This window comes from Symsagittifera roscoffensis, chromosome 8 (genome assembly GCF_963678635.1).
Source record: "Symsagittifera roscoffensis chromosome 8, txSymRosc1.1, whole genome shotgun sequence".
Classification (NCBI taxonomy): domain Eukaryota; kingdom Metazoa; phylum Xenacoelomorpha; order Acoela; family Convolutidae; genus Symsagittifera; species Symsagittifera roscoffensis.
Window position 1 is genome coordinate 52,094,158 of NC_087069.1, and position 72,089 is coordinate 52,166,246.

Consider the following 72,089-nt stretch of genomic DNA (forward strand, 5'->3'; position numbering starts at 1 on the left):
CAAAACACATTCAACCATGAATAGACAACTGCAACAAGGCTTGTCATTACCCCCTTTTCTATGCAAAATCAGGTATAAAAAATGCAGATTAAAATAACTGATAACACAGAAAGTGTGAGGAATATCTTCTCACTTATTTTACTTCAAAATCAGACATTTTCAGGGTTTTTGTATCTCGCTTTAGAGCCAAAATCAGAGATAAGCTATGGCAAAACCGAATCATCAGAGAAACATTAGGAAATTTTTCCCAAAGTTCGAAATCAACCTAGAAATAAGAACATGTATAAAGCGTATCGGCCCATCAGTTTGCCACTTAAGCTACTGTACGACTGATTTTCAAAAAATAACAGTTAAAATTATCCATGAAAACTTAGTTGCTTTTGAAATAATTTTTTTTTCAGTTTGTGTACCCACGCTGAAAACTCTTTGTTATTTTCAGGCATAAAATTTGGTAAGAAATTGAGACATCTTACTTGTGTGATTATAATAGACTGACTCATAAAGTTTGTGCAAAATTTTATGATAATAAAAAAACAAAAACAGCTAATACTTCGTAGCAATTTTTTGGCGACAAATGACACGGAAGTACCACAACAAAACACTCGTGAACGGTTTATATTTTGTTCCTATCAAAGACAAAAATAGGACATGATTTGTACGTTTTTGAACAAGAAAATAATTGTAGAATATTTATTCTTTTAGATAGTCAACATTTTCATGCTACCTTTTTTGAATGTCCACTCACAATTTTTTCACATACGTCAAAAGTTTGAACTTTAACTCGAACCTGAACTTGAACATGAACTCGTAAATTTGAAAAAATGTTGATAATTAATTTCCCCAGATATTTGAATTACTTCATATTAGACTACTTCCGTACAAATTTCCATTAAAAATTGACATTTCATATTAGTCTCAAACTCAACAAAATTTTAATTTTGTTATCAGCGCATCATAAGAAGATGGTATTCAGTTTTATTTCAAAATCATTCTTGACAACATTGCTTTAGTTTGAGGCAAATATAGCAATTTCGGCAACCAAAAGAAAAATTTTCTTCGTTAGACATCCTGATTGAATTTATCATGCCAATTGAGTGCAGCATTGGGCCTAAAACAGACGCACGAGGTACTTTACGATAAATCGAAAGTTCGATTGGCTTTTTCCTTGTTTTATCAAAACTGTTTCAATTAGACTAACTCAAGTTTAGAAACGCGTTTAATTTCACCGAAAAAAAACTGTTTTTTTAAATGTTAAATAAAGTTTGTGATAAAAGTAGATGTTTAAGGTTTTTTACCATCCCCCCCCTAAAAAAACCGGAGGCTTTTTTTTATCTTCAACTGATTTGGAAGTTTTCTGATTCAAATTTTTATGGTTAGAATTGAATTTCGGAAAGGTTTGAATTGGTTTTCGTTCAAAACTCTAGGATTGTTTGTCAACTTTTTGAAGAGACTGTTCGAAGATGATACAAAATCTATTGAGCAAATTTTTTTTGAGTGTGTATAGGAGTTTTATAACTTTAAAGAGATCTGGAAAGAAGCCAACAGACAAACAGCTATTGAGAAAACTAATTGAAAGTTAGTTGAAGCAAGCTTCCAAGCTTAGTGTTTTACTCATAATTACTTAATTTCCGTTCATGAACACACCATAACTATCATTTGAGCTCTTAAAACTTTTAATCCCTTTCCAAGGACACAGTTTTTATATTGAAAACAGCTGCCGAAAATTAAATGATTCGAGGATCAAAGTTGACTCTAGGTGTTATCCATACGGATATCATAGCAAAACATCCCTTTATAAACAATGTACAATTAGGTGCTAAAACTACCAGTTGGTAATGTTTACATATTATAAACCTAACTGATTACATAATACATATAGAAGTCTGAGGATTAAATGAGTATCTATCTATACCTAACAACATATGTACTAGTTATTATGAAACGCTGTATCTCAAATGATTCGATGTCAGCGTCAACCAGACTTAAACATAGACAGATGAATTTAAGTTGTGATCTTAATGTTTCTATTTCTTATTTCTCAGTCAGCGCTCAGCATAGACTTTGATCAACTAACTTATACCTCACCTAACGGCTGAGGTTATAACATGGCGCAGCCAGCACTCACAAAGAATCCATTGGGGATTACATCATTTTGGCAGAAAGCGTCCGCGGAACAACCGGTAGAGTGGGACAAATGGAACCAGCAGCTGTTTCTTGGCATCATCGCCAAAGATGGTATGAATTTGAACAAACTTCTACGTAACCCCCCAGCTATTCGGAAACCCCAAGAACCAGGCTATGAGCTCAATATAGAAGGGGAAACAGACAAACAAATACGCGATCGAAACCTACGCAACCAAGAAAAACGTGTAGCATGGGAGAACCAATGTCAACATCTGGATAATCTTGGTCCCACCGTCGACGGCATACCGTGGGAGGAAGCTGATATCAAATGCAGAAGTTACATATACTTGTGTTTGGGGACGGAGGGCCAAAGACGACTAACACAGTATTATCCAAACCTCAAAATTCAAGATACCTCCACCAGAGAGTTTTGGACACTCCTAACACGACTGTTTGTTAAAGAACGCAACGTAACATTCGATCGGTACGAAGCGTTTACACGCAAACAGGGGAAAACGGAATCCCTGGAAGAATTCCACTGCGGACTTACGGAACTTGTTGTAAAAGGAAATTTTAAATTCACGGCATGCAACGATGGAGGCCTCGAGTCCAAAATAGTCAGAGATCTATTTATGGCAAACATGTCAAACGACGAAGTTCAAAAAGACTTTCTCGCCGAAACAAAAACGCCCGCACAAGCATTGGACTACCCAATAAAACGCGAAAAAGGCCTCGAGAACCAGGTCTATATTAGAAAACAGGGAACTTCAAATAGTCATACCGGATTGTCAAATATAAAATCAGAACCGGTAAACTTCGTCCAAAAGCGGGGTGGATTTAGATCTCAACAGCGAGGTGGACGCGGTAGAGGAGGACAAGCGTCAAGAAACTATCCAGAAAAAGCCGGACAAAAGAAAGATTGTTTCAAATGCGGCAATGCATATTCAGCAAATCATTTAGCACAATGTCCGGCGCGTGACAAAATTTGTAACAAGTGCACCAAGAGGGGTCATTTCGCAAGACTTTGCAAATCTAGCGATGTAAACGCAATCCAAGAGGATAATCAACAACAACAAGACCTTCAAGACACCGATATGACAGCCTACTTCAATTATCTACAAGCGGGTGACGTTATCCCGGGGTGGGAATTAATCCATCCGGATGATACATCCACAAACTGGATAAATTTTGAACCAAGACGGGCAGAAGAACTACTTGACACAGATCTCAAAGGACATCTTATACGGGTGCGCTCGGAGAAAAACAACATAGTTTTTATTGCCGACACAGGATCACCAACATCGTTCGTAAACGAAAAAACAGCCAACCTCCTGGCTACAACAGTCAAATCAGCAGTAAGAACAAGAATGAGAGATGACGACGAAGCTAACAAAATGGTCTGCTACAATGGTTACAAAATCCCATCCCTTGGCAGAATAACCGCCCCAATCGAATCAGGAGGTTGGACAATCCACACAGCGTCTTTCATTGTGGTGGACGACAGGCGAGCGAACATCTTGGGGCGAAATCTTCTCCCGCAAATTGGCATCCAGCTACACCAAGAAAGAAAACCAGCTGGTAAGTCAGTACTACAGGTTAACAGTGTCGAAAATTCAGACACACCAATTGCAACGTGGGTCAGAACCACGTACCCGGGACTGTGTACACGAATCGGACGTTCAAAAAACCATATGGTCCATACACAATTTTTATCTGAATTCAAGGCCTTACAACGACGGGGGCGCCGAATTCCCATTCATATACAAGAGAAGGTGGAACATGAAATTAGATCATTAATCGACCAAGGCCAAATCATTCGACTTGAAAAATGCAATGACAACCAATTCATAAGCCCTATTGTGATCACTGTTAAGAAAGATGGATCCATTAAATTAGCCATGGACTCAAAACAAATAAATAAGTCGATCCATAAAAATAAGTACCAGATGCTAAATATTGACGTTCTGTTAGACAATATAGCACAACCGGCACAGGAGGGTACAAATAGGCCAGGTACGACTTATTTCTCAACAATAGATCTACGCTACGCGTACAGTCAACTGCCGTTAGACGAAACAACCCGTACGCAGTGTAACTTCAGCATAATTGGGGGAAAGGCAACGGGAACATATCAGTTACAAACTGGCTTCTACGGGCTAATGGATATGCCCGCAGAATTTCAGAAAGCCATCGACCTAACCCTCAACAATGAGAAAGACACTTTCGCATTTCTAGATGATATTTTAATAATATCACATGGCACAAAAGAGCAACATATTGAAAAATTGACCAAAATTTTGAACAAATTAAATACGGAAAACATGGCTATTTCAATCGATAAGTGTAAATTCGGTTGTAGGGAAGTAGAATGGTTGGGATTTATCATAAACGAACACGGCACCACACCTATGCATAAGAAGACGGACGCGATAATAAATCTACCTTATCCAAAAACATTCAAACAATTGAAAAGTTTCATGGGCTCTGTTCATCATCTAAACAAGTTCATTCCAAATTTAGCTCAATTATGCAATCCCCTAAGACCACTATTGTCTACAGCAAACAAATTTAATTTCCATTGGAGTGAAGAAAACGGGAAAGCATTCAAAAATATCCTGAATGCCGTAAAGAATATTACGGAAAGCAGACACTTCGTAAGTGACAGAGACACTCGTATTGTTTGTGACGCCAGCCGCGAATGAATAGGCGCGGCCCTTGAACAAAACACACCGGATGGTTGGGCCACCATTGCATATGCATCAAGGTTTCTGAATTCATGCGAACAGAAATACTCGGTAAACGAACTCGAACTTTTGGCCGCAGTGTGGGCCATTGAGCACTTCAAGTATTATCTATACGGTAGACGTTTTACCTTAATAACAGACCATCAAGCACTAGTTGGTGCCTTAAAGAGTAATAGGGGCAATAAAACCTATCAAAGTAGGTTAACTAGATGGATTGATCGACTCATTCCATTCGATTTCGATATACACCACCTGGCTGGTAGTAAAATGGGTCTTATTGACTACATCTTGCGACACCCGGTCGGAAAACCACAACCTCCGGCGTACTGGGACGAAAACTTCGTAGTAGCATTAATCGACGATTTCGTGAAATGCGTAGAATTCCAAGATAGCAGTAGTATTAACTCCGTTTTGAATAAGGTCAAAACGATTAATTATCTCGACCGGCACCAAAAAGCTCGACCGGAACGAAAATTTCACACGTTCAAATTCGGTTGAAACACAAACTGCATTCACTATTCGTAGTCAATTGCTTAAATCAAGTCGCTCTCCATTTAAATCAATTTTGGTTCATCCAAATTTCAAAACACATTCAACCATGAATAGACAACTGCAACATGGCTTGTCATTACCCCCTTTTTATCGAATAACGAGAAAATCCCACAACTCAGCTCAAACTCAACTTACTTTTTCTCCCATCAGTTACGCATCTTTTAATGCACTTCTATCAAAACCACCACCGCCAGAACTAACATTCAGTGATGTAACACACCAGGCAGGTCATACCCTCGAAAGAAAGCTTTACCTTCAACAGAATTGAAAATGAAAAAGTCGATGCAATTTGCCAGACACTGGAATTAAAACAATCGCAGGATACAGAATGCCAAACTCAAACCGGAAACACCCAATCAACAAAACAGGACACGGAATGCCAAACAATCGCCACCATAGAAGAAGAAGACACCCCATTGTTCCGGAAAAACTTACGGAAAGTAATGGACGTAAACTTCCTAGCAGCCGCTACCAAACGAGATAGAAATTTATCACCGCTCCTAACTATGGTTAAGCAGCAGAAATGGGACTCGGTCAAGAGCTGCTACGGCCCTTACTTCTATATTGTAAGACATCGCCTGTCAGTCAGGGATAATATTCTTCTCTACGACGACCGCGTCGTCATACCAAAGCAGCTAAGACCCACACTGATGGATGCATTACACCTCACACACCCAGGACAAGGGGGAATGCTAGAAGCGGCAAAACATGTGTGGTACCCGTACTTACATCGAGACATTGTGGCAACTGCCCAAAACTGCAAAAACTGCCGGGAAAAGGGTAAGAACTTTAAAGTTATCTCGGGTAAACAACACTACACAACATTGGACGCGGTGGTAGAACCGAATGAAGAAATCCAATTGGATTTTGCAGGACCCTTACCGGATGAAAACGATAAGGAAGTTTACATATTGGTGGGTGTCGATCGTTTCTCACGTTTCCCGTACGCAAAAATTGTTACCAATAGCAAAGCGGATACAATCATCCGTTTTATGCAAAACCACATAGTCAACCAAGGCGTACCCCCTGCAATCAGATGTGATCAAGCACAAGGCTTCAGAGCCAAAAAGTTCTTCATTTATTGTAAAACTCATAATATAAAACTGATTTTCGCACCGGTGGACGACCATAGAGCTATAGGTATGGTCGAAAGGCTCATACGAACATTAAAATTGCGATTAGCAATTATGAAAATTGATAAATCAAATCGTCCGTATAAATTAGCATCAGACGTGGCTGAATTAACAAAAAAATTCCGTATTACACCTAACACATCTACAAAAGTTACACCTTTTGAATTTCACTATGGTAGAAAAGCTAATACACCCCTAAGTAATCTAAGCACGTCGCCTAAATTGTCATATCTTTCGTGGGAAAATACGAAACTGCCATGTTTAGACGAAAAAGTACTATCAAAACAAGCGCTGTCGGCGGAAACAATGTGGGACAGAGAAGTAAACAGTGAAGATGAACTGGACCTAAAATTCAAGCAGAAGCCCACACCAGATAATCAATACGTGCCCGAACCAACTTTCAACCCAGCTCCACCAGCACAAATCAACACGGAACAAAACGAGACCGAGGCTAATCAACGCACAAACACCAACTCAGGAAAACGTCGAGCACACAACCAACCGGATGCAGTCACACACACGGATGCAGTAACACTAGACAGTAGCGATGAGGAGTTCGACAGGAGACTACTCCAAAAATTCCCAATAGGTGCGCATCTACCTTTATCAAATAAACCTTATGAAACCAGATCACTCCAGGAATCTTTTCTAAAAGAAAAATCTAACGACTTTGAAAATTTAAGGACACGTAACCCCATAAGACTCTTAACACGACAAGAAAAAGAAAATTTACGAAGAGCACCGTTAGTATTCCTGAAGGATCGTTTTAAAGGTCCAGCACATACAATAAATCCTAAAACAGGACTACGCCTTGAACAAGTCGCTAGGAAAACGGGGACAATTGCCAGGAAAACTAAAAATCCGGGAACATTTGGGGCACAATTTAAAATTATTGAAAATGGCGCAATAATGAATTACTCTCCACATACTGCGTGGATAGGGGAAGACGGAAAGCAACCTAGGGTAATTAGGCACGACGGTCTCGCATTCATACCAGATCCAAGGGTCTATGGAAAATGTAGACCAGCGGCACTAAAGGACTTTGTCGCTTATAAACACCTACCAAGAGCTAAACCGCGTAATTTAGGAAAAAAGACACCTAGCATGGGGGCGCAAGGAGGAACAGCAGAAAAATCGGCAACAAGTCCAAAAAAGCCACCACCAAAATCAACACAAGAAATAATACAACAGACGTTGAATCGACAAGCTCTAGGTCCACAAAAACTGTTATCAACATTTGCATCGAAAAACCAGAAGAATGCCCGGGACAGAAGCAAACCAAACACGCAACGCCTCCCGGCAAAATCAGTACCACAGAGAACAATCATCCCCAAGAAAAAAGCAAAAGCCGACCCCGCAACGATCCAATTCGACTGTGACACATCGGTTTCACTCTCATCGGATACCGAGCTCGACAATAAAACCCCATCACCGAGTAAACAACCTGCAGCCAAAAGAATTGATCTAAAGGCCACACCGGAAACAAACTCACCGGAAATTCGGCGATCAACAAGATCAAGAAAGAGCATTCTAGCAGGAAAATTCGGAAACGCCATCCCAATTGGACACATCTCGATCAACACAGAAACATCAGTCACGGTAGCAACCATCGAGTACCCAAACACAGAGGATATTACAACAAAGGAATCGAGCACCTCCAATCTGATTGACAAATGCGACAACAAACAAACCACGAGAAACGAAGAGGTCACGGCATACCTATCACCATCGTTGGCAATATCCGAAGAAATAGTATGTACAGAAGTCCACATGAGTAGTGATACGCCTGAAAACGCCCGAGAAACGACCAAAACCGATACACCACCAAGAACCACAAGCTCGCGTCACATCCTGGACAAGCCAAAGATCACAGAGGACTCCTTCAGTAAAGACTTTGAGGACGCTATGAATTTCCTGCAATCGATCAGTCCAATTAGAGGAAATTCGATGACTTTTCAGAGAGAAAAAGAAGGAGAAAATCAGAAGTCCACAAAAACAAAGTCACCAGACGTATCTAAAATAGATAACCAACAATCAGCTGAGGCGCGAGGAAGAGCTAACGACAATTTGCAGGCGGAGGATCTAGAACAATCTCAAATTGAAAAACTCAATTTCTCAAAAGGAGGGAAATGTTATCCATACGGATATCATAGCAAAACATCCCTTTATAAAAAATGTACAATTAGGCGCTAAAACTACCAGTTGGTAATGTTTATATATTATAAACCTAACTGATTACATAATACATATAGAAGTCTGAGGATTAAATAAGTACCTATCTATACCTAACAACATATGTACAAGTTATTATGAAACGCTGTATCTCAAATGATTCGAGGTCAGCGTCAACCAGACTTAAACATAGACAGATGAATTTAAGTTGTGATCTGAATCTTTCTATTTCTTATTTCTCAGTCAGCGCTCAGCATAGACTTTGATCAACTAACTTATACCTCACCTAACGGCTGAGGGTATAACACTAGGGATGCCCTACTCTTCTGAAAAAAAGTGTTTGAATCACCAACAAGAAAATTTTTTCCTTGAAAAAATCAGAAAATTATCTTCAAACATATCCTGAAAAACGCTTCAATTTTCTGAAGTCTGTCAGGACGCAATAAATTTTAAGATAACGTTGATTCAAAAGGGCCTTTTCTTCAGGTGATCACAATTTGATTGAGCACACTATTGATTATGTGAACTTCTGTTCAACCCTGAATAATTAACCTCCTCGCTCTGTGGCTGGCTGACTCAAAAATCATAAAGTATTGATTCTTGATTAGTTTTGAACTTGTTTGCCCAAGAATCAAGGATATTATATTAAAAAATGCTGGACCTAGTTATGAATTTAGCTACATAGAAAAATATCCTAGAAAGTATGCACTATGTACAAAGGGGGATCTTTTTTAATCTTTTATTTTTGATTGTTATCTGGCGTGCCTGCATTACATCAATTGCCAGTTTCGAGCAAAATGTTTTCATGTTGGTTACTGATTAAAGTGGGTTACAAGATAGAGTTTATTGAGTTATTTATAAAAAAAACCGACTGTTTCATGACTGTAATAGGACTGTTTTAAGAACACTCATCAGTTTTCCTAGACGAACTCCTAAACTTTTACCCGACCGTAACAATATGTTTATGTCAATAAATAAAAAACAATATATTTACGCTTTTTCGCAAAATTCTAAAAGGTTTTTATTTTATTTCGAGATCTGAATACATGATTAGTAATGTACCTTCTTGTCTTGATTCAATTTTGGTCCAGAAAAAATCTCTTTTCAGTTGATCGCATTTTATAAGGATAACATTATCTCAGCTTCTAGCTGCAAAAAAAAACAGAAACAGATGTATTGTCTTTTTACTCAACAATAATACACCACAATGGCAAATGATATAATTCAAAATTGAAGAGATGAAAACAAAAAAACGGAAGATACGAATTTAAAAGAGCCTATATTGTCGCCTTTCTGGCTAACTAAGGACCATAAAAGCAAATCAAGCGACATAAAAACAATAAAAGATATTTTGAAAAATGCGGTATACAAAATTTCTTTGGGATTTTATGGCCCGTGATTCGAATTAAAAAACATTTTTGTCGCCTCGTCTTGAACAGGTAAATTGTACCAAAAAATTGATTTTTTTAAAATTTAATTCTTATTTTTTTTCAGCGGAAAATGATTGCCAGAGCTTAAAATATTTATTGAATTCATTGTTAACTTTTCTTTTGTGAGTTTTTTTCAACTGTTTGTTTGCCTTAAGTTTCCAAATACTTTTTTTTACTCCACTCATTTTTTTCTGATTCTATTAAATTGTTTTCACGTGCACGAACAACAAAACTAGGTTTATTTATTATTAATGCACTATGTTTTTTTTAAAAAAAAGAGTTGCCAGCTCCGTTCAAGTGACATACTTTTGTTTGTTCAAATCTTTTTGCGGCTACTTTTGTTCAAAACAAGATAGACAAAAAAACAAACAGAAAAACAGGTGCGCATTATTGATTTAATTGGCATGTTTTTTTAAATGGCACTGAAAAAATTACTATGTTTCTGACAAAAGAAAAAGCTTTCAGGTAAATAAAAAACATTTCCACTTTTTTCTCTTTTTTGTTGGCAATTTCGATTATTGAAAAATACAAGATGACCGTTTTTCAATTTTGCCGTAATTGTGTTCCGAAATTGTTTTCAATTCAGCTGGAACTTGCTTTTATTGTGATTTAATTTCCCTGGTCTTGAACTAAGTATTCAACATTTTCCACCGGATTTTCAATTACGAAAAAAAAACAATTGGAAAAATGGATTTTTATTAATTTCGCGAAACTTGAAACTGAAAAAAATATATGTATATTTTGTGTTCATTTGACCAATTTTAAACTTAAAAAGTGTGATTTTGCTTAGCACACCTTCTAGTAGTATCTGGGGTATAGACTAGAAAATCTATCAATATTATATAATAATGGTATATTTCAACATAAATTTCGATTCACCTCTAGATGACAACCAGCCAATTCGACCAACAGTTTATGACTCGCTTAATCCACTTGTAAGCAATCAACATCAACAACACCAACAACGACAACAATTTCCAAACAGTTTGACGAACTCACAAACCGGGAATCTTAACCCAAAGAGCAGAGGGTTTCTGGAAAGTGGAAATAGCATTGAACAAGACCATAATTCAACAGGGTTTTATTGTAACATTAGTGATCCAGTTAATGATAGTAACAACCCAAACTCCCAGCTTCAAACCATGTCGAATCAACTTACAATGTACAATAATAGCATGAATGGAAATATACACGGAAATCATGCACAAAACGCTATTCAATCCCAAATTGAAACGCCTGAAATTGGCTTAGCATTGGATGATTTAAACTCGCAAAACCCTCCAGCCAATAAGCGACCAAGAGTTCAACAAACTCTCGAAGAAAATGAAAGACATTTAATGTACAGCAAGGTTTTAACGACGAGTGTTAATAATATCAAACAGAGTCATTTTTCATACGGGGGTTCGGAATTGCAATATAACGAGAACAATCACGGGCGAAATAACTTCAGTGGTCAAAGAGACGCTGGTTCGCGTGACGGATTGTTCGATGGAGCAATTTTCCGAAATGAAGTGATTCAGAAGAAGAATAAAGGAAGTGTTTTGGATTGTGTGGAGAAGGTCCCCCCTTTGAAAAGCAGAGTGGAGGTGAAAACTGGAGCTGCAGCTGTCAAAAACAGAGAGGTATGATGTTCAACTACTAAAATTTGTATTAGCAGGGATAGCTTGTTACTGTGAAAATAGGACGGAGTTTTCCAATTTTCCGACTAAAGTCTTAGAAAATCAAAAAATAATATTTCTTCATATTAGTGACGTTTTTTCTGTGTGTTGTGATAAAAAGATCTGAAAAAAAACATAAACTAGGCAAATTCTAGTTTAAGTCAATTGTGCTGATTTGAAAACAGTTTTAGAAAAAGAGAAAACAAAAATTTTAACAAAAAAGTAATATTAAAAAAATCATAGGTTCTTCTTATTTTTTTGCAGAAATGTTTTAAATTTTTTTAAATTTTGTTTATCAAAATGGTGCTAAAAACTCCGAGTTTTAACTTTACTTCAGAAAAATTTAAAGTTTCTTTGCTTAAAACCAAAATAAATAAGCTATTGTAAGCCTGCACGCTCACCTCATTAGCTCGAATTTAGATCAAAATCAAAAGTTTCAAACTGGTTTTTCTCGACATTTGTCATAATTCTGGGTATGATTAACTATTTCTCGATTCCGAATGGATTGATGAACACCGAATCTCAGAAGTAGTGGTTCAAAAAAAAATAGATGGTCATCACATTTATTTTCGTCTGAACCATAGTTCAACCACGATCCGTGTCATCTTCTATCAAGGTCAATCGACCAGCTTTTGATCAAGGTTAATATAAATGACGTAATTATTAGTAACATAATTAGTATATAAACATATATGAAGTTTTATCAATCCATGCCGGATGACATTCCCCGTCAGCGGGAAAACTACACAAAGTGATTTTAAATTTGAGTTTATAGTCCACATGGGACTGTTTGTCGTGTTGTCTCTTTTTTTGCTTCTACTCTTGTTCCGTCCTTTTTGGTGTCATTGTTGTCGTCAATGTTAGTTCCGTGTTCCTCAACATCTTGCAGTTGCTCATCATCCTCTTCCTGTGTTTCTTTTGTATCATCGTTTTTCTGCTTCACGAATACGATTTCCATGCTGTTTGTTGATTGTCTAGTTTTCTGTTTGGTGATGTTATATCGAATACGTTGGTGCTCGTTGTTTTGCTGATAGCTTCGACAAATTTCACACATGTTTTGTATTCGCGTGTTTTTTTCTGTAAAAGCCATTTCTTCAATAAGTGACTTTAAGCTCGGGTAGTTCTCTGACGCTGACTTTTCTGGCGGCGAGACAATTTCAAATTGTCTCGTCTTAGGGGTGTTTGTTGCTCTTATCGTGTTGACTGAAACAGGGTTTCCGAGTGCCGATGCTAATGCTGAATGGCTGTTCCTCAAGGATTTTCGTATATCGGTGTTTTTAGGTGGCGTCCGCTTCTGATTTTGCCTTTTGAGCGATGGCGCAATGTCCTCGGACGCTGAAGAGGAGTTGTCGTCCTTATCTGAGTCACATGGTGCTATCTCTTCACGCGTGGCCTCCTTGGTTGCATTGTCTATGGCCTCCTCTGTTCGCAGACTCATTCCTCGTGGCGTCTGTATTTTCCTTGCTGGTCTGCTCCCTGTTCTTTTCCCCGTTGCCTTGGCTTTTCGCTTCGTCGGGCTGCTTTGGTTGTTTTGTCTCTACGCCTTGCCTGTTTTGTCAGCTTGATGGGTAGTCCAGTTTGTTCGTCTTCTCTGAACATCGGATCCCGATGTCTAAAAAACGTAGACATGGTCCTGTTCCCCGTGCGGATTTTTTAGCGACGTAGTCGTTGAGCCAAGAGAGTCTACATGGTCCGTATATTAAAAGATTAGGAGCAAATGCCGTTCCGCTTTTTCTTAGTAGCCTCGGTTGTTTTCCAAAAATTTGTACCAATACGGTTTGTGGTGTTTATATAAGAATTTTCCCGTCTATGGTTTTATAATATTGTTCAATTGTTTTGAGTTCCTTAACCTTTGTTGCTAGTCTAAATGTTTTTCGTGCCACCTGGTCTATTTATTTTTTCGTGTTTTTGTCAATTTTCCTTTTTTCCCTTGTATCTTACCTTTAGCTTGTTCTTAGCTAGTTCTATGGATTTAGAGTTTGCACCTGTTTTTTGTTGGTTTGAGGAATGCGCGTTTTATAGACTCCTCGGTATTTGTCAAGTGGTTTTCTGTTCTTGCTTCTTAATTGATATTTCGTCCTCCAACCAGCATTGAAGATCGTGCTTGATTTCCGCTGGTAATGGCCGCTCGTTAAAGTTCTTTCGATCTAACAATGCATGTTTTGCGCTTTCCCAGTTTACTTTATTTGGTGAGCTACTTGTTGCTAAATTGGAAAGTGGGGTATTTGGTTTTCTGCGCATATGTGCATCAAACGGTGAGATTTTTGTGAAGCCATGTTGCGTGAGTCTCAATGTTTTTTTATGATTTCCGCCACATCTGAAGCTAGTTCATATGGGGTGTTCATTTGGTCTATTTTCATTCACGTACGTTTTAGTGTTTGAATCATTCTTTCAATAACACCTATTGCTCTGTGATCATCTACCGGTGCAAAATATAGTTTTATGTTGTTGTTTGTGCGGCAAAAAAAAGTTCTTTTGCTCTAAATGTTTGTGCCTGATCACACCATAATCTTCTGGGTACCCGTTTTTAGAAAAGTATCTCTGCATAATTTTAAGTGCAAGTTCTGCTGTTATATTTGACACAACCTTTGCAGTCGGGAACTTTGACCATTTATGTAAAGCAACTAGAGTATACGCATCTCTATTTAGATCATCCGTGAGGGGCCCCGCAAAATCTAATTGAGCCTCTTCGTTGGGCTCTACTACTGGTTCCATTTGGAATGACTGCTTTTTCGCCAATATTGGTTTAAAGTTTTTACCTTGCTCGGTACAATGACGGTAACTTTGCGCCATTTGCACGAAGAACCAATGAATGTGAGGGAACCAGACATGGCACAGGTCCAACATGGATGCAGATCCTGGATGGATCAAGTGGAGGCTGTCCAGTACTGTCTGCCTAGGTTGCGTAGGGAGGGCAAATCTTTTGTCTATCAGCACGCAATCCTCTCTGACATGTAGTCTATTCCAGGTGTTGTGCCAGTAATGTCCGTAGGAGGTTTTGATGGCCTCCCAGTCTCTCTTCCTGACAAAGTTTATCAGGGGACGCAGATTTTTGTCCTTCTGTTGAGGCAGCGGCTATGAATCTGACCCCCAACACTTGTTGAAATCTCCCGCGGAATAGTAACTCTGCCTCTGTTGTTGCTGTGTCCTTCTCCACCGTTGCAACTAGTCCTACCGTTATCATGTGGTGACTAGCTAATGATTGGCCAGATTATTTAGGATGACGTTGTCAATTAATTCTAGGTTGTATATGACTTCAATAATTGACGCTACTGCAGTATTCTCATCGTACTCACTAGGGGGTTTTGCCAATCCAACGGGATTTCGTGACATTTAATCTACTAATTCCATTTTATTTCCGGCAAGATGTTTGATGTCAAAGTGAAATGGTATCAATCGGTCGATCCAATGTAACATTTGTTTCTAGCTTGTTTTTGATTGTTCGCTTGTGTATAGAGCGCTGATTGAAGCTCGGTGGTCAGTAATGACGGTGAAATAAATTTTCATATAAAAAGTATTTAAATTGTTCGATTGCCCTTACAACTCCTAGTAATTCTAGTTCGTTTACGGAATATTTTTTCTCGGGGGAGTTTAAAAAACGTGACACATATACTACAGCCATCCAGCCTTCTGGTGAATGTTACTCTAATGACGCCCCTATCCCTGTACTAGACGCATCGCATGCAATACGAGTATCGAGATGTTGCGACCAAATGATTGGCTGATTTATTTCAATGTTCTTTAACAATAGGCCTGAATCAGATGCTGTTTTAGCTAGTTTTGTTATATACCGTGTGAGATGGTGTTCTGAGTCCATGAAACTTTTCAGTTGCTTAAAGGTTTCGGGCGACAATAATTTTCAATTGGATCTGTTTTCTTTATAAGAGGTTTCGTTCTCTCGCTGTACTCTAACCACTCAACCTGTTTGACTGCAAACTTATATTTATCTATTGAAATCGACAGTTTTTTTTTCGTCTACTTTTGTCAGAGCTGCCTGGAGTTTTTGACGATGTGATTCCGCCAATCTTTTTGTCACAATCAGTATATCGTCTAGGCACGCGTATGTATTGATACATTTTGTGAGTATTAAATCGATTGCTCTCAGATATTCTGCTGGTATATACATAAGGCCGCAAAATCCCGTTTGCATTTGGTATAATCCGGTGGCGTTGCCACCAGTAAGACTGAAGTTACGCTGTTCTCTGGTTGTTTTATCCAAAAAGATTTGCGAGTTTGCGTACCGCAGATCGAGTGTAGAGAATAACGTTTGGTTTGATTTGTCCGATTCCACCACTTGTGCGATGTCCAGGAGTAGGTCTAAATTAGGCATTTGAGATTTGTTTCCGAACATTTGTCTAATTTAATAATGTGTTTTTGGTCTATCAACTTGTTTAGTTCCGCTTGAACCCGTTATTGCAGAAGTATTTGTGAAATCTGCCCTTTGTTGAAATGGGTCGAACTCTTTGTTAAATTGAGTTTTAATTACATGTTGTTCTGACTTTCAAATGCTCACACATAGTTGCTGGAAATGGTCTTTAACTATTGTTTAATGGCTTAGACTATGTTATTTCTCGCACGTTTAGTACGTTGTAAGTTTGCTTTTCTTGAATTAGCTTAATACCTATACGCGGTAGTAGGCTCCATCCTATGCTTTTTGCTTTTGTTGTCGTCCACTATGATGAAAGGAGCTGTCTGGATTTTCCAACCTCCCGACTCAATTGTTATTAACAGCCTTCCTATCGGATTAATTGTTTCGCCGTTGTAGCATGCTAGATTCCTAGCAGTATCCTCGGTGGGATGTTTTTGAAAAATGCTGTCTTGTCGTCTGTTGTATTCGCCGTGCTGTTTTCTCGTTGAGGAAGGACATTGGGCTGCCCGAATCGGCGACGGCGAATAAATCAGTCGTATTTGTTTTCAATTTAACAATGTGTTCCTTAAAATCATCCTTCAATATTGTGTTTGTAATTTCATTTCCAAAAGAATCGGCTATTGCCATAACCCAAAATTTGTCAAATTGGTAATCGTCCCATCGGCTTTTTGAAGTGAATTTAGCAAATGACATGGGATCGTTGTCTTTCTCCGTACTTCTCTTTGTTGCGATCTCTTCCTGTTGTTCATCATGTTTGTCTTCCAATTAATTAACAATTGTGGAACGGCAAACTTTTGCGAAATGCCCTCGCTGGGTGCATTTTGAGCAAATTTTGTCTTTTGCCGGGCAAAATTGTAAGTGATTGGGGCTCTACTTATTTCCGCATTTGTAGCTTTGTTTCTGATTTTTCAAGTCTGTGTTTCATTTTTGTTGTCCCCTTGGGTTTTGTGTTCCACGCGGATACGGTCGACCGCGGAAGCCGCTCCGGCCTCTCTGTGGATTCTGGTTGTTTTGGTAGTTGTATCTGCCACGTGTATTTATGTAATGCGCCAGTTCTTGTTTTGTTTTTGTGGTTGTTTGGCCTCCGAATGAGTTTATCTTCATAGTGCGAATAGGTTCGATTCCTTTTTAGCGACATATCGCTTATTCGTATGCATCTTGTGGGCTCTGTATTTGAGCTAGCAATTCTTCCGCAATTTTTTAGTTGTTCATGTGTGCTGTAAACACGTCTCTTATCCACTCGTCTTCGCAATCGCCGCAGTCGGCTAATTCTACTGAGTCTGCATGGAATTGTTCCAGGTTTTCTGTTTTCTTTTGCTTTCTACAGATGAAATTGAATCTATCAAAGGATATTATCCTGGTTGTAGCGAAAATATCCTCTAATGATGTCATAAGTTCTTGTGTGGTGACAGTATGTAGTTCCAAATTGGTAGTTCCAAATTGGTAGTCTCTCCTGTTGAATTTGTCTTTTGTTCCTTCAGCGCCTAGACACCGAAAAAGATAGCTACGCCTCGTCCCGTCGGAATGAGTTGCATAGTACTCCTTTTCCAACTCGTTTTCCTGGCTTTGGACTTCTTAAATTTTTTTTCTGTGCCTCTGTTTCGCCCATTATCTCAATCTCGTGTTTCGGATCTGAGGGTTCGACTAAAGGTGGCTTGGCTCTTAACAAGTTTCCTATTTCAATTTCATCTTTTGCGAATTTTGCTGCCCATTTGCTGCAATTTGCAGTATTGCTGCCCATTTGGACCACTCGAATGAAAAATTCAGCTGATGCTCTCTCCCAGAGTGGATTATTATTCAGCGGTTTTTTTGAGAATCCTGCTGAGTGCGCCATGTCATACCTCTGGGTATGATTAATTATTTCTCGAATCGGAATGGATCGATAAACACCGAATCTCAGAAGTAGTGGTTTAAAACAACTAAATGGCTAACACATTTCTTTTTTCGTTTGAACCATAGTTCACCACGATCCGTGTCATCTTCTATCAAGGTCAATCAACCAGCTTTTGATTAAGGTTAACATAAACAACAAAAATTTTAGTAACATAATTAGTATATAAATGAATATGAAGTTTTATCAATCCATAATGTATGACAACACTGATGATTTTTTAACAATGTTTCGAATCATGATTGAAAAGGTTTTAATATGATAATTATCTCGACCCATTCCGATGATTATAAGTTTTAGTTGATTTTGCGTGAAAAACAAAAAAACAGTTTTAAAAAAAATAAAACTAACCCGACTAGAAACTTCCTCCTTTTTTTTCAAATTGTCGAAACAATTACTTGAACTTTGCTTTCATTAAAACTCAGTCTTGAAGACTTCAAAAAAAAGGGTTGAAAAGGGTTGTTTATTTTTTTTGTTGTTTATTTTTGATTCTATTTGAAATAAAATTTCGGATTTTTAATGAAATTCTTATTCAGGATACTTTTCTTTCCATATGTTGTCTTTTCATCAGGATAAACTTTCTGTGGTCTTCTTATATTTGATGGTCTTGCTAAATGTCCATTTTGAACAATAACTGGGTATTGAATTGGTGCTTAGGCTTTAAAAAAAACGAGAGAAAAATGAGTTCCGGTTCAAGACTTGAAAGTCAACAATATAGTCAAGCATGTATGTAATCACATTAAATTCATTTCAGCTGTACTTTGATTTCGAAAATCGTCAAATAGATTCTACATTTCCAGAACAACCATTTTAGCATTATTCGGAGACAGCTTTAACACTAGCAAAAAAAAGGCATTCAGCAGTATTTTTTCAAAGTTTACATATAATTATTTTGTACAGAAATTGCTCGTCATGCAATTTAAATGCTTTGGAAATAAAAAACAAAGAATTTAAAGATGGCAATATTTTTCGAGAGCCAAGCTGTGAACTGATTGTTAGATACTAGAAAGTTTGTTTACAGCTAATTCTTGTTTGAATTTCTACTTTTTGAAAACCTTGAGTATTTTTTTTTAGATTGAAAATATGAAAAAGAGGCCAAAACGGGCGATTTTAAGCACTTTCTGGAAAATATTGACCAAAAAATGCGTTTTTTTTTGGCGCCAGCTGCCCCCTAAAATTAGTTTATATTAGCGTCGAAGGTGCCTCTAGAACATTTTTATGGTCTGTCACCAAAAATGGATGTCTGAAATTAGTACGAAGGGGGACCATTTGGGTTGGCAGGGGTTCGAATCCCTGATGGGGGGGGGGCGTCAGCCCCCTAAATCCACCCCTGTAAATATGTATAAGCAAGTATAAAAAAAATTTGCTGTCTAATTTGTATTTGTAATGTTTTCTCTTAAAAATTCTCGAGACACAGAACGGAGAAAAAGCTTAGCTTAACTTTATTTTTTTTATTCATGCGACTTTATACTTATATGATCAATTGAAACAATTTCATACAAAGTGTAAAGCTTTGGAATTGTATATTAAGCAGTTTTTCGTAACAGGAAGTCTTGATCAGCACTGGTCGAGAAAAACCGTTTTTGCTGACAAAAAAAACAACATAATAGAGCCTATTTTTTTTTTAAAACGGACATGCACTAGCCTTAACAAAAACTAAACCTTTAAGCATTTTTTAAAACCAAATTTTAGGAACTCCCCAGACAACGCTTAAGAAATTCGCATTCTTAAAAAACTGCTATTCTCGAAAAAATCAGGGTCGGCCTTGAATGATCAAACCACCTTATCCCACACCCTTCCCCATCGTCCCCATCGATAATCCATTAGTATGAATTGATAAAACATGAACAGGTCTACAATGGACATGTCCATGATCATGGACCCGGCCATGACGGGAGCAGAAGGCGTGTGCTGATTGTGCCCCACAACAAGCTGGACGAGGGCGTGTCAGAAGTGAAGTTTTGGTACCCATGGCTCAAATCACAAATACACAAAAAGGTAAACAGCAAAACCAACTTTTTAAAAATAGCGGCAAAAAATAAAAGAAAACACATGAATCTTCTCATCTGGACAGAAAAACTGTTTTAAATGACTATATTAAACTTTATTAATCCGAAAAATGAAAAGCCAAAATCAAAGTTTAATTTAAATTATGTGCTACAAAGATGTGAATACACGATTGATAAAATAACTAAGAACATATAAAAACGATGAAAAATGCATTTTTTTTGCTATGTCCAAAGCAAAAAAAATAGACTGTTTGTGTTTTAAACTAATTATCCATATCGGTCAATTAAAAAGTTTTCAATTGCATTGGGATAAAACGGTTGTGGGGGTGGGGGGGGGGCTGTTAGAGGAGGGTGTTATTGATGTAAAACACATAAACGCAAGAGAGTTATAAAACTTTTTGAATGTTATTTTTCGCCATTTGTTTCAGGCCAACATTGAGTGCCAAGTTTGCGACATGCCAGATCCACGTATGTATAGCTTAGTTTCAAAAATGCGAGTGTAAAAAACTAGAGGCAAATAAGGCAAATCTTTTTTCAAATCTTGTTTCTGCAGAAACCTAAACGTCGAATTTTCTTAAAGGGTTGAATTATGATAATTTTTAATTTATCATTAGAATTTCATCTTTTAATTTTTTCATCGCCAAATTAAACTCTAAATGAGCTGGAAAAAACTAAAGAAATTTTTTTTTTTCAATTTTTTACGCAGATTTTACGACAAACGTGCGCTAAACATTGATGAAAGTTTCTTAACTTCGTTTCTGTTAAAAATTTCTGACTTCAATTTAAGTGTTTCTATAAATTTTCAAATAATATTTTGCACATATTCAATTTTTCTCTCAGATCTCGGCCGCGAGGTGTTCTGGATTCCGCATTTATCTGAAGACCTTCACGTTGACAGACACTGTGTGTTGATTGGACACGGCTTAGGAGCCAGCTGCGCTTTGAGGTTAGTGGGAATTTATTACAGATCTAAACCTACCAGGAACGATTTTCGCATTTTGTGATCAAACTGTCAAATATTTTGGTATTTCCAGAAAGTCACGAGCAAAAAATGAGGTTTTTTAAACCGTGCATACCGGTACTTGAAAAACAGAAATCCGTATTGCTTTAGGAATCTTCCAGTAAATTAAGCGTTTCTTCTTTACAGAGTTTTTCTTCAGAAAACTTAAAACCTACTTCGATATAATGTTTTATTCCGATTCAACTACGGAAATTCTTAAAGTAGTTCGAAAAACGAATTTCAGAAAAATTTTTATGTCTCCAATGATTCTGACCCTAAAAACACCTCAAATTTCATTCACTTGATCAGGACTAACCAGTTAGAAATGTTGAGGCTTTGACTGGAGATTTCGAAACTAATTAAACTTAGTTAAGCTGTGTAATGACTCCTCGGACAAAAATCGTTTTACCCACATCTGTCGAGAATACGATTGTTGTTTGAAAATTTGACATTAGAATCTACAATATTTGCAATCAGAATCCAAACTACTTCACCGCTTTCTATGTATTTTGACAATGATTATGATGTTTCAAATACTGCCGTGAATAAACGGGACAAGATATATCGAAAGCCTCTCAAAATCGATTTTATTATGCTCAACTCTCAAGTGCATCTTATTATGAAGATAAACCTGATTATTTGGTATGTTTTCATTATAATTCTTATCATTACAACAAACTAATCATTAAAATACTAAATATATCTGAAGCCAACTAATTTGCTCCTTGTCAAAATCCAATTTCAGGTTCAAATATGAGTCTCGGGAATCCTAGAAGACAACAGAGCAATAACATATTTTATATTTCTAAATGAGATGATTCAAAGAGCTAGTTAAAAATACAGATAAAATACAATTTATCGATTGCCCGAGACATGATTCAAATGATCACAATCTGTGGACGCTGAAGAATAAACAGTTTTCTGTAGTTCGCAATGACATATCTGCAGAGGCCAGGGGAAAAGTAGAGGCTGAGGCTTTTTGAATTTGATGCCAAAATCCATAACTTCTAAGCTTTGCAACGACTTAAAACTGCTACATGACAAATATGACAGCCTTTGGGTCGATTTCATTAAAAATCAAAAACGAAAGATCTACATTGACAAAATTACCTATAACCCTAAAAATTTCAAACAAAGCTGAATGATTTAATGATGATCCTACCTTTACTTCGCCTTGAGTATGCACAATCATACAATACGAACTTGATTTTAATGAGAGAAAACAACAAAAGTTCTTGATTCTGACAAAAAAAATCTGTGTCCGAAAAAGTTAGAATTGACAAAAAGAACAACACCAACTCATTCACAATCATTTGTTGCTTATATAATTACAGAACTCAATTCAACGGATCACAGCAAGAAAGCTTTTTAAATAAATCGATCAACACATAGCAATAAGCTTCACTTTTTTTATAGAGCTAGAAAAAAGGCGAAAATTTGCATCTGATACTTGGAAGTTGAAAAATGATGTCGAAATGTCACATTTCCACATATAACGAACTTTTTGGTATCCTTTTCAGTGACAAGTCCATTCAAGAAAACTGATTCGAAGCTTCAACTCAAATGTAAATGATAGCATAAAAAGTCTGCGCCACTAGAGCCTATTTATATAGGTCATCAAAAACTACAAATTAATCTCAAAGAATGCCATATTACAAAGAAATAAGTAAAAACCCAAAACATAGATGCCCATATAGTTTCACCGTTATTCATTTTAGAAAAACCTTAAATGAAAAAGTAATTAAAAATGACGAAAAAACGATAAGATGAAACTCTTTTATTCAAAAACTCACAAAGTAATATACAATACGTTTTAGATTGTCATATTTTACTGTCGATGCAAAATTTTACTATTTTGAATTCTTCCGAATTTGTATGTACAGAAACAAAAACGTTGCTGAAATATTAGTAGAATTTTCAAAGGCTTTTGTCTTCGTCAATCATGATCTTCTGAAAACTAAACTAAATAGTCTGAGCTTCTCAGATTCGACTAGTGAGATGAGCTTTAGCAGCAAAAGACTAGTGAATAAAATAGAATTAGACTGAATGGCACTCCATTAAAGTGTGCCTCAAGGAACAATCTTAAGATTTTTCAACCTCTATTAAAGGATTTAAGCAAGAATAAATTCAAAAATAGCGAAGTATTGCAAATATCAAATGATAAATTTGTTTGCTTTTATCATCATTGTGTTATTTTTACTCTTCAGCATCTGCAGGAAACCTGTCAATTTTTTTTATCATTATTTTACAAAACGCCACCTAAAAAAATCATTGAGAAAACGGAGTTTATCTTTTTCAGCAGGAAACAGAGCCGAAGTGACCATAATAAACTCTAGTATACAACTTGATTATGACATTATTGTCAAGCTTGGCCAAAATCTGCGAGCATAAGTAGTCAAACTATGTGATGCAGACCTGGGTCATTTTTAATTATTCTGTCTTTTCTGCGTAAAAATTGAAAATCCGCATCCTTTGAGGAACCTTCCAACAAAATCAACCCGAAATTATTTTCAGGTTAGTTCGAAAACTGTTTTGGGTAATTAAGCTCTTGAAACGTCGAATGTTATTATTTAACGCCTTGGTAATGATTCGTCTACACTACCTGTCAATAATCATAAGTGGAGTACTAACAATTTTAATAGTATCAGTCGAAAAGCAGCATAGTTGGACTATTAAGACCTGCTGCAATAGAAAGAACTGCGATTTTCATCTGATCTAAAATTGAATCCGAAAAAACTACCAGCAGCAATGTGCCTCGTTGATGAATTAGTATGTCATCTTTGTAGATGAAAACACAATCTTGGATCAGCATACACAAGGACTAAATACAAAAACAGTCGCATTTAAGAGAACAAAAAACCTAAAATTTTATTTTCCTGGAACGATTTAATTGACTCTACATCGAAAAGAGTTTTTAGACGTTCAGTTTGAAAATGCAATCAAACTCAAGACTAAGACCCTACTTCAATTTTCAACTGTTTAAATTTCAAAGCAATAAAAGGTAAAATTGAAAACTGTTTCTTAGCTGTTTTTAAGGAAGACCCATCCTTGGCAACCTATGAAAAATTTCTTGAGGCAATTTAAATTTATATAGATTATGATTAAATTATATTTCAACTTTGTCCCCAATATTTTCCCCCTGAAAATCAGCAAATATAAAGTATTATTAAGCAAAAAAGAGCTCGTTTTCCCCATCTTGGCATTTTCATTTTCTGATATCTCGATAAAAGGGTGTGTGTTTTTTCTATTCAGATGGGCGGAGGATAATGAGGTTGCAGCTGTGGTGTTAATAGACGGAGGATACCAACATCACGAAGATGCTCACTTGAAGGCCGCATGTGAGTACCTTTCTCTCTCTCTCTCTCTCTCTCTCTCTCTCTCTCTCTCTCTCTCTCTCTCTCTCTCTCTCTCTCTATCTCTCTCTCTCTCTCTCTCTCTCTCTCTCTCCCAACAAGTCCGCTTCCCCTTTTCGACAAATAAAACCCAGTTTTTTTAATTGCACCTTTTATAAGGGGCCCTTTTATAATTTACTTTGTTTTTTTTTATTAAAACCCAGCTTCAAATGAATGTTTAAAAGTGATCTTTGCAAAGTAAACGGACAAAATAGTTCCAACTTAGTTTTTATCAATTTTTGTTCACTTTGTAAAATATTCCACTCGTAACATGTAAACAGGGTTTTTTGATGACGTCGCCATTCGCATAACCTCCAATCGCGCCCTCCCGACATCCTCGACGATACCTGTCCCCACACTACCCTCCATCTTTTAAACTACCCCGTTGTTCCTATTGAACTTACCCCATAGAACTGTGGTTACGGTCGAAGCAGCAAATTTGCCTAGACTCGGATGTGATTTTGAAAAATATTGAATAGCCCGGAATGAGAGGGTTTGTGATTTGTGATAACTCCTTGGGAACGAAATGAAATTTCCTTGGGAACGAGGCGTTGTAATTTTCGTCCTTTAATTTTATATCTTTGTGAAATTCGCAAATAATATTTAGTTTCTATTCTTACATGTTTATTTCAGATTTACCAAAAAGAATTGATTTCTACATAAATTATTTTTTAGACTACTTTGATCGCGATTGGGACTGGGATCAAATCAGAGCCAACTGTCCCCATATTCTGGCATACACATCTCACTACCCCCCGTCACAATTAACCCCCTCAAATCAGCCAGGAGGGGGAGGGGTAGATGAACATTTAAACAGTGGTGGTGAAACTAACGATGATCTGAGAGACCCGAAATGTGAAATCCAAAATTTGGATGATTTGTTAAACGAACAGCAGGTGAGAATTCTTTAAGGTATTATTCACTTTAGGAGTTTGACAAAACTGAAGTTTTTAGTCATTAATTTCTTGAAACTTCAAGATACTACGTCTTGAATTGTTTTGAAGAGTCTTAACAAGGATTTATTTCTTTGAAGTAATAAAAAAGATTTAAACAAATTTCATGTGCATCAAAGCCCAGAAAAGACTGCGCAACAAATTTTAGTTTTTGTTTATTTTTAGGCTTAAAATTTTCTCATAACTATGGTTTTAAGTCAGCAGAATAAAAAAGCGGACTTTATTTTAATCAATATTCTTATCATGTTTTTTCCCAATGGTCGATTATTACTTAAATTTCTAAAGGGTTTTTTCTGTTATACAGACCAAAAATGATAGGTTTTTTAAAATTATTTCAAAATTTGGTCTGAATTAGAAAATGTGTAATATTTGGTCTCAAAACGGAACATGCCCCCTTTTAAATCCTAGCCCGCAATCTTTCTTTTTCAGATAGCCCCCTTTGAGGATCAACAGTGGCTGTGTGATCAGCTAGGGGTGAATTTGCAGTACTTACAAGGAAGTAGCTTCAAAATATCCCTCGAAGAAACTTTGGACGAAGTTTTGAACTTTATTGAACGATCAAATGTTGAGAATTAGGATGTGAATGTAAATTGAGGTAAAAATGAAAAAGAGACAATTTTGTAATTATTGAATTGTATTGTAAATTATTCCATTTTATTGTTAATTGTAATATAATTAAGCTATAAAGATTTTTTGATACATATCTCTACGTTTGCTTTCAGATACCATGCTTAAAAATTGAGCTGAAAAGAAGCTCCAAAAATTCTGGGTCTGAAATTTTGCGTTAGAGGTTTCTTAGAAAATTAAACAAAAAAAATTGTAAATATAGTTTTCGTGATGATATTTCTTAATAAATTTGTATCAAGATTATGATAACATTATTTTTTGATTTCCAGAATAAAATTAGCATCTCTATTTAGTTTGGATAATTTTTCCCAGAAGTCTGGTGAATATGGAAAAATTGCAACTGAAACTATTGAGAAAAAATCGTGAGTTTTTTTTACAACGCTATAAAAGCTGCTCTCTCACGCTTCAGTAAAAAATGAATTGAACAAATCTGCTTGTTTGATAAAATTTTATGCTAGTTTTTTATCTGCCAATCTTGAGGTTTAAATTTTGATTGAAAAACTAGATTTGCATGCAAAAATTTAATTGAAGAAAAAGATCATTTTTTTAGGTGGATCCGAAAAAAAAAATCCCATATCAACGTAAGTAATACTCTTAACCATAACGAGAAGGTGATACATATTCGAGAGATGGCTTACTATTTCCAGAATAAGTGTTGCAGTGCAAATATAATTGCAAATGTGCGAGAGTATAAATGCATATAAAATTGAACCAAAATGTAAATGCAGATAGGGACAGTAGCCAAGCGTATACAGGGTGCGTCCCGGCGGGTTCGGCGTCGGTTCGAATCCCGACTAGGTCATTTCCTTTCTAAAACTCGAATATGCACCGAACTTGATGGGATGCTCCGTAACCAGGTTCGAACCCCCCCCAAAACCTATTTTAACCATCTTTTCGCTCTAATTTGGTTCAGCCTTGATTAAGGCTGACCTTTAAAAAGAGCAATTTGTCTCAAGGACAAATACTGGCCGTTTTTGCAGCTTGCTTTGAGTTATGCAGTTTATTGTGGCCGATCTTACCGATGATGAAATACGTTTTGAAAACTGTAAAATTATGGATTTTCAGTGTTATTTTTGCCGAGAAAACGCTCTGTAATTCAACTGTTTTACAGAGCAAAATTTTTACGATTCGGTTTGTGGAGATTTACGCGCACATTTTGGCGCCCCACAAGGGACAACGAAGTCCGAAGTTATTCACAAGGGACCCGAGCAAATCGACCTCATACAAGGGACCCGAGCAAATTGACCGCATACAAGGGACTCGAGCAAATCGTCCTCATACAAGGGACCCGAGCAAATCGTCCTCATACAGGGGACCAAAGCAAATCGTCCTCATACAAGGGACCCCAGCAAATCGTCCTCATTTTAGCAAATCGTCCTCATACGTGCGGTTGTAAAACTAAAGTGACACACATTTTCTAGAATGTGTTGTTTGGACTGTAGTTGGACTCAATTCAGTTTGGACTGATTCTTGAGCAGGCCTGGTAGCGACTTCCACGCTGTTCTGTCCGAGAGGAAGAGCTACGGCCCCATTGGCTGGAATATTTCTTACAGCTTTAGGCCCTCATACGGGTGGTGTCGAGTCAAACACAACAGAGGCCTTCATACAGGTGTCGAGTGAAACTGAGGCGTTTTTTGTGAGTACAAGTCCACTGCAGACGTTTTGTGTAAATTAGAGTAGTGATTGCAGAACAATTTCTCTGCGACCGACCGAAGGCTTGACAACCCGAAACCGGTGAAAGCTCAATCTCCAAAACTCGTCAAAAACTGTAAGACTCGTCTAGTTTTCATAAACTTTCTTTGCAATAAAATTACATACGATGTCTTATTTTGTAAATCAACTCAAAGCAAGCTACAAGTGGTAATTTTTCTCGACACCAAAAATTTTTGGATAATTGTGGACGGAATAATAATTCGTGAAATTCGAACATAGATAAGAGGTACTAGACTAGTTTTTTGGATTGGTTTATGAATCGAACCTGCAGACCAAAATTTTCCGAAAAATTTTGCGAAAAAAGTAAAAAATTGCCAAAAATTCCTCAAAACGTCCCCATAATTCTGCGAAACTGTGCTGTAACTTGACACCAACCTTATGGTAAGTGGTCTGGTAGCAACAAATTAGGCAAAATAAATTAAGTTTTTTCTTCCTCAGGTTTTTTCCGCGTTTGTTGTTGGAACTTATCCAATTTGCCTGATCCCCCACCCACATTGGTGAAAAAGAAAGCCAGTTCGCTTCAAGTAAATATAAGCCGTTTCAGCCCGTCCGATAATTGATTTCGTTACGCGACACTAAAGTTAAGTGGTCAGGTACGGTGATATTAAGTGAGTTAAGTTGAATTCTTTCATCCTCAGGTTTACTCCGTGTGTGTTGTTGGAGTTCAATCGACCTACTTAATTTCCCCACCCCATTGGTACTTTAGCGTAACGTAGCCGTCGCATAGGTCTCTTGAGTGTATGGTATTCATTCTAGGAGCCAGTTCCTTGGATCACGCTCTCCTTATACTATCCGCACCGTCTCAAAAGCGCGTGAAAGAGACTTGTTTCACAAAGCCCGGCTTAAGCTTTAACTTTAACGCCAGGGACTCCCAGAAAACTATCCAATACTATCTGCATCACTTTTTTTTTCGAATCGAAAAGATCTAGTTATTTGGCACGACGCCATTAATAACTCCATTAGTAAGCACCGCAGTAACAACAACCGTAGTTTGAGTACTGACCAACTTAAGAGCCTTCTTTTGAGATACAAGGAGAATATTACCGCTATTGTATACTGTCGCCGCAACGGTACGGACAATATAGAGAAGGAGTTGAAAAAGACAGGTATTCCCGTTCTTAACATAGTTGAGGATTTTATCTCAAAGCGAAAGGCCAAAGACCAAATACTTATCGAAAAGTATAAAGAGCTGCACCAGCCCCCTTCCCTTGAGTTGAAGACTCTGTTGTTACTAAGTCGATACAGTGCTGACCTAAGTACACTGAAAGCTAAGAAGAAGCGGAACCGATTGTCGCCTAAAAATTGTAGAGCGATTCACAATAGATTTAAAGCGTTAAAACTTCAAGTTACTCCCCCTTGTAAGTTATTGATGCATTAGAAAAATTTGAAGATTTACTTGAGTTAAAATAAAGTTTTTTCTGGGAGTCGTTTATTTCTGAAATTATTGAGCATGGAAGTTAAGTTTCAAAAGAAAATTAGGAAGTTGTTTGAGAAACGTAGCAATCTCGAAAACGAACTTTATAAATGCCACGAAATATTTTTAGAATACATAGAGAGTCAGAGTCGTTGCTCAAAAATTGATAATTATTGAAAAATGTAGGAACTATATAGAACAAGCGGTCGAGATAAATACTGAGTTGATTGATATGGCTGCAAAAAATGCCAATCCCGACGAATTGATACCAGCACAGGATATGTGGCTTCATAAGTTGACTCAAAGCAACGCTAAAGTTCTGCAGGAAGCTATCACACATAAAACAAGTTTTGAGGCAGTAACAGAGCCGGATAAAATTGATAGCAGCTCAAAAATTTCTCATCATTCTGAAAAAGTGAAGAACCCCGGTCGCATAAAACAGATACCCGCTCTAAGTTGTCGCATCGAAGCAGCCGACATCAGCAATCGGGTTCTCAGAAATCTAGTTATACCGCCGCTCCGTCGAAAACACTTTCTGAGATAAAGCGCGATTTAATGATTTTAAAGAAACAACAAGAGGAACTTGAGAGGCAGGCAAAGGTATCATTAAGACTGAAAGAACAACAAAGCCGTTTAGACTTGGAAGAATTGGCTGAAGAACACAGGAAAAAACTGGCAGAAATTGAGTTGAAAGGGCTTGAGTTAGAAGATGAGTTGTCGGAAATCAGCGAGAATGCTGAGGAAAGTGGTTTAACTCGAATCTCTTCACAACTAAAAATAGACGAAAAGGATCGTACGCGTCACTGGGTTGAATCTGTCGACCACAATCAGCCTGATGCTGTTGTAGTTCCCAATCAAGAGCAGCACGTTTGTTCAACAGCTCCTGAGGCACTTTATCCTGCATCAACAAATTACTTGGTCTCATCAAGTTTTACAGGAGTGAATAATGGCCAGGCAGCTTCTAGTGATCCGGGATTGTATTACAGTAACCACATTCACGGACAACAACATAATTTGTCGAGTTTGGTCCGATCGCAGGTTTCCGTTAACAATCCAGGGTTACAGCAGGTCATTCAACCTGTTTCTAATAATTTGCCTCAGCAAACTTTTCTGTCCACTCATCCGGTGCTAGGCAATCCAAACACAGGGTCAGTAGTCCCGATAACTTCTGAAAATCATTTTGCTCCGACAACATCTGCAGATGTTCTTTCTGGTGTAGCACCGTTCGTTCCTGCATCAACAGCAGTTAATCAAGTTTCTTTAAGTCATCACACTACATGTTCAGTAGTAGCTGGCTACCAAGCACCTGTAGTCCCATCACAACAACAAATGGGTGTTCCCGTTAGTAGTTATAACTTTTCAAGTGACCACTATAATCCTTATAGTAATTTGTGGAGACCAGCTGTTGCTGCCCCTTTATTGTCAGCTCAACAACACTACATTCCTTCGACAACTGTTTTTTCCACAGTAACTCCGATTGTTTCTCCGAATAATTTTGTTCCTTATACAAGTGGAGGGACTGTGTTGTTTGCACAGCCTGAAAATTCTTCACATGCTAATCAACCGTCCGTTCCTGATTGTCACGGTAACTCTTCGAGTTACACAGTGCCAACTCCCGGTAATTCACCTGGTGCAGACATCGAGCGTCCACTTTCGACACGAGAGTTGGTTAATATACTCATGCACAGCCAAAAAGATCATCTCACTGAGTGGAAGCTGACCCAGTTCGATGGCAACCCACTTAATTGGCATGAGTGGTTTGGGCAATTCAAACCGACGGTCGAGTCAGCCATACTCAGTAACGATGAAAAGCTTACCTATCTGAAAACGCTCGTAGTGGGTAAAGCAAAAGCCGCAATCGCTGAGTATAGCTATAGCGGAGTACTATATAAAGACGCATTAGCAACTCTTCAAAGAAATTTCGGGCAGCCACATGCTGTAGTCGGGGCTCATCTAGATAAATTGAGTAATTTTCCGCCGCTGAAAATGCATAACTCGGAAAATTTAATTGGATTTTTCTCTGCAATTTCTGGACTTGTTGCCGTATTCAAGTCCCTGTCTTTTAACGACGAACTGAAAAGTGTTAACTTACTGAATCAAGCTGTGAGTAAGCTTCCCCCGAACCTTATGGAGGCATGGTCAATGCAAACCGTAAGACGCCAATGGCATAGACCAACTCTGCTAGATTTCAACGAATGGCTTAAAGAAAAAGCGGAGGGTCATGAGAGGCTCAAAACGATCAATTCTAATGGTAAGTCTGAAGAACAGGTTAAGCAAAAAGTAGGTACGAAAGTGTTTGCTAGTAACGCAAATGTAAGTAATAAGACTAAGGAAAAACCAAAGTACCCTTCATATTCTGTATGTAAAGGTCAACACGCTCTTTGGAATTGCGCCGTATTCAAAGAGAAAAACGCTACGCAGCGAGCAAAACATGTAGCCGAACCAAAACTTTGCTTTGCGTGTTTACAGAGCAATCACAGTTTTCGTAATTGTAGCAGGGCCAGAAAGTGCCCCAAGCCAGATTGTGAAAGCACACACAACGTGCTCTTACATGGAGCGGAGAAAATTTTTCCTCCTAAGGATGCTAAAAGTTCCGCGGCGTCACGTAACGCAAACGCTAAACATGTATCGACTAACGCTACCGTCGGCGATATTCATAGCCAGGAGTCAACTAAAGGCCTACGGCCAGTTGCATCACTCGCCGTATCTTCGGATGCGACTATTACTAATGCCCTAGCTCTTTGCGATAGTGCTTCCACGCACTCATGGGTATCCGCCGATCTCGTAAAACGCCTCCATTTGGTTGGCACTCCCGTTAACCTCACCATCAATGGATTCAAGTCCACGAGCGTGATGAAAACTCAGCAAGTAAGTTTTCAAGTTTCCGCCGAAACGAATAATAGTGAATTTTCGTTTTCTTTTTGAGCTTATGTTAAGGATCATATTCGTATTGATCGGATAGCATAAGCATTCCTGAATTACAGGAAAAATACCCGCAGTTGGCTCCGATCAAACCTAGACATTATAAGTATGAGGACGTCGAAATAAATATTAGACAGGATTTCTACTATGCCATAAGACCCGTTGAGTACCTTCTGGGGGAGGACTCTATTTCATCGTGCGCCGTACGCCTTCCGATAGGTTGGGTTTTAAGTGGTCCGTTACCACTGTCCTTTAAGTCGAACTTGTCTTGCTTTAAGGTTATTGTCGAAGACATGTCTCTTGCAGACCAAATTAAAACTTGGTACGAGTTGGAGTCATAGGGAGCCTTCAAGCAGGTAGATGCCCGTTCCGCCGCCGACAAATGCGCTTTGTCCGTTTTGAAAAATGACACTTTTCACGAGGGTGGGAGTACATTGTACCAATGCTTTGGAACGATAAGGAAAGTAGTTTACCGAATAACTATTTTTCCTCCTTAGCTCAATTAAAACCTTTGGAAAAGAGGCTAGATAAGGATCCGTCGCTCCGTGAAAAATACGCCGAAACAATAAGATAAGATATACAAAAAGGATATGTCATAACCGTTAAGGCACACGCTCCCAAATCACGAGCCGATCGTGAGTGGTATCTCCCGCATCACCCGGTGTTGAACCCGAATAAACCCGTTAATGTGCGCCGAGTCCTCAATGGGGCCTCGAAGTGTCATGGCGCTTCCTTGAACAAATCTCTGTTGGTTGGCCCGGATCTCCTTCAAAACCTCATTTTTGTACTTTTAAGATTCCGTCAGCATAAATACGCCGTTTCAGCTGACATTACAGGGATGTTTTTACAGGTTGGAGTACGTGAAGAAGATCAACCTTTTCTTCGTTTTTTGTGGCGGGAGGACCCCACATCAAGTGTGGTAGTTCACCAACATACGCGTCACATTTTTGGTGCTTGTGACTCGCCGACTTGTGCGAATTTTGCTTTGCAGAAGACTGCATTGGATAATCAAGCTGGGTACCCCGAAGCTGCTTCGGCTGTTGTGCAGAAATTTTATATGGATGATTATCTGGATTCTTTTCAAAACAGGGATGACGCCTTGAAATTAGGTAGGGATTTAATCTCGTTGCTTAAACTAGGTGGGTTTCGTCTGACAAAATTTGTCAGCAACGTGCCCGACTTAACAACCGCTCTTGATCCGGACAACCGTGAGTCCAATTCGTCTGTTAAAGATATTTGTGCGAGTCCAGACCAGTCGTCGCATGTTCTCGATCTTAAGTGGGATCACGTAAAAGATACCTTAGTCGTTAGTAGAGGGGTTGATTGTTCACTAAACAAAGCAATCACTCAGCGTACCGTGTTGAGTTTTGTTTCTTCTGTTTTTGATCCAATTGGGTTAGTGGCACCGTATACCGTGAAGGCTCGCCTTCTATTAAAAGATGTCTGGCGAATCAGCGGTCAAAAATGGGATGATGATCAGCCAGAGGAAATCAAAAAGCAATTCCTTGAGTGGAACTCAGGCCTTCCTTTGTTAGGTTCTCTGACAATACCTCGCAGCTATTTCACTGAACCTTTCGACCGAATAGAACTTCACATGTTCGGTGATAGTTCGCAGGATGTTTTCTGTGCCGTCGCTTTCCTTCGTGCGCGACTTGTTAGCTCCCATTAGACCGAATTAGCCTTTGTGTTTGGCGAAGCCCGCGTCGAGCCTATGAAAGCGCTTTCTATTCCAAAGTTAGAGCTTCAAGCGGCTCTTCTTGCAACCCTTTTAAAGGAAGAAATTTTGAAAGGTCTTACTTTCAAAGTTACCGATATTTTCATGTGGACAGATAGTACCACTGTTCTTCAGTGGCTTCACTCTTGTAGTAAACTACCCGTTTTTGTTGGTAATCGCACTGGTGAGATTCTGGAGTCTACCAGCACTGATCAGTGGCATCAGATACTTAGCGGTGATAACCCAGTTGATACCGGTACACGAGGGATTTCTTTGGAAGCCCTCAAGGAAAGCAGCTGGGTTAACGGCCCTAGTATATTGAGAACAACTGATTGGCCGTTCAAGCCCGATACAAGGGTTATTGATAAAATAAGACTCAAAAGACCATCATGTGATATCAAAATTTGTCTGGAAAATTCGTCAAATTTTGTCGTCGATGTTTTGACAGAAAAAATCTTCCCTTCGGAAAATGGGAGAGATTCAATTCAATTGTAAAATACAAACGCGCCTTAGCATTTTTGTTAAGATGACTGCCATCCCATAAACATTTCCGGTCGTGTATATTAGAAATTACAGAACCGTCTGAAATGGATATTGCTGAACAGAAGCTCATTTACCTGTCCCAGGGTGAAACATTCCCTAGTGAGCTAAAACTAATAAGATCCGGTAAAGTTATCACGAGGAATAGTCGGATCGCCAAGTATTCGCTGTTCATTGGACCAGCTGGCATTTTTCGCTCGACTGGGCGCATCAGCCGCTTGGTTAATTCCAATTTCGATAGCAAGCATCCGATTATACTTGATGCACGTCACGCGGTTGTTCGGTTATTGGTTCAGCACATGCACGTTAGGAATTTCCATCAAGGCTTGGATTACATGCGTGCGGTGGTTAATTTGAAGTACGTTGTGTTAAATTTGCGATGGTTGCTGCGAAACATTGAAAATACTTGCGTTTCTTGCCGAAAACGCAAAGCGCAAACCGTAACTCATATGATGGCTGATCTGCCCATTGAAAGGCTGGGTTACAAGCAACCTCTTTTCTCTAACACAGTTGTCGACTACTTTGGGCCGTTCCTAGTTCCAATCCGGAGAAGTACGGAAAAGAGGTGGGGTTTTTTTGTTCACCTGTCTCACCACTAGAGCGGTGCACATTGAAGTGGTCCCCTCGCTCGACACAAGCTCTTGTGTGATGGGCGCGGAGCAGTTTATCGCACGTCGCGGTACTCCGACTACCATCATGTCCGACAACGGCACGAACTTTGTTGGCGCTCAGAAAGAGCTCTTAGCTTGCAATGAGAGTTGGAACAAGCTCACACCCGCTGTTTTTTTTCAGAAAGCGATCAAGTGGAAATTCAATCCACCCAGCGCACCGCATCATGGTGGCTCCTGGGAGCGATTAGTTCGGAATGTTAAGCGCGTCTTGTATGATATCCTAGGCAACAGAAGAGTAACTGAGGAGGTACTAAGAACCATGCTGTGCCTTGTTGAGCAATCACTCAACGCTAGACCGATAACAGCCGTTAGTTCCGATCCGCTAGATCTAGAGGCGTTGACACCGAATCATTTTATCCTTGGTCAACACGCAGCGAGTTTTCCGTCGCTAAGTTTCGAAGAAAACTTCGACCATAAGAAGCGGTTCGCCAGAGCGCAATCATACGCTAACGCAATATGGACACGGTGGATGCCGGAATACGTTCCTTCCCTCAATAGTAGGGCAAAGTGGCACAACCAGTCAGTCGTTAAGTTGAAAGCCGGCGACTTGGTTTGGGTCATAGAGCCTGACACTCCACGTGTACATTATCCACTCGCACGTATCCTAAGACTGCACTATGGCAAGGACGGATGCGCGAGATCCGCCGACATAAAGACCGTTACGAGCGAACTGACCCGCCCGACCGTAAAGCTTGCTCCCGTTCTTCCTTGTTTAGGGGTGGAGGATGTTGCAGCGCAAATATAAACGCACATGTGCGAGAGTATAAATGCATATAAAATTGAGCCAAAATGTAAATGCATATAGGGACAGTAGCCAAGCGTATACAGGGTGCGTCCCGGCGGGCTCGGCGCCGGTTCGAATCCCGACTAGGTCATTTCCTTTCTAGAACTCGAATATGCACCGAACTTGATGGGATGCTCCGTAACCAGGTTCGAACCCCCTAAAAACCTATTTTAACCGTCTTTTTGCTCTAATTTGGTTCAGCCTCGATTAAGGCTGACCTTTAAAAAGAGCAATTTGTCTCAAGAACAAATACTGGCCATTTTTGCAGCTTGCTTTGAGTTATGCAATTTATTGTGGCCGATCTTACCGATGATGAAATACGTTTTGAAAACTGTAAAATTAAGGATTTCCAGTGTTAGTTTTGCCGCGAAAACGCTCTGTAATTCAACTGTTTAAAAGTCAATATTTTTACGATTCGGTTTGTGGAGATTTACGCGCACAATTAGGCACTATTTGTAGCGTACTTATTTCCTGAAAATCTCATAGCATTGTGGATAATGCGAGATTCGAACTTATGTTGTCCGCTACAGAGACGACATACAGATGCAAATCCTCTAAGCCATAAGCGCTAATAATTATATCTGTTACAATTATTAAGTCAGGTCAGAAGTCTCGATAAAAAAGTAGTAAAATTTATATCAAATCAATAGCTTAAATAGTTCCCGCAGCGAAAAGAAGGTTCATTGACTCTTTAAAATGTTTTAAAAAAATTGTTTTTCACTTCGGTTTGCAAGTTTACTTGCTAAGAGGAACTAAATTTGCTTTCCCGTAAACCATTTTCTGTATAAAACTAAGATGTATGAGCAGAAAATCTCTTTTTGAAGCTGACATGCTCAATTTCTTAGAAAAATAAGTACAACTACCGAGTTCTTATTGGATAGTATTTATATTTTTTTGGACAAAAGTTTTCCCGATTCGAGGTTTCGTTTTTATATTTCGTCTGCTATATTTCCATTTATTTTTTTTCAATTACCAACTATATCTTCTTCTATTGGCCTATTTTTCAAAGCTTGACCAAATATTGAACAAAAAGCACCAAAACTCAAATCTAATTAAATTAAACTCCTTAAAAATTGTTATATTTTCTTGCATGCCAACGATTCGAATGTAAAGTGCGCCAAATAAATCCACGTCATTTAAGCAATTAAATTTTTTTTCAACCCAGTATGGCTCATATTTGAGCTGGTCGGTTAATATTACTTAAAAAAATATAGAATCTTTGACCAGAACGATTTTGTTGAAAAATTTGACTTCCTTTAACCTTTGCAGCTGTCCGATATTTGCAAAGAAGTCATTAAAAACTCATATCGTCTCGACTTAGCTGCACTGATTTTTAGGATTGACTCGCAGTTTATTTTAAAGTGCTGAAAAATTTCAAAGGTTATTACGTTTATGCTATTTTTAGTTTTTTTACTTTCAACTTCTTCTGAGATTATGAATTTTTTGCGTTGATCATATTTTGTAAATTATTTATAATTTTCGTTTTTACTGCTCTTATGTTTTCATATTCCGCTTTGAGGTATTCAGCATACTGATTGTGTTTTTTGACTAGCATTATTTGAAATTTCCTTATCTATCCAGTTTTTTTCGGCTAAAAATTGGATCTAAGATTTTTTTTTAAATTTCGATTCGTAATCATATGTTATAAGATGTTTGCTGAGGTTATTTGTTTAAGTGTCAAAAAAGAATCGGATAGTTGATCTCGTAAAAAATTCTTTGTTTTCCAATTCAAAACTCGGATTGAGCTACTTAGATGATGTGTTCCGTGCAGAATTGAAACACATCAAGAGGTTTTGTCACTATGAAAATTTAGTTTAAAATTTGCTCTTTGAGTTTTGAATAACATGTTTCACCGATTAAAAAACAAGTATTTTTTTGAACAGAGATCATTTTCAAAATTCAATTAGCGCAAAAAAAAGTGTTAATTCAATTTTGCTCGCTCAATTTTGAAGCCATAAATTGCATGAAATTATTCACCATGAAACAATCGTGTTCGCTCTTTTCGTTAAGCTGGGGAATTAGAAATTTAAAGCAAAACGGATACTTTTGTCTGGGAGATCTAAACCGCGAAAAAAAGTTTGAAAAAAAGGAAAGTCATTTTGTGTTTTTGACAACCAATTTGACAAAAAAATTTGGTTTTGGAAATCGGAAACAGAAGTGAGCTTTAGTCTCAGGCAGCCATTTTTGCTTTTTGAGCTCCTGATTTTTGGTTTGTGGGCTCCTGAGCTGGTCTGAATTTTAAAAAATTTTTTATTGCATTAAAATAAGTGCCAGAAAAAGAAACCTCTTAAAACATATCTGCTGTTCTCAGACTTCCCTCATCTTTTTTAAACAAAAAAAAACGTATTTTTGGCTGATCTGCTCATTTTGCCCTCTTGTTGCAAACAGCGCAGCATTTACAGTTTTTCCTGGTGCTTGTTTTAAATGAAAATTTTTTTTTACAACCAACGCGTCAGCGTTTTCAAGAATCACAAGAATCACACAAGTTTTCAGTATATATTGCATAAAAACAGCTCAAAAATACAATCTAATAAAAAATCACTATTAAACACTTCAAAAAAACACCTCTCGATTGAAATTACTAAGATCGTACAAAAAAGTTAAGATATCTCTAGCCAAGGCGGATCTAGGTTTTTCTAGATGTTTCCCATGCAAAATCGAAACACATCAAGAAGTTCTGTCAGTGGGAGTTTTATTCAGATTAAAATTGAAACTTTAGTTCAAAATTTGCTTTTTGAGCCAAAAAAGTACCAAATGTTGATTTTGAGCAGAGATATTTTTCATAATTCAACCAGCGCAAAATTTAGATCTAGGTTATTTTTGCTCGCCAAATTCTTTCCCTAAATTTTTAAACAAAAACCTTTAAAACATAAATGCCATAAAAAGAAACCTTTAAAAATTATCTGCTGTTCTCAGACTTTCCCTATGTTTTTAAACCAAAAGTTGACGTAATTTTTGACTGATCTGCTCATTTGGTAATATTCTTGCAAAAAGCGTATTAGTTAAAGCATTTTCTAGTGTTTATTTTAGATGAAAAACTTTCTTACAACCAATGTTTTATTATTTCAAGAAATCATGAGTAAAGATTGCATAAAAACAGCTCAAAAACTCAATCTAATCAAATAAACACAATTAAAAACTTCAAAAAATACTCCTCTTGAAGGAAATTACTAAGATCGTATCATAAACTAAGATATCCCTAGCCATGAGCGAATCTAGGATTTTTTAGAGGTAAAGAGGTCGATTTTTTAAAAAATTTAGGTTGAATAATTTATTTTCAAAGTACTCGCTCTTCACTACTGAAATGTAGACCGCACTTAGAAAAAAATCCAAAAGGAGTATCCTTTGGTTGGTGAGGGGGTCGAATCTCTTAGGGGGGGGGGGGGGGGGGGGGGAGGAGGGGAGGGGGAATGTTCGTCTGCTTCTAGTCCCCCCTAAATCATACACTCCTGTCTCTAAGCATATTCGGAACTGTAAGCAAGCGAATGAAACCGCACTAGGTCCCTCTCGATTACGTTAATCAAATCGTTTCGGTTAATTTTATGTTATTTTAAGAACTTTTTTAATGAAATCATAATTTGTGCTCGTTTCTCTCAGAACTGGTTGCATTCAGAAAAAAATTCAGACTTGGCAACGTTTTAGCGTTCTTTTTTTACCCTTGCGATAGCAAGGTTATTGTAATGGGATAGTAGACTTTTTTGCCCAAAAAAAACGTTCAGCACAAAATTGTCAAAATTTCAAGAGGTGAATTTTTTGCAGTTCCTAATTAGTTCTTTTTTTTGTGTTTCCGGCACATTTGGTCTGGAGGTAACGAATACGCCAGGGACGGCAAAGGTTCTGGATTCGAATATAACAGTTTTTTTTTAAACGAGAAACAATCCGTTCCGTTTCACAAAAAATTTGTCAACACTTTATTTGTCGGCATAATTGTCATATTGTAGAATCGTTGTATTTTTGTAGTTTTTTTATGCCTTGTAGTCGTTTTTTGTTTCTTGATTTGTCTCTAGGGCTTGTAACTTTACTAAACTCGACTTTTTATGATTTCTTTTTTTTTCAAAAACTTAATTCTGCCCAAATGGTTTTGACCTTTTTTATTGGCAGACTGAACTACTTTCGACTTATTTCAAGGAAAACACAATTTTTAAGCTTGCCATCTTGCACAAAATGCTAAAAATCTTCATTCAAATTCCTGTGTAAGTTTTTTATGACAGCAATTTTTTTTTTGGCTTTTTTGCCTTTTTTTCATTTTTTTGTCGGCTTGATAGGTTTGTCTAATATCATATTGACTTGTTTTGAGTCTTTCGACGGTTGAAAAAAAACTGTATGTGCCTGTCTGCACGTTGAGGGCGAGTACACTTTTTAACTTAAAGTTTGTTGATTTTTTTGGTTGTAAGCAGGGGCGGATCTAGGATTTTCTCGAGGGGGGGGGGGCGGATTTTCAAAAAGAAATCGAAAATTTTGACGACTTTTTTTTAGGTCGACCAAATTGATTTTTGAGCTCTCCCAAAGAGCACTGTTTTGCCCCTATTTTGGCAAAAATTTTCTGCGCCGCAGGCAAATTTTTGAAAAAAGTCAAAAAAGGCGTTTTTAGGCACTTTTTGGAAAATTTTGACCAAAAAATTGCGTTTTTTTTTGGCGCGCGCTCCCCCTCAAAATTTTTTAATATTGGCGCCGAAGTCGCCTTTAGAAAAATTTTAGGGTCGGTAAGCCAAAAGTGGATTTCTTAAAAAGAGGGGGGGGCGTCCGGCCGCCCCCCTAAATCCGCCCCTGGTTGTAAAGGTTTTCTGCAAAACTAATTTTTGCTTTTACTGATTTCACATTCCATTGTCTTGGCATGTTTTTTTCAATTTAAAAATTAGATTTGATATATTTTTTTTTTTTACATTTTCAATTTTTTTCCTGTTTTGTATCGCAAGTGGTTTGGGGTCACCTTCGCCTCTGCAAAAAATTTTGAACCAGAATCCACTTTCAAGCTGACAAAAGCGACATTTGGGGATCCCTTTTAAAAAATTTTTGATAGAAAACATAAATTTTGCTCGTTTATCTCAGAACTGGTCGCGTTTAGAAAAGTTTCTCAATTTTTTCTAAACGCGTCCAGTTCTGAGAGAAACAACGTAAATATGTGAATTCATATACGAATTTTTATAAAAAAAAACCCAAAAACGTCGCCTCTCGTCAGCTTTAAATTTTGCTCGCTTCTCTCAGAACTGGTCGAAAAAAGAATCAGAATTGGCCGACGGAAAAAAAAAATTGGTAGTTTGCTATAGCGGTTTTTTGGGGATCCTCATGTATATATGTCATTTTTGAGGAAAATAGTTTTCTCTGTGCCCCCTACCCCTACTGAATTCTTTCTCTCTTTTTATGCTCAATTGTTTGTCAAGACTGATGTTTTGATGGATTTGAGATTACTAAAAAAATGGACACTTTTAGCGCAAATTTGATCCATACGACTCATTTTTTCGTATACCGTAAACGTACCAAATAGTCAATTCCTTTTACCACGAGAAGTTCGGGTCATTTCAATGATTTTTCATGCAAGAAGGTTAAAAACACACCACTACTAATTTGAAAGAGTTGTTTAAATTATCATCTAGCAACGGATTCAAATTGAATCAACTTACTTTGACCATTTTTGTGCTGCTTTCATGCTATCATACTTTGCAAACATTGGCGGAAAAAAGTAATTGTATTGTATTGTATTGTAAGTATTTCAATCAAATGACAACTTCAAATAGTCTCAACGTGCGACAGTACGAATGGACAAGTTTGAGCCATCACCCGAACTGCTAAGTTGGACTTATCAATCGTACTGTAAGTTTGTGTCTGTCCAAAATATGATTGCATGTAGTGAAACATGGAACAATTTTCAGCCATAAATGTTTCAAACTTTTTCTTGGCCTGCTCTGGAGTTTCAAGTTGGTTTTTGCCATAATCTCTGCAAAGAGCGCCGGTTTCGTGACCTAAAATATAAGTAAAATCTCTATAAAGCATTATTTAAATTAATAATGATGCCAACCCGCATTTAAGAAAAGTGAAAACAAATCGATTTTAATGGATTTTTGTGGTCTATAATGTTGCAAATATAATCGATTCCCATGTTACGTTCAGAAAACAAAATTGGATTAAAAATGGATTTAAATTTTTCTCGCCAAAACAATATGCATTGAAACCGACCCCCACCTGAACCCGACCCCCACCTGAACACGTTACGTTGGGGGGAGGGGGGAGAGGGGAGAGGGGGGTTTGTTGCAAATGGGTAAACGCTAGAGGAAGGGTAATGTTGAGTAATATAAAAAGTAACAAAAATATTAAAGTTAGGTAGAAAAAAAAGTAACCAACGTAACCAACTTCAATTTAAAACGTAGAGAAGACTTTAGATGCGTTCAAAGTCGCATCTCAGTAAAGTGAAAAAAAAATCGATTATAATTTAGTTTCATTGTCAGTGTCCACAAAAGTGAAAGAAAATCGATTATAATGTTTGAAAAAAGGATTTTGTCGCCTCGAAAAATAGTAATATTATAATTCACTTTTAAATGATTACAATCGATTTCTTTTCACTTTTGTGGACACTGACAACAGGTAAACTCAATTAAAATTGATTTTTTTTCATGGAACTCCAATGCGGGAAATTCCTTGCACTCCCGGGTTGACCAAAAATGCTTATCATACAATTCTCATAAATGGGAAATTTCCTTTCACACAATTTCATACAATTCCACACGTACAGAAAATTGCTTGAAAACTTTATGATAAGCATTTTCCCATAAATGAAAATTGTACGATAAGTATTTTCTCCATAAACCAAAAAGTTGTTTTTTGTTCGTACATTTATTTTCTGACAAATTATCGGTTGTGTTTGCAACCGAACGCAGCTAACAAAGTTTTGGTTATTTTAAAGCACCACAAGTTGGACGGTCTTGCATTTACAATGCATAGAAAACGGCCTGAATTGTCTTCGAGCTGTCTTTCACAAATGATATAACAAAAAGAACAAACTTTCAATTTTTTGCAAATTTTTTCAATGAGGATTATTTGAAACTTGTGAATTTTTAAATTATCAGACATTGATCAAGGCATACATAAACACGCTATACAAAAGAAATAGGAATTTTCAGCGTTTTTGAAAAAAAAAATCAGTGAAAAGAAAAAAGCCAATATTATCGTATCCAGCACAACGTTATGCACACAAAAAAATAAATTTTGCATGCAAAAAAAAAATTTTTTGGTAAAAAGTTTGTTTGCGTACAAAATTTGAATTCATTTCTTCCTTGTCTCGATTCATATTGGGTAAAACAGTGTCTGAACACGCGGTTGTCTAAATACTGCTAAGTAACCAAATTACTGGCACTAATGTTATCCATGTTTATGATTCATTTGGAACGACCTAATGAACATAATCCCCTCCCACATAAACGCCAATTGAGGTATCTTCCCTAAGCATTAGCGGTAAAATGCTACAAAACATTAATAAACCTAAGCAGTTTGTTGATGTTTTCATAAAAAGTAACAAATTGACCGACTGAAAAATATTTTATCGAATTTAAAGGAAGCGCAATAAAAATATCAAAATTATTTCATGCAAGTCCTAAGTTTGGGTGACTATTGCCTGGGGGAAAACATAGGTCCAAGGTTTTACTTCTAAGTTTGAATCGAAATACCGAAAAATGTTGTCTGCAGCACCTCAATAAGGCTTTTGCGTTTTTTTCATTAAAGACAGAAAAAAAACAACTTTAAATGCATCCGTTTTAGGAACTTTGTTCTCCCTATAAAAGTACGTTTTGTGTTTTGGTACTGTAATTTTTGGCGTTCCACTTTTGCTGGAGAATCTGGCTCATATTTTTATAGCATTTAAATTTATAGTTTTTATAGCATTTAAATTTATAGCATTTAAATTTCAAGTTGTTTTAAATATCCCTCAAAAACCTGTTGAGCTATCTCCCCCTCTCCCCCCGCACAACTTATCTTTATTGACGTGGATCAATTGCATGGGGGGAGTTGACAGGTAGGTTTGCCTTTTACCTTAAAGCAAACACATTTTCTAAACTGCCTCCCCCCACACACACACAAATCAGTTAACTTTGTTTTTAGTTAGAAAAAATAGCCAGTCAGAACAGAAAGTTTTCCATGCAAAGCATATCAATTTAAATCAATCATAAACCCTGGCAGAAACGGTAACGTGTTTAAATTTTGTTAAAACACGGCCGGAATTAATATCAGAGAACACTTCCGCGCCCAGTTTTAAGCGCTGCTAATTGATTTTTTAATGACTTTAAATAATTATAATACGTTTTAACTGCCAAAATTATTTTAGACCTGGCGTTTGAGTTGTTCAATTTGTTCAATTTTATGCTTTTGGTAGGCGTTGGCTAATGTGAATTATTACGAACTCTTTTTGACTTTTTCAAATCAATACAAACTCTTAACTAGGTTTTTATCTATTTTTGTTCTTTTTCTTTTTGGTTAAATTTCTTGATGATGTATTGTGTTAGTTTGATATATATTTTGGCAGCTTTTTTTCCATCTACTCCCGAACATGCCTAAAGTTGGTAATTTCCATCAAATAAAATCGTCACAAAATCTTTATAAAATCCCCATATAATCGAAATAACTCAAGCCTATACTTGGATGCGGGCTAAAAGAAAAGTATCTTACCAAAAATTTTCCATTCGCCGATATCATCAATTCTCCCAGCTATATCGGACATTTCTGGCATGCTGTGGTTCTTGCTTTTGAAGTACTCTGTCATGCGCATACTGAGTATTTGCATCAAAACAGCGTAGTTGTTTATCTGATAGCCTTTACGACCTTCTTCTATTATTGACTTCAATATTGGAGATCCTGCTTTCTCCGTTTTTATGACAGCGTTGCCTTAAACAAAAATAAAACTCGTCTAAAATAAAGTCTAAGTTAAAAATCGTATCATACTATTTTCATACAATTTTTGGAAACATTTTTGAAAATTTATCATCAAAAATTTTTTTTCTATTCGTTGATTTTCAAATTTTCCCGGCATCAAAAAAAAAATAAAAGATCGTATTATTTTTAGTTAGAAAATTCATATAATAACAATTTTCAAGAAAAATTCAACAATTCAGAAATTATTTTTGTTTTTGCAAGCTCAGTTTATTTGAGTTTAAGAAACTGGTTGATCAAAAACTTTTAGATCTTCAAAAAGTTGTTTGGCTAGCGTTAAAAAAAAAGTTTGATGTAATTTTCATGGATGACTGATTTGTTCCAATTTTTACGATCAGCATACCATTTTATCCCACAATTATTCTTTTGTTTGTTTTAAGTTGACAGTAAACTAAACGTGTAAGAAAGCCCACAATTTTCAACCACTGATTTTTTGAAAGTTGTAGCTTTCCCGCACTGAAGTTTCAGGGAAAATAATCAACTATATCGGTTTTTCATCGTCGGTCTCTATAAACTAAAAAATTCGGTCCTAATTAATTAAAAATGGATTATAAAGATACTTTTTTCGAAGCAAAAAAATCCCAATATAATAGGTTGTAATATATTATTTTCAACTTAGTTTCATTAAATTTTATCAAAAGAAAAACATCAATTTTAGTCAATTATAATGGGTTATAATCCATTTAATTAAAATTTTTCGGTGTGATGTTTTCATTTTTTCAAAATAATGTTAAACTTAAGTAAGTTATTTTGTTCTCTCGCTAAATTTCAATTTTTTAACTGCGTTTTTGAAAAATTATAAAAATTCACATATTTTTGTTATTATTTTATTTGAGTTTTGTTCAGCGTTTTGCCAAATCCGCGTTTAAACTCAAACCTCCCCACGCGTTTACCACACCCCAACCCCCATGTTACCTGTAATACATAGTTACCTGCCCCGGTGGGGGTGTTTAGTGTTTAGTGGGTGTGTGGTAAACGCGTGGGGAGGAAGCTGGTTTGGGCTTAAATGCGGCAAAGGAAGGGGAGATGGGGGATGGTGGGAGGGGGAATTACTACATATTTGCCGCCCCTAAATTAACGTGTTCGTTCGAGTTTTGCAGAAACTTGCAAAAAGTAGAGTCATTATTTACAAAATTTAATAATTTTCATGGATTTAATGTACAAAAAATAATCCATTATTTTGAAACCAAAAATGGATGATAATCGACTATAATGGATTATAATGGATTTATTTTTTCGAAAAGTATCGATTAAAATGCAATAAAACTCCATTACGTTGCCCAAATTTGCCATGATAATCGATCACATGGACTACATTTTAGTAAACAAAAATCCATCTCCATGGATTATTATCCATAAATTAATGATGCGGGTTCCAGCCATATACGAATTATACGCCATAATAATTTTTGTATTTATAACTCTGTGTGAAAATCGTAGCATTAAGTTCCAAGGCAAAACTCCTAAAGCAGTTCAGCTGAGTGATTGACTGCTTCTTAAACTCTGGCTTTTTGTCTGCATCAGTTGTACTTTTTTTATTCTTGATTCTGTAATTTTTTTCAGCTTTTGAAGCTTTATCAAGTTGTCATCGACGAATAAATGTGAAGAGAAAATGTTCGTTTCTTTTGAATTTTGTTTAAGTTTTCTAGAAAATGATTTCTTTGTTTTGCCTCGTATCCACAAACATTTCTTCCATTCTTTGTCTTATATTATGGCCAAATGCATGACATAACGATACAAAACATGAACATCAAGTTTGCTCACAGAACTAAGATTGTTCCCATCCAAAACTTAAAACATTCTGACAATTTCTAAATAGTAAACTTTTAATATCAAGTTCCGATGTGAGGAAGAGTTGGGTGCTTTTTCTAGGAACATTGCAGCGCTTATTTTTTAAATAAAGAAAGTAAACTCACTAAGCATTCCTGCTCCACTTGCTCTGGCTAGGTAGTTCGGAGCCAGATCTATTCGTTTTTTGGCCCAGATGTCACTGTCGATGTAGATTCCTCCATACTTGTACACAAGGGTTATTCGAAGAGCATCGCTTAGATGAACAACGCTATGCCTTAAAATAACCAATTAAATTGAGTCTGTTGGCTAATTCTGCATGAGACAAAAAAGGAAACCAGGGTTGAATTTTATAATTTTTTTGAGTGCGTGCTTTTTATTCAGAATTGTTTTTTCTGTTGTAGCGGTTTGATAGATATCAAGCACCCAGAATAATCTCCATGGCAAAAATGCTACCAATAAAATGCATAGACTAAGCCCACAAAAGAATTCTAGTCAGCAAATTTCAAAAATTTTGCTAAAATGGTGTGATCCATTTTTTTTAGAATTTTTTCTTGTTCTGGCATGAAATTCGATGTATTCTCTTAACAAAAAAAAGTTTTTTTTTGTGGTAAGAATGGAAATCACTATCATTTTGTTGGTGGCAGCACCAAAATAAGTAATTTTGAAATTGCTCCAATTGTTTTCCAACTTTTTGAGCGCAAAACCAATTTTCCAATGCAATTTTTTTTGCGTATAACGTAGTCCTGAATAAACCAGCGGTTAATTTAGTTTCTTATTTTCTGAAAATTTTTTGAAAAAAACTCAAAAAAAATCTTTTCATTCTGTATTGCATGTTTATTTTGTACTGGGCAATGCAAGAACAATTAGGCGAGATTAGTTTGGAAAACTGGTACCCGTGGAAACTTTGCCTCACTTTACAAGTCTGATATTTTCATTAAACTGTTTGAGTAAGACAATTATATTACGAAATAACGAAAAAAAGCACATTTTTTATTTCTGGATAAAAGCTTGTCGTAAAGCTTACATAAAGAGAAGTTACTAACGAGAAACTTTTCCTACAAATTTCTGTAATTATATAACTGCATGAAAAAAATTTGAATCGTTTTTTTCCTAAATATGAAGTTTGTAATTTTAGCGTTTTTCGGGAAAACCGGATGTGTTTTTCAATAAAATTAAACTGTGATCTAATTAAACTTGTGGTTGAAAAATGATATAAGATATGATTGCACAGCCTAAAACCTGAAATCCTTAAATCCTCAATTCACATTTCAAATCTGGAAAAATATTTGCACAATTTGCATTACGAAAACCTCATAAAATTTTCTTTTTCTATGTTTTCATCCTATCAAACAACAAATTCATTGCGTTAGACAGCAGTCCGAACTTTCAAAATTTCGCCCTGATACGAGCTATGTCTTTTTAATCGAATTTTTTGAAGAAAGTTGCGGAATTTTGTGTATGCGTTTTGGAATTGACCTTCTAAGGAAAAGAACTTATATAACTTTGAACGGACCCCGCTCTGGAGTTCCATGGATAAAAATCGAATATATTGTCACTTTTTAGTCAATATCTCTAAAATTACAAAAATAATTGATTATAATCCATCAAAAAAGGGTTGTAATCCATTATTTTTTATATCATTATATTCCATTATAATCAATTATAATCGATTATAATCCATTGAAATGGATTATGTTTCTTACACTTTTATGCCAATTTAATCCCTTATAATCGGTTATAATCAATTATAATGGATTTTTTCGATAGATTAGTCATAAAATTTACAACTTTTTTTCAAAGTTGTCGCATTCCTGCTTCGTGCAGTTGCTACGTATTAGGTTTCATAAAATGTTACATTTCTGTTTTCAATTTTTATAGTTTTTGTTTATCCCCAAATAATTTTAATAATTTTATAATTTTCATTTTTATAATTCTTAGTATTTTGTTATAATATATCCCGTTTCCCCCCTACTCCTGTTTACCCCGCCCCGTTTAACCCCCCTTATTACCCCCCACCTCCCTGCCAGTTTACCACAACCGCTATTCGCCCCCTTTATGAGGGTTTTTTATTGGTAGACTTTGGGGGATGGGGTTTATGATTTACACCCCCCCTCCAAAATATATAGATTATAATCCGGTATAATCAATTATAATGGGTTTCAAATGGATTATAATCCATTATAATAGATTTTAAATGAATTATAATTCATTACAATGGATTTTAATGGATTGTGTTTTTACGAAAGTAATTGATTATAATGACAATATAATCGATTTAGTGGTCTAAATTTGCCACAATAAAAAATTATAATGACAATAGTTTGGACAACAATTTTCCATTATAATCGATTTTTTATAATTATCGGAACTCCGGTGCGGGACAGAATTAATTTTAAAAACAAATGATTTATTTCAGAAAGCTTTTGCATGCAAAAGCTAATTTTTCAGACAGAAAGTTTTACTCAAAGTCACCTAAAAACTCAATGTTGCATGCAAAAAACTCAAAATTGGCAGATTGCTCTTTTTAGTTTTTCTGTCTATTTCAACTTTTTGCTACTATTTATAGAAGGGAGCTTTTCTTTTTGTCCTTTACTAACTGGTGCCTCGGCTGTTGGTTTTCATCAAATGTTTCGTTCAAGAAGTTCTCGAAAGGGGTTGATTCCAGAATCATATTTGCTTGTAGCCGAGCCAGACGAACATTTTCGAACTCATTTTCTAGATATCTCCCAAAGAAGTTTTTAGGGTCGGTTGGCACATAGAACAGCGTCAGCAACCTATAACAATCAGTGTAATAGTGCATCAATCTACAGTTTTTTGTGCATCAAGTACATTTGGTGTTTTTTTTGAATAAATCAAAAACAGAATATCAAAGTTTTTTTTCGAGTCGGATGGCATGTAAAACAGCTTCAGCAGGCTGGAAATCACTGCACTCATTTTGAGTCAATTAATTTGACAAATTAATACAAAAATAAAACGGAGATTTAACACAAAGCTATTACTGTAATGTAAAACGTCAAAAATAAAAAGCCGACGTTTGCTCAAGTTTCTCCGTTACATCCTTTTGGTTGATAAAAAGTCAGTGTATATTCTATTGGGGCGAAATGGTAACTAGCGTTTTTTTTTTGAAATTTTAATGGTCGTACAATTAGGCTTCATACTTTCGTATTTAAATTTAGGAGCCATCCACAACGATCTTGTTTGTCTATGAACGCTTGATAATTTTGCAATATCTTGGGAGTGGAGATGTTTTTGCTAGGCTTGAGATTGAACTTCAAATTTAAACAATTGAAGAACTGTCTCGTTTGAAGAAACAATTGAAGAAACTTATAATGCGAGTGCGGGTTTTGAATAAACTCACTACAGCTCTTGTTGAACTCAAGTTCAATAGTGAAAACATAAATACCCAGCAGCACCATACAAGGTGATTTGCTCGAAAGGATTGAACGGAGATCCGAAAAAGTTTTATTCTGTCATTATGTCTCTTGTAATAGCCATACAAATTATTCAGAACTCATTCTCAACAGTAATCCAAATGAACTTTTTTGCGGGAGAGCTTTCGGCAATTTTCTGCCGGTTGCAACCCGAGTCGAGATTTTTCACCTAATTTGAAGCAAGATTTGAGTGGTTTGAGCGGTTTTTTGAGACAATTACGCTCAAAATCTTGCTTCAAAATCAGCGGTTTGAGCGGTTTTTAAACGGTTTATCTAACAAAAAACGGCTCAAAAACCGCACAAGATTTGAACGGTTTTGAGCTACTTATCTAAAAAAACCGCTCGGTTAACCAACGGTTACATCAAAAAACGCAAACCCTTTACGTTATATTCGCAAATTTCATCTGTTACATTGAAGTATTGTGAGAATATGTGCTGCCTCAGCAAAAACTTTGAATCAACCATTCGAAGTTTTGTTTGGATCGATCTCGATACCCCCTCCCCCCGTATTATCCCATAGCACAGTGTCATAATTCCTAAAAATGGCAAAGAATTGCTCTGCTCTCTGCAAATACGCCTTGACAGTTCAACCGACTTGTTCGAAAACTCATTCAGGTCCTTCTTCCGTTAGGGTCCAAAAATGTTCCAAAACGGAAAATACATGATGATATAAAGTTACCTAGACTGCTCGTATCAGGGCGAAACTGAATGTTCCGACTGCCTTTTAATGTCTACGGAGCATTAACAACATGAAGTTTTTAAATGTAAAAATTAGAACTTATTTTTTTTAAATTTGAGATTTTTTGTGAAGAGCATCCCCCACCCTCAATATTAAGTACAAAGTGATAGGTTTAACTCCTAGTATCAAGTCAATTATGATAAATAAGCTTCCCTCGATCAATTGGGAACGGCTCCGATTTCGGATTGGAGAGACGAATTAAATATCCACTTACGCGTTATTAGCGCGAAATAAATCGCACGTTAATTGTCTTTTCAAGTTTAATCTCAATACAGCAATACTTTTCAAAAGATGTAGATAACTTTCTGTCAAAATTGACGAGTCAAAAAGTCGAAGTTTGTCTGAAAAAAAACGACTATAAATATTCCGTTACTTTCGTTACGATAGTCGTAACAATAAGCGTGCAAAAAAACTGTACCAAAACACGAGCTATTGTGGAAGGTATATTCATTAAAACGAAAAGCAGACACGCTAGGCAACTGTGCATCAGTTAACTAAGGCAGCTACTTATCTGCGCGCGTTCAATTTTTCTGGCTTAGAAGTTTCTTTTTGTTCTGTTCTTTGAAAGAGGGGAGAAGCTTTTTCTTAGGGTGTGTTTTAGTCTCTTTCACGCAAAGCAGATACCACAAATCATCATAAGGTTGGGTTGATTGATATGTCATTTTAAAGCCCTTTCAGTCGTGATTCGAGGTTTGATTCCAGTAACGAGAAAAACCATTTTAAAAAATTTTGATTTTCCGTCTAATGTCCAGCGAGTGAACTGTCTTATATTAGCTTTTGGATGCTAAATTTAAGCCCCCCCCCCCCAAAAAAAGTTTTACTCAAATAAAGTTAGCTTTTGGAGATTTTAGCTTTTGTTGTTTTTCTTAATACTTGTCTTCAAAAATTGGTTTCCGATTTACATTTTTTAGAATGACTGACGAATATGCCTAAGTTTTATTCTTTTACTCATGTTCCTTTGCCACACCACGCCGAAAAAAACGACACTAATTTGAAAAAAGAAAACACAATTTTGTTGTAGTTTTTTAAAGACTTGTTGGAACATTCTGTGCTACTTGGACAGTCACCCTTTATCCTTGTTTTGTTTTAACTTCTCAAAGTAAGATCTAATCAGAAATAACACTAATTGATCTCGAAGATAGATATTTTGACATTGTCTGACGGGTATTGGCTGTTTAAAATGAACCCGGATTTTTATCCAACATTTTAATTTTTTGGGTTTAGCTATGATTCACTCGTAAGAAAACCAAAGTAATTGGCAAAATATTTATTGGTGAAAGCTATAATTTTTTTATTGATATTCAGTTTTTTTCATTTTTCAATTGTTTTCAACACTCGAACCGATCTCCTGTACAAATGAACATGGGCAGAGGTAAAAATTTATTGAGGTTTTTTTGGATGAAAAAAAAACCTGTCAGCTTGTAGACGATAAGCAAAAAACCACCTAAGTTTTAAAGACAGCAAATGTTGCTGAAAGTTTCATAGCAAACGACATATGCGCTTTTTGTTCTAATTAATCTTAAGAGACTTAAAATATGTAATGTAGCGATCGAAACTATTTACAACTATCCCATATAATATCAAAGTGCGTGCCCGGGTTGACCAAAAATGCTTGTCGTATAATTTTCATTTAAAAAAATGCTTATCATACAGTTTTGTACAATACATAGACACAGAAAATGTTAAGAAAACTCTAAGATAAGCTTTTTTTCATATACGGAAGTTGTAGAACAAGCATTTTTTCATAAACAAAATAGTTGATTTTTTTAAAATGCGGTTGAAAAAAAAAGAAACAAAAAAAATTAGGGGCAGTTTCAGTTACAAATTTTATATACGGATTTTGTATGATAACCATTTTGTTCCAAAAAACTGTAAAAATAGTTTTCTTTTCATCACCAGACTGTTTTATTTTGTTCAAATAGCCACGGAAACCATTTCGAATCTTTTTTCAATGATTTTTGACAATTTATGAAAATTGTATGGCTATCATTTTTCCATAGATTAAATGTATGGGATTGTATTATAAGCGTTTTTCGATGCAGGGAATTGTAAGATAAACATTTTCAGTTTATGGAGGTCAACACGGGTGTGGCGCAGCCAATTTGTTCATTGGAACTGAAGAACGCAGCAGAGATTTGTTTCAGATGAGTTGATAGTATTTTTCATTAATGCACTGATTTAACCTCTTAACTTTATTTTACTCTTCATCATTTTCATGTTAAAGCAGACGTATTCGAGAGTTGACCCGCTCTTTTACAACAACCTCTTATCTCCCCCCCCCCTGATATTCTTTTTTGAACAATTGCAACGATCATATGGCAATAAAAATTAGCATGGTGTACAAAGTAACTAGCGCGATTAATTTTTTCCGCATATATTCTCATCTTAACATCATTTAGCCAAAAAATTACATTCAACAACTCAAAAAACTAATATTTTAAGTTCTTGAGGGAAGTGCAAAAAAGCAGTTGATCTAAACAAGATGTTCACCAAAAGCTAACACCTTACTGGTATCAAATAAGTCTTTTAAAAACAATTGTCTGTTTTAGGTAATCTGAGACCTGAAATTGTATTTGCTAACTCGATTTTAGCAAGAGTGGGCAAAACATTGATGGTGTCCTAAAGCACTATATTTCACTAATTTGATAACCCTGGACCTCATTTAGACTGGATCCGAAGGTAACGACATCTAAAAGCGCTACTGATTTAGCTTTCCTGGATTTTAATAGTTCTTTTTCTCCTTTCCACCATATTGCACCAGCAGATCAAATTTTGGTACCATAATGAGAGCCAAAAAAGTCTGTAATTTTAACCAAGTCATTTTTGAACCCCGTTTTTATTTCCGTTTTTGTGAACCATTTTCAGTATTTTTTGATGCAACGTTTTTTATTCAGTTCACATTAGAATAATTTTTGTGATGTTATGAATAGTTTGTGAGTTAAACGTGATGACATTTTATGCCTGTCATAAAAATTTCGTAACTACCAGACTGAGCTATCAATTATGATTTTTAAAATGCTTATAAGTATAAGGGAAAGAAGAAAAAATGGAAACTTTTTTCACGCAGAAACTTTTTTTAAAGAAACTAGTATTTAAACGAAACTGTTTTTCAGAAACAAGCTCAAACTTGAAAAAATTCCTCGATAACATAGCGTTTGTTTTGAGTTACAAATCTATTTCAAGAGATCTCAAAAAACGCGCTGAAGGGTCATGTTTATATTACCAATATAGTATAAAAAATTTGAGATTTCTGGAAAACATTTCTAGCTTGATTAAAACGCGGCAGTTTTGCGCGGAAATTGAAGCATTTTCTGCAGAAGTTACTTATAAGCTGCAAGTTATGAGTCTTTATCGTATGAGTCCCAGAAAATTATATCCTTCCTATTAAAATTTCTAGAGAATAATATCCTATGACCACTGAGCAAATAGTCGTATAAGCATTTTTTTAAAACGGCATATTGCATTTTACTATTGGACAGAAAATTGGAAAAAAAGATATTTTTTTCTACTTGGGTTGATGAAAATGGAAGTCATACAAATTTAATTTGTAAACTTATGGTAAAATTCGATGCAATTCCATAGACGAAAAAAGATCTTATGAAAATATTGGATTAATATTTTTGATTCTCTCCTTTAAAGATATGTTTGACTAGCTTTTTTTAAGAACGGAAGTTTATGAAAAGCATTTTCCCTTTTGCTCTAATACACAAAAACCAAAATACCCTAAAGTGAGAAAAACTAAAGGCTAAAGATAATTACTATCGCAGTTCAAACTACATTATGAGTTGTACCAAGCGAGTTTAACTTTTGAACTCCACACTGTAATATGAAAAAAAAAAACAATTTTTGTTGTATATGGCTATATTTAAGTCTTTGTTTAAAATAAATCGAAGGTTGAAAATTGCAGATTCAGGTTTAAATCCTTATTTTAAAAAAATTAGGTTTAAATTTTATCTTAAAACAAAAAAATAACAATTCTGGTTTCACATGAAAACTTCAAAGTTAGTTTTGCTTAGTCTGAGTAAAATGGCGTCTTTTTTCTTTTTGTGTTGGGACTACGGTTGTGCAATTATTTTTTGAAAATGCTGGCTTTCTTCATTTTCCCTCACCTGACATAAGCGTCAATTTTATTGCGTTGCAAAGGGACTTTTTTTTACAAATAAGTACGCAGCTTGGAATTTGGTTGTTTAAAGAATTGGTTGTTTATAGAAAAACCCTAATTGGTTGTTTATTGAAAAACCCCAATTGGTTGTTTATAGAATTGGTTCGCTTTCATTATTCCCCAACTCGTTGCAGGGGGGGGGGGGTATGTTTCGTCTTTGCATACAAAGTTCGCATCTTCTTAACCGTTAAACTATTTCATTGAGGAGGGATTTCGTGACTAACTACTAAAGGGGAGATAGTTAAAAGAATCCAAAGAGTTTAATAGAGAACCTTAATTGAACCAAAGAAACAAAACTGGAGCTTACCGAACGCAGTATTCTGGCATCTGCCTTGCAACGCTTTCTACTGTGCACAAGTTCCGGCTTCGCGCCCAGGGATATTTTGTTTCCAAAATCCAAATATTTTTCGATTCCTTCCAATCACCGCAAATCGGTTTTTCCTCTTTTGTTTCTATTTCTGAATGAAAATTCAACAACATTCGAGTTCTAGAGAGCTGGTCTTGAAATTGGGATACACTATCCGTTTTACCGGTCAAATCGAGAAGTTTAGAGATCGACACGAGGAATAAAATGATAAGAAAAACTTTCAAGCCAAACTTTCCCATCTCCTTCATAATAGTGTCTCTAGTTAAAATGAGAAATCAAACCGAAAAAAAATTGAATGATGGAATAAAAAAAACAATTGTATGATTCAGGGACGGACTAGTCGATTTTGTCGAAAAAAGGGGAGGGGGGATTTTTTCTTTAAACTTCTTTGTAAATGTGTTGTATTTTGAGAGTTATACAAGAAAAAAGCAAGGAGCGAGTAAATTGCATTGCCATGTTTTTATGAATCCTTTCAGGAGCAACATATTTGCTCTCAAGTGTTTATGTACAAAAAAACAACATCCGCATACTCGGACAAAGTTCTTAATGGCCATTCATAAGGCGCCTATATTATTAAAATTTATTCAGTTCATTTATTAAATAAGAAGTGATGTTCAGATAAAATCTTCGTCAAAATTGGTTTGCTTTTTTTTCGAAAGACGGTCTGAAAAAAATCATAGCCCATCCACTCCAACACTTTTTTAAAAAGCAAGAACTGTCCAAAGACAGTCTGAATCATGCTCTTACCAATCCTGAAGGTTGACCCCCTCAGCACCCGAACTTCACGCTGCTGATTTTGGTCGACCAAGCCGAGATTTTTAACTATCTAAATTCTTTTTTTCTGGAGCTAGCGCTGGAACACCGCGGTAGTTTGTTCAACAATTCCAGGACAAAACGTCTGAAATGATATTTTCGGCCCGCAATTTTCTTTCTGAAAAATGACATGCAACAAAGGAGTGTATGAAAAAGGAGAAATCATGGTATCCATTTGATAATGACAACGTGAAATCATTCAAGATCCGATTGACTTCCAAAAAAAATCCAGATCTGCAAGCCAAGAAAAATCTTCTAGCGAACCGTGAAAAACTGCTCAGATAAGATGTCTACTTTTGAATTGTCTCTGTCACACAGCGTTTTCTGTCGCAAATAATTTATGATCCGTATTTTAATTTTGATGATGAAATTAGTCACATCTGTTTTTCAATTTGTTTTAGTTTTGCTAGTTAGACAACTGCGGCTGGCTTAGGTGCTTCGACTGAGACGAGTCCTACTAAAACAAAAAATATTGTTTAAAAAATAGGGAAGACTTCCGAGTAAAGTAAAATTTCAGTGACAGAAGTGGTCGATGAGTTCCACTAGATAACGACGAATTGATCAATTTTTACAATCAGGGCGTATTGATCAAAATCGACATCAGAAATTGGGAGACACATCAAACTATGCTGACAAAAAGGTAATTGGTTATCCAGGCACTGTCTTTAGCGTACATTCATCAATCTGCCAATCACCAGGTGACCTTCATGCTAACTGTTGATTCGCATGTTTATATTGAGTGCTCAATAAGTTTTAAAGGTTTTCTAAAAAAAAATTTTATATTTTAATTTACCGGGATTAATCAATGTCGATTTGATATTCTAAACTCAAGACTTATAGCTAGAGGTACTAAGTACTTTGATAGAGGGGTCCAAAGAAACTTAGCGGATCCCTAATAAAAAGAGAGTGCCTAAAAATTATTCAACTTAGTGCTTTGGTGATGTCAATTAAAGTATCGAATAAGTTTGCAATTCAAAGTATCGCAAATGAAGAAGGGTAATAAATTTTGCGAAAAAGTTTTCAAACCATCGACTGGCGCGTTTTAATTTAGTTAATTGCGGTGTTTGACTCGAAATAATGTAAATTGGGAGTCCTCTATCTCACTTGTACCTAGCTGGACACTACACTGATCCGGAAAATTTTTACTATCCGATTTTTTTCTTTTGCTTCATAGAATTTCGGTGAAATTCATTGACAAGTAAACCTGCCAAGTCTTAGAGATTGATGGAGGAGAGAATGGTTCGCGTCTGCTGTCCACCACATAAAAAATTTGATACGAGGCCAATCCAGCGCAGGGAATTTTCGCAGCTAGAAAATTTGATCAAATAGAAACAATGTCGTGTGGATAATTCAAATCTCGAGATTTGTTTGTGTAATGATCAGCGGAAGAGAAAAAATTGTTTCTAATTTTAATCAATCTACGTTTATTTTTAGCCTTTACATAATGGCTTTGCCCGAATATGTTGACTTGTTTTGAGCTTTAAATTGTTATCTTTCTTGAGATGAAGACCATTGCCCATGTTGACTTTTATATGCACGCGATCATCTGAATGAAAAATGTGAGAACGTTTTAGGATAGGGTCTTTTGTTACTGGATGGGCTCATAATTTGGTGTTTGTAGGCCTCTGGAATTCAGAGACAAACAAGTCTTTAAATACCTTCTAGGTGAAGAACCGAACGGGCGAAAATGAAAATCAGCCAATCACATTTCATTGTTCCAAAATTTGGAAAGAAAGCGTGAGACTCTTAAAGAATGTAAAGTTTTCCAGGGACTTAACTTTATTATTGGCCAAATTTAAAAACATCAAAAAATGCAACATTTTCAAATTGTCACTGACCACCGGCAATTGGAACATATTTTGTATTTCAAGGGTTCGGTATAAAAGAAGCAAAATATTGTTTGGTTGAATTTCTTTTAGTTGAACGGTAATTGGTTCGTTTAATATTTGAATTCGAGTTTTTTGTTTTCGGACTTTTGCCCATGAGGTTGTCACCTATTCGGTCCTTCGCCCATGAAAAGAGCCCTCTTTAAACTTGTTTGTTATTGTCGGAACGATCAAAGCGAATGAACGAACAAAAAAAGAAGAAAGATATCCTTCTTGTTGCAGAATCCGTTTACATTTCATAAAAAATAGCTTGAACTTGTACTGCAAAATTTCAGAAAGAAAGTTCTAAAAAAAACTTGACACGAATCTTTTGTGGAAAAAAATTATCGCAAGCTTTACTGTTTTTGAGGTGCAAAAAATCAAACTGGAAAAAAATAAGATTCAAATAGAGGTGCCTGCACCGACAAAAATGGAATCTGGTTGATTATAGAAGATTTAATTGAGATAGAGTTTAGTATGAAAAACTTACAAAAGTTAAATAGAAAATGTCAAGATTGATGTGGATGATTTCAAAATCGAATTGAGTTGATCTTAAATCCCAGTGACAAAAATCCATCCATATCAATTTTGTATCGATTTAAATCTGTCTTAAATTGCTTTAGATTTTAGGGGAATTAAAACCAATTTAAATCAATCTAGGTCGTTTTCTCAATTCGACTTTCATTAGTTTTGAGTTGGTGTTGCTTTTAATCACTGCCCATGATTTATCACATAGCGTATGGTAGCATTAAAAAAGACTAAATTTGTTTTAAGATATCGATAACATTTTATGGTTTCCTTGCATATTTTGATCTCAAAATATGATTTATAATGAAATATTTCGATGATGTCATTGTAAACATTTGAGTTCAAGATTTGATATTTTGTGTCCCTCTTCTTGATTTGTCATTTAGGTTTTTGCCCATACTCTGATATACAGTGATTTTTGCGGATATTTTTTTTTGAATTCAATAACATCTAGCAAGTGTGTTTTTCTTTAAATAACCAAGAATAATAAAATATTTCAATAATCTTTCAAAAATATTTAAAAAAATTTGAGAATATTTGAAAAAATTCAGTTAAAATTTTTAATTTGCATGTTTAATCGTATCTAAGTGAAAAATTTGTCTGGTCTGGAAAATTATTTACCAGGTGATTATTAAAAATTTTTTCTCAGAAAAAAATGAAAACGTGAAATTGTTGTTTTTGGATCTGCAACAAACGTCTTGAAATTGTTCCCACTCGCACTGGAGACCCATGGGTAAAAATTGATTATGTTTAAGTTTTTTTGAGTGTGTATAAATGTGAAAGAAGATTTTGCAAATGATTTTTAATATGTAAGTATTCAATTTTACAGATAAAGACAAAAACAGATATCGACAAAAACCCTTGCAAATGATTTGTAATAGATAAGTATTCAATTTTACAGATAAAGATAATGAAACTTCAATCTGATAGACTTTTCTGCTCTTCATTGAGATACAGATTTTAACTTAAATCGTTTTCTGTTCTCTATGTTTTACAGTAAAGTTGTTGTTCATTTTCAAGTTTGTGTTGCGCAACTTTTATTTTGTGTTATTTTTTAAAAAATGTTAATCCATTTCTCAATTTTGTTCCATTCAACAGTTTACATTTTTTTAAGATTGTTCAAAATTAGGAGGGGAGCGGGGTAAATTTGTAAAAAGACTGTTTTGCAAAGTATGGCATGCCGAAAACAGGCGTTTTTTTGTCCAAATCTTCACATAAAGCATTTTTGACCGGCTTTTCAAAAAAATAGCAAAAAAACCTGAAGGAGCTCCCTGGCCAAATCAGGAGGGAGAGGGGGGATGGTTCTGGTGATGGGGTTGGTTTAGTTTTTAGTTAGGGGGAGGGATGGTTCAGGTTGGGGGGGGGGTTAGTTCAGGCAGGTAGGAGTGGGGTTTATTTCAGGTGGGGGATGTTCAGGTCAGGGAACGGGTGGTCCAGGTGGTGTGGGGGTGGTTGGGTGGCTCAGGTGTGGATGGTTTCGGGTGGTTCAGATGGAGGGAGGGGGTGGTTCAAGTGAAGGAAGGGGGTGGTTCAATTGGTTCAGTTGGTCAAATAAGGGGGTTGGCTCAGGTGAGTGTGGGGGGCATAGGGGAAATGTTGATGTGAGGGTTATTTTAGAGGGGCAAAGGGGCAAACACTAGGGGAAGAGGCTGTTGCGACAGTTGGGGAGATTAACGGAATCGTTTTGCAATTTGAGGAAGTTTATGTTCGGAAATCGAGTAGGCTATACACTCGCTTTGCGAAACTTTTGCATTAGTTATTTGTTAAATGCAGAAGTATTTGCAAAATGTTGCACGTCGCGAAACAAAAAAGTGGGAAAATCCAATTTAATGGATTATAATGAATTTAAGACTTGATAAAAACAAAGGATTGTAAACGTTTTTTATTCCATTAAGTTGTCTGTGTGAAACATGGGAATCGTTTCTATTGATGATATTGATTCCTATAACAGATTGTCAAAAAATAAAACTTAAGATGATGTTAATTATGCTTTGCTTTTTCTTCCTGAAGTTGTCTAGTCATCTAAAAAAAAACGAAAAGAGGCAAGGCCGAGGCTCTTGTCCAACAGGTGATCCAGTCAGTTTTTTTTCAAAACTTAACTTTTCTACCTATACCAACAATACTCTAGTATAAATCACCTAAAATATACTGAAAACTTAGACAAAACCAAAATCCTTTTGAAACACAGGAAAAATTTTTTAAATTTGACAAACCAGATCAAACAAAATCCAAAAAAAACACAATAAAAATAGAACGAGGCAGGAAATTGTCCACATTCTTCCGCAATTTGGCGTAATATCGCAAAGAAAAAAAACGATGTTAAAGAATGACTTACTCATAGGAATAAAAATTTAAAAGATTGAATTGTTTCAATGTAACCTGAACTTGACAAAAAATCAAAACAACCTGGAGTAAAAAATCTGAAACTTGAAACAAATTTAGAATCGAAAAACAAATATAATATTAAAATGCGATCAAAACGTAAATATTGAGCAGACCTGTCAACTAATTTTGTGCTAAGAAATAAATTAAACAACGAGTTTCGAAAAAAAGCAAGCAATTTGTGAACTTAAAATTTTTTTGTTGTGAAGATAGAATTAGTCGAATTTTTGTATAAACTTCAAAAATTTAGTACAATTTTTTAAAAGAAAATCGGATAAACAAAACAGAAATAAAATTAAGACACAAATTTTAAGTTCGAAGCGAATGAAAACAGTACCTGGAAGTTCGAAAACTTTAAAATTTTGGAACCAAATCAAAAATGTAGAAAATGAACTAAAAAGAGAACAAAAAATTAAATAAGAATAAGAAGGTAAAAACAAAATAATTTCCAATCATCAAAAAAATTAAATTTTTTTTCTCAAAGTGAAGTAAGACCCAAATTGAAGTAAGAGCCAAAAATCAAATATTTTTTCATGTACGAACTTTTAGAATCAAAACTTAAAAAATCATTATTGTGAGTTAACAACTCAAAATTGTATGGAAAACATAAATCAAAAAAACTTTGTTCAAATAGAAGGCATAGCATCAATGAAAAATCTCTAACACTTTATTTAAAAACATAAGTAAAGTCCTGAAAAAATGAATAAACCAAACCTGTGTATCTAGTGTACTTACAAACATCGAATCACATCAGAATTGCGGGGAAAAAGTAAATTAAAAATAATAGTTCAGAAACCTGATAACTTTCGTGTCTTCAAAAACCGGATAAAAATTAATCAATCTTACTAAAAATACTGAAAAAAAACTCTTAAAGTACCAAACTATTAATGAGTGCTGTAATTCAACAATAGAGAAAACTATCAAGAAAAGAGCTCGACGTCCCTTTTTAATTAGAAAGTTTAATCACAATTTTAATTAATTAGTAGAAAATTTAGAACAAAAGTATATTCATTTGAAATTTGTGGAGACAGAATTGGTAATTTAAAAAAACATAACAAAATTTTGACAAAACGACAATGATCAAACAGTAATATCTACTTTTTTAGCCCTGAAAACGCAGTGGCTGATTGAAAGACCTAGCTGTCTGATTGCCTATTAACAACCAAATAATTGTTTAGTGCACACATGATTAGTTACCCAGCTGCGATCCACCTGTTTATCAACTGTTGACTCGAACATGTTAGACACTGAGATCCTCGTCTGATCCTAGCCGATTTTGCATTCTGGCAATTTTGGTCTCCTAACTAAGCAAAAAAATGCTTTAAGAACATCCTCCAGATCGCCGCTCCTTCGCAAAAGCCATAAACTTCCATAAAGACATTCGTTCTTCAAAAACATCTTTAAAGCTTCAAATGCAATTGTTCAAGATATTGGGTGCAATTGTTGAGAAACATATCCAGCAGGGTGCAAACATACTGTGCTTCGAATGTTTTTTGAAAAACAAGATCAAAATAATGAATAAATCCAAAAACAAAAACAATGAAAAAGAGAGAGTTAGGAAATTGCCCTTAGCCTTCCGCAATTTGACGTGATATCAAAAAAACGAAGTTAAAGAATACTTTATTCACAGGGTTAGAAACAATTTTAAAAATGAGTTGTTTTGTTGAAACCTGAAATGAAAAAGAGAAAAAAAACAAAACAACCTGGAAGAAAAAATCTAAAATTTGAAACAATGTTAGAATCGTTGAAAAACAATTAAAATTTAAAAATCTGAATAAAAATAAATATTAAGCAGACCTAACATTTGAGTTAAAATTAAAACAGTTAAAATTTTGTGCTAAAAAATGAACTACGAGTTTCAAAAAAACCAGGCAAATTGTGAAATTAAACTTTTTTTTTGTTGTGAAGATATAAGTAGTCAAAATTTTGTATAAACACCAGTGGACAAAAATTTGAAAATGGGTAGGAAAAAGAATCGTTGTTAGGCACTTTTTGGAAGCTTTTGACCAAAAAATTGCAAATTTTCGGCGCGCGCTACCCCTCAAAATTAGTATAGTTTGGAGCCAAAGGCGTCATTAGAAAAATTTAATGATCCGTCAGCCAAAACTGGATATCTCAAAATAGTACAAAAGGTGTCCGTTTGAGTCGGCAGGGGTCAAATCCCTGAAAGAAAAAGCTGGGATATCGCCGAAAAAGTGATAATTAACGGTAGGACTTCAACGCGGTAAAATCATGCAAGATAACAGACAAGTTTTGAAGGCGCTTTTCCTCTCCTCTTATTTCGAGCTTTCTTTTTTCAAGTTTTGTTTCTAAGTTTTGTTTCGATGTTAAATGTGGCAACAAAAATGTCTTCCCCAGTTTCCCGACCCCCCTTCCTCGTACAATTTGAAAAAAACAACTGTTCAAAAATTGGTCAAACGACGATTTGAATGTGACAAAATTTGTTTATCTGTTCACGCTGACACGTTCTATTGAGATTTATGGCTTTCCGAAAATAAATTAAAGGGAGGACTGAAAAAGAGCTGAAAAAATTTTCCTTAAAATGGTGAAGAGTTTCGTAGAAAAGAGCTACTTTTCTTTTGTGTTATTTTTTTAAAAATGTTAATCCATTTCTCAATTTTGTTCCATTCAACAGTTTACAATTTTTTAAGATTATTCAAAATTAGGAGGGGAGCGGGGTAAATTTGTAAAAAGACTGTTTTGCAAAGTATGGCATGCCGAAAAAAGGCGTTTTTTGGTCCAAATCTTCACATAAAGCATTTTTGACCGGCTTTTCAAAAAAATAGCAAAAAAAACTGAAGGACTTCCCCTGGCCAAACCAGGTGGGAGAGGGGGGATGGTTCTGGTGATGGGGTTGGTTTAGTTTTTAGTTAGGGGGAGGGATGGTTCAGGTTGGGGGGGGGGTTAGTTCAGGCAGGTAGGAGTGGGGTTTATTTCAGGTGGGGATGTTAAGGTCAGGGAACGGGTGGTCCAGGTGGTGTGGGGGTGGTTGGGTGGCTCAGGTGTGGATGGTTTCGGGTGGTTCAGATGGAGGGAGGGGGTGGTTCAAGTGAAGGAAGGGGGTGGTTCAATTGGTTCAGTTGGTCAAATAAGGGGGTTGGCTCAGGTGAGTGTGGGGGCATAGGGGAAATGTTGATGTGAGGGTTTTTTTAGAGGGGCAAAGGGGCAAACACTAGGGGAAGAGGCTGTTGCGACAGTTGGGGAGATTTACGGAATCGTTTTGCAATTTGAGGAAGTTTATGTTCGAAAATCGAGTAGGCTATACACTCGCTTTGCGAAACTTTTGCATTAGTTATTTGTTAAATGCAGAAGTATTTGCAAAATGTTGCACGTCGCGAAACAAAAAAGTGGGAAAATCCAATTTAATGGATTATACTGAATTTAAGACTTGATAAAAACAAAGGATTGTAAACGTTTTTTTATTCCATTAAGTTGTCTGTGTGGAACATGGGAATCGTTTCTATTGATAATATTTTAGACCACAAAAATCCACTATAACTGATTTCTTTTCACTTTTTTTTTGATGCGGGTAAACCAAACTGAGAAAATACGAAAAAGTCTAGACTTGGAGTTTTCCTATAACAGATTGTCAAAAAATAAAACTTAAGATGTTAATTATGCTTTGCTTTTTCTTCCTGAAGTTGTCTAGTCATCTAAAAAAACGAAAAGAGGCAAGGCCGAGGCTCATGTTCAACAGGTGATCCAGTCAGTTTTTTTTCAAAACTCAACTTTTCTACCTATACCAACAATACTCTAGTATAAATCACCTAAAATTTACTGAAAACTTAGACAAAACCAACATCCTTTTGAAACACAGGAAAAATTTTTTAAATTCGACAAACCAGGTCAAAATAATGAAAACAAAATCCAAAAAAAAACACAATAAAAATAGAACGAGGCAGGAAATTGTCCTCATTCTTCCGCAATTTGGCGTAATATCGCAAAGAAAAAAAACGATGTTAAAGAATGACTTACTCATAGGAATAAAAATTTAAAAGATTGAATTGTTTCAATGTAACCTGAACTTGACAAAAAATCAAAACAACCTGGAGTAAAAAATCTGAAACTTGAAACAAATTTAGAATCGAAAAACAAATATAATATTAAAATGCGATCAAAACGTAAATATTGAGCAGACCTGTCAACTAATTTTGTGCTAAGAAATAAATTAAACAATGAGTTTCGAAAAAAGCAAGCAATTTGTGAACTTAAAATTTTTTTTGTTATGAAGATATAATTAGTCGAAATTTTGTATAAACTTCAAAAATTTTGTACAATTTTTTAAAAGAAAATCGGATAAACAAAACAGAAATAAAATTAAGACACAAATTTTCAGTTCGAAGCGAATGAAAACAGTACCTGGAAGTTCGAAAACTTTAAAATTTTGGAACCAAATCAAAAATGTAGAAAATGAACTAAAAAGAGTACAAAAAATTAAATATGTTAAGAAGGTAGAAACAAAATATTTTCCAATCATCAAAAAAATTAATTTTTTTTTCTCAAAGTGAAGTAAGACCCAAATTGAAGTAAGAGCCAAAATCAAATATTTTCATGTACGAACTTTAAGAATCAAAACTTAAAAAATCATTATTGTGAGTTAACAACTCAAAATTGTATGGAAAACATAAATCAAAAAAACTTTGTTCAAATAGAAGGCATAGCATCAATGAAAAATCTCTAACACTTTATTTAAAAACATAAGTAAAGTCCTGAAAAAATGAACAAACCAAACCTGTGTATCTAGTGTACTTACAAACATCGAATCACATCAGAATTGCGGGGAAAAAGTAAATTAAAAATAATACCTCAGAAACCTGATAATTTTCGTGTCTTCAAAACCGGATAAAAATTAATCAATCTTACTAAAAATACTGAAAAAAAACTCTTAAAGTACCAAACTATTAATGAGTGCTGTAATTCAACAATAGAGAAAACTATCAAGAAAAGAGCTCGACGTCCCTTTTTAATTAGAAAGTTTAATCACAATTTTAATTAATTAGTAGAAAATTTAGAACAAAAGTATATTCATTTGAAATTTGTGGAGACAGAATTGGTAATTTAAAAAAACATAACAAAATTTTGACAAAACGACAATGATCAAACAGTAATATCTACTTTTTTAGCCCTGAAAACGCAGTGGCTGATTGAAAGACCTAGCTGTCTGATTGCCTATTAACAACCAAATAATTGTTTAGTGCACACATGATTAGTTACCCAGCTGCGATCCACCTGTTTATCAACTGTTGACTCGAACATGTTAGACACTGAGATCCTCGTCTGATCCTAGCCGATTTTGCATTCTGGCAATTTTGGTCTCCTAACTAAGCAAAAAAATGCTTTAAGAACATCCTCCAGATCGCCGCTCCTTCGCAAAAGCCATAAACTTCCATAAAGACATTCGTTCTTCAAAAACATCTTTAAAGCTTCAAATGCAATTGTTCAAGATATTGGGTGCAATTGTTGAGAAACATATCCAGCAGGGTGCAAACATACTGTGCTTCGAATGTTTTTTGAAAAACAAGATCAAAATAATGAATAAATCCAAAAACAAAAACAATGAAAAAGAGAGAGTTAGGAAATTGCCCTTAGCCTTCCGCAATTTGACGTGATATCAAAAAAACGAAGTTAAAGAATACTTTATTCACAGGGTTAGAAACAATTTTAAAAATGAGTTGTTTTGTTGAAACCTGAAATGAAAAAGAGAAAAAAAAACAAAACAACCTGGAAGAAAAAATCTAAAATTTGAAACAATGTTAGAATCGTTGAAAAACAATTAAAATTTAAAAATCTGAATAAAAATAAATATTAAGCAGACCTAACATTTGAGTTAAAATTAAAACAGTTAAAATTTTGTGCTAAAAAATGAACTACGAGTTTCAAAAAAACCAGGCAAATTGTGAAATTAAACTTTTTTTTTGTTGTGAAGATATAAGTAGTCAAAATTTTGTATAAACACCAGTAGAAAAAAAAAATTTAAAAAAGGTCGACACGTTTTTTGATTTTTTAAAATTAAAAGTCACCAGTTTCAAAACTATCAATACTTAAGCCTAACAGATTAAAAACTAAATTATCTTTAACATAAAAACCCGCAAAAAAATTTAAGCTCATAAGTTGTTAAAATTTAGAGCTAGAGCCAATGCGATTAACGAATTGGGGTAGGATTATTAGATTCATCAATGTTAAAAGTGCAGACAGAAAATCGAAAATCGAAAGAAATTGATAAATGAATGGGGTTGAATGGATCGAAATAAACGGCTCGAAATAAGTTGTCGGGTAAATGAATCAAAAGTTCTCTTTATTTTGAACCGTCTGTGCTCTTTTTGAACTTGATTTGATAATCTGACTTTAATACATCTAAAGTATCTGCATTTTTCCATGTTTTAATGGTATCAATTTTTAAATTCAATTGCTTTTTTATAATAGCAATGAGCATTGGTCAGAGAAAAAACATCGGGCAAGACACTTTTAAAGTTAAGATTAAACTATTCGCAAAAAAATAATGTAGTCTTTCTTTCCTCAATAGTGATTATCAGGGGCGGATCTAGGGTTTTCTCAAAGGGGGGATTTTCGAAAAAAAATTTACAAACTTTTGTCGACTTTTCAAGGTCGATCAAAGTGATTTTCTGAGATCTTCCAAATCACTATAGAGACCCTATTTTGACACAATTTTCTGCCTTTTTAGGCACTTTTAAGGCGTTTTTAGGGCTCTTTTTCCTCTTCCCCCCCACCTGCAAATATTTATATTTCAAATTACTGTTCACATCGCCCAAATGTTTGTCATGAAAATTGACATGCATACTAATTATACCATGGCAAACATATTTGGTCCTCATAATCAACCTTGTAGAACCACCCCTTAGACCATAAAATTGATGCTTGTGTGAGGTGGGGGGGGGGGGTGAAGAAAAAAGAGCTGTTTTTAGGCACTTTTTGGAAATTTTTGACCAAAAAATTGCAAATTTTCGGCGCGCGCTACCCCTCAAAATTAGTATAGTTTGGAGTCAAAGGCGTCATTAGAAAATTTTTATGGTCCATCAGCTAAAACTGGATATCTCAAAATAGTACAAAAGGGAACCCTTTGAGTCGGCAGGGGGTCGAATCCCTGAAAGGAAAAGCTGGGATATCGCCGAAAAAGTGATAATTAACGCTAGGACTTCAACGCGGCAAAATCATGCAAGATAACAGACAGAAGTTTTCAAGGCGCTTTTCCTCTCCTCTTATTTCGAGCTTTCTTTTTTCAAGTTTTGCTTCTAAGTTTTGTTCCGATGTAAAATGTGACAACAGAAAGGTCTTCTCCAGTTTCCCGATCCCCCCCTTCCTCGTACAATTTGAAAATTACAACTGTTCAAAAATTGGTCACACGACGATTTGCATGTGACAAAATTTGCTCAGCGGTTCACGCTGACACGTTTTATTGAGGTTTATGGCTTGAAAACTCAATTTACATAGACTTTCATTTTGTGAATTTCCGAAAAAAAAATTAAAGGGAGGACTGAAAAAGAGCTGAAAAAGTTTTCCTTAAAAATGGTGGGGAGTTTAGTAGAAACGAGCAAAAATTGAAACTATTTGTTTGAATTTGAAAAAATAAGTGGTTAAAGGAAAAAGTTGTTATTTTAAACCGGACCATACTAATTTCTAGCAGCAAATCAACAATTTATTAGCTCATTAAAAGCATGAATGATCCGCGACTTCGATTTGAGAAAAAATTAACTGAAATTTATTAAAATTTGAGTAAATTTGTGTTCTTAGAGTCACTTTTGAAAAATTAACACGTGCGGAAATTCTGATTCATCTTTTTTTTTGGTAAGGACATCATTTGGCAACTAATTAACCTCCGTTTTTTCAACTCAGTAATTTCGGCTTTTTTCCAAATCAGTAACTACAGCTGTTTTCAACTATAGCTCAATTTGCGTTTCAAACAATAATTAACTATGACTAATCAGCAAACAAAGTTGAACAAGCAGGCAGTAACTCAAGGTCAAAAGGTCAACGATCAAGGTCAGATGAAAGGTGAACGTCCTCCAAATGGTTACTACGACAACTCAACTGACAGAATGAAATACGAAATAGCTGCAAGAGATTCAGCAGCGCGTAGCAAAGCTCGTAGCAGTGATGGTGACAACAGGTTTTTTAATAACGAAATTATTATAAATTATAAATTTTCGTTTCATACCCTCGGTTTTTTTCCCAATGAAAATGAATAAAATTTAAGGAAATCTAGCCTTTCATCTCTTTAGACTGTGATGTTTCAATTATCGGGGTACAATGGGAAAAATCAAGATAACCCACGCATCTAGCAATAGCATGTCACGCAGAAATTAACACAACCTTCAAACTTTGCATTATAAAAAATTTGCACGAGAAATTAAATTTGCTGTGAAATTTTTCTCTTGTTTCAGATCTGTCGGAAGGAAAAACTCAATTAAAAAGCATCATTTGAATGCATACTACACAGGGGTGGACCTTTTCCCAGACTCAAGTGAAGGCGAGGACGAATTGGAAGAGAACGAATCAAGTATATCAAGTTCTTATTGAAGAAACGTAACCCGTATCGAATTTAGTTTCAACCGCAATAAATGTAAACATCTTTTTATCACTATCACTACCATATCAAAAAATTTCCCAGGTTTTTGACTGGAATGCACAATGAAAGTTTAATTTGATTAAAAGGCTCTTTTTCCTTCCCCCCCCACTTGCAAATTTTTCAATTTGAAATTACATATTTTGTCTTCATAATTAACCTTGTAAAACCACACGTTAGACCATAAAATTCATGCTTGTGTGAGGTGGGGGTGGGGGAAAGGAAAAAGAGCCGATTAAAGAATTGATCAAGAATGCGATCAAGAGTTGGAGGAGAACAAAATTTTTCTCTTTTTCCCAACCTGAAAAGTTTTATATGTCACGTTTTGTTATCATTTTTCAATCTTTATGAAAATTGATTTACGAACTAAATAGGCCATGGAAAACATATTTGGTCTTCATAACAAACCTTGTAAAATTGCTGCTTGTTTAAGGTGGGGGAAAAAGAAAAAGAGTCGATTATAATAGTTTTGTTTATTCCATTCCAAATTTGTCTGAGCGGATATATAAGTTTTTTCTTCTCCTCTTTTGGCTCCTTTTTCAAAAGTTTGCTATCGCGTAAAATCCTCTTGTAAGACCGACCAGAAAAAGTTCACTAACAACGGTTCATGCAGTGATCGCAGCGAGCGCCCACGGATCATAGTCGATTGTATAAAAATTAATTGCTTTCCCGGGTTGACGTCCATAGAAGAAAAATGATTTTCATAAAGTTTCATATATGTTGTCTATGGAAAAAACCCTTGTCATGGAAAAATTATACAAAAATAAAAAAGTGTTTTAAAAAATTTTAAATGAACATTTTGGGTCTAATTGCCTCTTTTGAAGCTTTCTGGTCATAAAAGAATGACATAAAACTTTTGCAAAAAAGCTTGTCAAATAATTTTCATGTCAAAGAAAAAATAAAATTTTCAAAAATCACCGAAAAACTTTTCTGCGTAACTCTATATAGATTTAAATAATTATATCTATGACTGAGGGCATTTTGACAATCAATTTAATTTCGATCAGGAAAATGCTTATCATAAAGTTTTCACATATGAAAATTGTTTGATATGCATTTTTTTCATAAACAAAAACAAAAAATTGAGGTAAAAAATTTTTAATCCCCTCTTTGTGTGCAAACTTCTTTTTGTGCTAAAATATAATTTTCACGAAAAAAAAAGTATGCATGCAAAATTTGACTTTTTGTGTATATAACGTTGTCCAAGATGAATTTTTCACCCAAAAAATCCAAAAATCAGCAGAAAGTTTTTTTGTAAACACAGTTGTTATCTTCTGTTTCACTTGCTAAGATAAAAATGTATTTGCAAGAAACAGGCCTTTTTTTCTCAACTACCGAAATTTTCTAACTAAAAACTTTCGAGCCATGTTCAAAAAATTACTTTAAGTTATTATGGCTACAATTTCCAAATGCAGTACATCTGCGTGGTAAATGCCAGTTACACTCTGAGATTTTTCATGACAAAAAACGGCTCTTTTCCAGTTCTCCCCCTTTAAATTTAATAAATGAAAACATATTCAAAATGACTTCTCATGTTATGAAATGCTTCAAAACAAGTCAACGTGAGCAAGTGAACAAATTTTCACAATCTTTCTCACATGAAAAATGCCGTGCGAACAATTTATTTTGAAATTTTACGAGGGGGGTGGGAAACTTGAAACACAAAATTTCGATTTTTTGGTTAGTTTTTCGTTTGAAACACAAAAAATCGAGTTTTTTTTTTGTTTTCATTTATGGAAAAAAACTTTTCATACATTTTTATAGCATGGAAAAAATGCTTGTTTTGCTCTTTTCATACACCTATTTTTGCTGTATGAAATTGTATGAAATAGTATGATAAGCATTTTTTTCATCTATGAAAATTGTATGATAAACATTTTTTTGTCAACCCGGGTTTTATTGCATTTACATTTCACATAACAAGTTGTATTTTCTAGAGTGTATCAATACATGGCAGTTGTAAACATTGTTTCACAATTTTTACCGGACCCTCCTTGATTTTGTTTTAAACCACCACCTTACACCAGTATCAATTTTATGTTTGCCATGGCCTCCCGCATCCAGTAAACGACTTATTTCAGATCTAAAATAATCTCTATCAGTTTTAAAATTCAGATCTGAGATGGGTTGTGTAATGTTACAAAAACGTTTGGATACTGTAGGAATAGGTTATTTCAGAACTAAATTCAGATCCTAAATTTTGTTCTCTTGGTTATTTCAGATCTGAAAAAACCTATTTTAGATCTAACTTCAGATCAGATTTTTTTCTACCTTTTTCTGATCTAATTAAAGCAACGATTCTGACAAAAATTATGCTGTTTTAGATAACTCTGTATTTCATAGCTTCTCTTGGAAAAGACTCAAAATAATTTCCCATAGCATACATAGATAGCATGACATCGAAAACGCAGTGTAAGCGTGTAACTGTTTGTGTAATTGTTCGAAAAACTTTTAGATTAGTCTGAATAAAATTGTAAAATAGAGAAATAGCATGAATTGAAAACTAATATTTTTGCTCAAAATGTATATATTGGCTCTTTTTTTCCCCACCAGCGAATGTCAACGAGTAGTTTTGCTGTCCTACTTGTGCGATTGTTACAAAAATTGGCATAAGGACTAATTAGGCTATGACAAACATATTAAATCTCCCTGTATAACCTTGTACAACCTCAGGTTAAGCCAAAACTTTGAGGTTTATGTGGGTT

The 72,089-nt window shown here is 35.6% G+C and overlaps 2 protein-coding genes across 2 annotated transcripts; one reads left to right on the top strand and one right to left on the bottom strand.

The window, feature by feature from the left end:
- Nucleotides 1-10,053: 10,053 nt before the first annotated feature.
- Nucleotides 10,054-26,003, top strand: LOC134853696 (uncharacterized). The gene is made up of 8 exons (XM_063869695.1): nt 10,054-10,164; nt 11,041-11,777; nt 19,925-20,071; nt 20,511-20,550; nt 20,923-21,028; nt 24,335-24,420; nt 25,150-25,370; nt 25,857-26,003. Exons 2-8 carry the CDS (start codon nt 11,298-11,300, stop codon nt 26,001-26,003), a joined length of 1,227 nt encoding a protein of 408 aa, XP_063725765.1. The 5' UTR covers nt 10,054-10,164; nt 11,041-11,297.
- A 15,536-nt stretch (nt 26,004-41,539) lies between these two features.
- LOC134853697 (uncharacterized) lies at nt 41,540-55,693 on the bottom strand. The gene is made up of 5 exons (XM_063869696.1): nt 55,156-55,693; nt 49,114-49,290; nt 46,642-46,790; nt 44,465-44,680; nt 41,540-41,772 (listed from the first exon to the last, which is right to left on the bottom strand). The coding sequence occupies exons 1-5, from the start codon at nt 55,461-55,463 to the stop codon at nt 41,540-41,542; spliced, it is 1,083 nt and encodes a 360-aa protein (XP_063725766.1). The 5' UTR covers nt 55,464-55,693.
- Nucleotides 55,694-72,089: the final 16,396 nt, after the last annotated feature.

Excerpts from the sequence above, each read along its gene's own strand:
- LOC134853696 (XM_063869695.1), top strand. The coding sequence starts at position 11,298 with ATGTCGAATCAACTTACAATGTACAATAATAGCATGAATGGAAATATA. Across the intron at positions 20,072-20,510 it reads AATCACAAATACACAAAAAG|GCCAACATTGAGTGCCAAGT; the intron begins GTAAACAGCAAA and ends CATTTGTTTCAG. Across the intron at positions 24,421-25,149 it reads TGCTCACTTGAAGGCCGCAT|ACTACTTTGATCGCGATTGG; the intron begins GTGAGTACCTTT and ends ATTATTTTTTAG.
- LOC134853697 (XM_063869696.1), bottom strand. The coding sequence starts at position 55,463 with ATGAAGGAGATGGGAAAGTTTGGCTTGAAAGTTTTTCTTATCATTTTA. Across the intron at positions 49,291-55,155 it reads ATGCCAGAATACTGCGTTCG|GTTGCTGACGCTGTTCTATG; the intron begins GTAAGCTCCAGT and ends TGATTGTTATAG. Across the intron at positions 41,773-44,464 it reads CGGCGAATGGAAAATTTTTG|GTCACGAAACCGGCGCTCTT; the intron begins GTAAGATACTTT and ends CTTATATTTTAG.